Source organism: Dipodomys merriami, unplaced genomic scaffold, assembly GCF_024711535.1.
Source record: "Dipodomys merriami isolate MVZ:Mamm:240054 unplaced genomic scaffold, mDipMer1.0.p SCAF_212, whole genome shotgun sequence".
In the NCBI taxonomy this organism is placed as follows: domain Eukaryota; kingdom Metazoa; phylum Chordata; class Mammalia; order Rodentia; family Heteromyidae; genus Dipodomys; species Dipodomys merriami.
The window spans coordinates 812,193-883,967 of NW_027203516.1; the positions used below are offsets into that span (position 1 = coordinate 812,193).

Genomic DNA, 71,775 nt, shown 5'->3' on the forward strand with positions numbered 1-71,775 from the left:
GCCAAATTCTCCTTTGCTATTCTTAGGCCATTAAGACATAGTTGTTTAATGTTCAATAGATTGTATCTCTTGAGCAAGACTGTATCTGCAGACTTTTGACTGTGCAACTACAGACTTTGTTTGATAGTTACCTATCAAACACTATTTTATAGTGTTCTAGCACAAAACTGGTGTTATTCTCATCCCAAATGGGCGGAACAAGCTGGAGAAACACAAGAAAAATGGCAATCCCGGGGATCTCAACTCCCACTCTTTACAATCAGGAGAGAGATGAGATAATGAATAATGCAGAAGAGAGTTCCCAAAAAGATCTACAAACACTGCATGTAAACAGTATAAATGAAAAGAGTGAAGACATGCAAAGTTCTCAGTGTGAGCATGATAGGGAGAAAGAGGAGGCAAACCAAAGATCAGTACAGGAGTCTCATGAGCATGAGGAAGCTACTTAAAGATTGATATAGGAATTTCCTGAGCAGATTGAGAACACTCAAAGAGAAATAAAGGAATTGCGTGAGCAGGTTCAGATCAGTCAAAGAGATAGATAACGATTACGTGAGCTGGCTGAGAACAGACAAAGAGCAAGTCAGCAATGGTGTGAACAGGCTGAGAACATACAATGAGAACTACAGGAAATGCATGAACGTGAGGTTGCTAATCAAAGAGAAATACAGGGACTGAGAGATAGGGCTGAGAATAGATAAATATCAATGGAGGCATTCATGGAATACAAAAACAGAGAGCTGAAAGAAATCAGGGAGACATGGGCTGGTAAGGGGGCTCAGTGATAGAGTGCTTGCCTTGCATGCATGAGGTCCTGGGTTCAATTCCTTAGCATCACATAAGCAAAAAGAAAAAAACCAGAAGAGGCGCTGTGGCTCAAGTGGTAGAGTGCTAGCCTTGAGCTGAAGAGCTGAGGGACAGCACCCAGGCCCAGAGTTCAGGCCCCATGACCTGACGCCTCCCCCCAAAAAAATCAGGGAGACCGGGAAGGGGATGCTCAGTGGAGCCAGTCAGAAGGAATGAGAGTCCAAGGAAACCATAACAAATCTACTAACTGATTTGAGAATAAACACGAAACATCAAATTAAGGAAGTAGAGAAGTTCTCACAAGATCTAAAACAAAGTTACAACAAAGAATTTGAAGCCATTAAAGCCAATCAATTAGAAGAGAAAAAACAAACAAAGTAGAAAGTCTTGGCAGTATGTTAGACAATGCAGAAGATCAAAACTCGTGGATTTAAGACAACCTAGATATTATAGAGAAAGAATATACCATCCAAGACAAGTCCAAGAAATAAGATAGATCTATTTCAACACTTGGAAGACACCATCAGAAGGCCTAATGTGAGCATAATGGGTGTAGAGGTACACCTAGAGACAGAAGTTATTTGTCTAGGAAATTTGTTTAACAGGTTCCTAGCCGAGAACTTCCCAAACGTGCAAAAAGATAGGCCCATTCAGATACAAGAAGCTTTTAGAACTCCAAATAGACCAGACCAGAACAGGACATCATACCGTCACATTATAATCCGCAAAGGATCAATTCAGACCAAGAAAAGGATCCTTAATGCAGTGAAGGAGAAAAGATAAATCACCTATAATGGGAAACCAATTAGAATCACCTCAGATTTCTCAGCAGAGACAATCAAAGCAAGAAGAGCCTGGCATACACTAAAGACAAACAACTATCAACCAAGAATACTTTACCTAACTAAACTCTCCTTCATAACCTCAGGTCAAATAAAAACCTTCCATAGCAAAGAAAAATGGAAATAATATATCTCCACCAAACCAGCCCTACAAAAGGTACTTAAAATGTCCTAAACATAGAAAACCAACAGGACCACAGTAAAGGCAATGATACCACACCCAAACTGAGAATTCAAGAACCATAGGAAGAACCCAGGTGCCGCAACTCCCAAGAAAGTGGATAAAATGGCAGGAACTCCTAAATACCTCTTAATCCTATCTCTTAACATTAACTGGCTTAACTCTGCAATTAAGCAACATATACTGTCTAGTTGGATTAAAAAGCAAGATCCTTCTATCTGTTGCCTTCAGTAGTCACACCTTGCCCATAAAAACAAACACATTTTGAATGTGAAAGGCTGGAACAAATCTACCAAGCAAATAGTTCCGCATAAACAGGCAGGAGTTGCAATCCTAATATCAGATAAAATAGACTTCATATTAAAATTAGTTAGAAGGGGTAAAGAAGGTCGCTATACACTAATTAAGGGATCTCTCCTTCAGGAGAATATTACAATTCTAAATATCTATTCTCCAAACAATGGAGCACCAAAATTTGTGCAAGAAACACTTTCTATCAAATCTCAAATAGATCCAAAGACATTAATTGTCCGGGACATAAACACACCAATATCTCCACTACATGGATAAACTCAGCAAAAAATCAACAGAGAGACCGCAGACAAAAATAACTGTATAGATCAAATAGATTTAACAGACATCTACCGAATATTTCACCCAGCAGCATCAGAATACACATTCTTCTCACCAGCACATGGAATATTTTCCAAAATAGAGCACATGTTAGGCCAGAAAGCAAACTTGTCCAAATTTAGAAACATTGAAGTCATACCTTGCATTCTCTCAGACCACAAGAGAATAAAATTAGAATTAAACACCAAAAGCCAACAAAGAAAGTAACACATGGAGGCTGAACAACTCACTGTGTATCACCAGTGGGTCATGGAAGATATTAGAAAGGAAATTCAAGTGTTCATGATATTCAATAAAAATGAGCACACAAACTACCAGCTCCTCTGGGACACAGAAAGGCAATACTCAGAGGCAAGTTTATAGCTCTGAGTTTCTACATCAACAAATTGGAGAGATCTGAAACTAACAATTTAATGAACAGCTGAGCCTCCTTGAAAAAGACAAGCAAGATAAACCCCAATCTACTAGACAGAAAGAAATAATCAAAATTAAATCAGAATTAAATGAATTAGAATCAAAAAAGAAAAAGAATTAACAAAACAGTGTTGGTTCTGAATAGGAGACACCCTAGGACTCCTTGGCACAGGCTGAAATTTTCTTAATAGAGACCCAGAAACACAACACATCAAAGAAAAGTTGGACAAATGGGATTGCATGAAATTGCAGAGCTTCTGCATGGCAAAGGACATAGCTACCAAGATCGATAGATAGCTCACGGATTGGGAGAAGTTCTTCACGAGCCATACAACAGACAAGGGTCTCATATCTAAAATATGCCTGGAACTCAAAAAAAAATAAATCCCCAACAACAAATCTTCAAAGAAACACCTTCCCAACAATTAAGTGGGCTAAAGACTTAAAGAAAAACTTATCTGAAGAGAAATGAAGGATAGCCAATAGACACATGAAGAAATGCTCAACCTCCCTAGCCACCTCACCCCAGTTAGAATGGATATAGTCAAGAACTCTAATAACAATAGATGCTGGAGGGGATGTGGACAGTAGGGAACCTTACTGCTTTGTTGGTCGGAGTGTAAACATGTTCAACCAGTTTCGAAAGCAGTATGGAGGTTCCTCAAAAGACTCCACATAGAGCTTCCCTATGACCCAGCAATCCCACTTTTGGGCATTTACCCAAATTATCACAAACAAGGCCACACTAAAGCTACCTACGCAATTATGTTTATTGCAGCATTATTTACTATAGCTAAGATATGGAAGCAACCCAGTTGCCCCTCAGTAGTTGAACGGATCCAGAAAATGTGGTATATATACCCAATGGAATTCTATGCCTCCATCAGAAAGAAAGACATTGCCCCATTTGTTACGAAATGGAAAGACTTGAAAAAAATTATATTAAGTGAAGTAAGCCAGTCCCAAAGAAACATAGGTCCCATGGTTTCCCTTATTTGCAATAACTAGTATATGTCTGAGTCAAGCAGAAAAGGTCAGAGAAGTTGATGTTAGTGGAATATACCCCAAGATAAGTATTCAAATATTTTTTTTGTTTTTTTTTCCTTTCATGCAATTGTTACTATCATATTTATCAGATGATTTCTATCTTGCTTTGAATGTCCCTCCCCTATGTATTTCACTGTATTTGATATTGGTGTAATTTGTGGAGGGAAAGAAACAAATCATTTTACTAGGTATACAGGTGGAACCTTTGCAACAATGAGATGTACAAGTCATTATGTCGAAAAAACGAATTTAACAACTTTGCTTGGGAGTGGGGGGGAGGATTGGGTGTGGGAGTGGAGGAGTATGGGAAGGGATGGGAAGGGGAAACAAGTAGATGACAGCAATGTTTGATAATAAATGTACGAGTTATCTTGCCCATGTAATTGTAACTCCTATGTATGGTATTCTCACAATAAAAAAAGAAAGAAATGTACTCATTATCTTGCCCATGTAATTATAACCCCTCTGAACATAATTTTAACAATAAAAAATAAAAAGAAAAAAAGGAATCAGAGAGAGTGGAGGGAAGGATGAAGGGGAAAAAAGAGGAAAGGAAGGAAGAAGAGAGCATGCGAGCCTTGGTTTTGCGTCCCTGGATCGAGAGAGCCATCCATTCACAATTCCTGTGGGTAGCATTTCAGAGCCTAAAGCCAGTATGTAGGAGTAAACCACTGACCTTCAGCAACTTCATGATATCCAGGAGCTCTGTGGTCACCAATTGCTGGGGAGAAGCAGCCTCAGGGCTCACGGTGAGTCACCAAGTTTCAATCATCCTGGCCCCAGCAAGTTATTTTCTAGTCAGATAATAAGAAAGTGTCTAAGGGCTAGGGAGGTGTTGGGGTGAGGGAGTTTCAGGGGCAGGGCAAGGGATAAGCAGGAAGATGAAGGGGGAGGACGATCGTAGGTCAGGTATGTCAGGACATTGGAGCCATGACCTTGCCTGACAACACAGATCACAAGTTATAGAGTGCTTGACCCAGCCACACTTCTATTAAGAGCCTGCCTCCTTGGGTTCACTATTGACTGCCTGGCTGTTGTCCACTGCAGGATGCCTGTGCAGTACATCTTTGGGGACTGGGACTTTCAATGGCTGAATCTGAAGATGACACCCCCGGTTTTCATTCCTCCACCAGAGACAAAGCAGAGGACAGCCAGGGAATGAGGTGGGAGTTGGGACGCTGGACTTCCTCTAGGGGGTGCTAGGACCACGTGACTGCCATTCTCAGAGGCAGATGTGGGTCTCTTTGCTGGCTCAGCCTTTAGTCTACCTGGCAGATCTGGGATTCAGAGAGGGCTGACTGAAGGTGGGGCAAGCATGGGGAGGCTGGTGGGAAAACAAGAGGAACTGGGCTCGGAGCAGTGTTGTTGCTTTGAGGATACTCAAAACCCACGAACTTTCTTGGGATGGATCAGCCCTTTTCTCCTTTTTCCTTAGAGAGAGGGACCTAGAGCCCTCCAGTCCCTTGGCCGAGAAATCCTTCCATTCCCACATCGTGTGGTTGGATAACTAGGACTCACCTTGCTGCCCAGTGTCAAGGCAGGACAGTGAGAGATCCTGAGTCCTTGATAAGGTCAGGGGATCCTCAGTATGAGATTGTACTTTAATATCATAACTTGGTGCATGGTCAGTCCCATATAAGACTGCCACTGTGTAAGACATAGAATCTAGAGAATCAAAGAATGGGGTCAGTTCTGGAAGTCTTGAGTATTATGTGTGAACTTTGAGCTCCTGTGTGCCCACCTGTTTCACTTTCTTGGGTGAGTCTTTGCTAGAAAAATCTTGAAGCTAGGGCCTGGGTCTTATCCCTTGTCTTTGATGCTCAAAGCTAGCACTCTACCATTTGAGCCACAGCTCCACTTCCAACTTTTTTGGGTGTTTAATTGTAGGAAAAGTGTTCTCATGGACTTTGCTGCCAAGGGTGGCATTCAACTGTAATCCTTAGATCTCAATTACCTGAGGGGACAGGGTGAAAGGAATGGAAAAGTATCTTTGGCCGGGTGCCAGTAGCTCATGGCTGTCATCTCAGGTACTCAGGAGCTGAGAGCTGAGGATCACAGTTCAAAGCTATCCTCGGCAGGAAAGATCCTGAGACTCTTATCTCCAATGAACCACCCAGAAAACCTGAAGAGGTGCTGTGGCTCAAGTAATAGATTGTTTGCCTTGAGCTGAAGAGCTCAGGGACAGCACCCATACTCAGAGTTCAAGCTCCACAACTGCAAAGGATGGGGGAAGTGTGGCCGGGTGGGGGGGAAGAGGAGGGGGGGTGTTTTGGTTGAGAGACAAGGTGCTGGCTTCACTATACAAACATTTCTAAGAACTCCCCAAGTTTGCCCCAGTTTGAAGCCACAGCTTCAAGAAGTCATGGCCTGTGACAGGCAGGGAGTGGGCGAATGGTTTTAGGGGTGGGATTGTTGTGTCTGTATTCTCTCCATTGAAGGATAGATTTGGATGTTGGGTGACAAAGTCTGAAGTCAAGGATTGCAAGAATTTTGTGGCCTGACCAGGATGGGTTTCCTCTGGGTATGTGAAGGTGGCTGAAGCCAGAAGCCGCTGATGCCTCACAACTCACATCCTCGCTACACAGATGTCTGAGATGTGAAAACATAGTTCCAGGCTATCATGGGCAGAAAAGTCTGTGAGAACTGATGTCCAATGGACCACCAGAGAACAGGAATTGGCTCTGTGGCTCAAGTGGGAGAGCACTCACCTTCAGCTGAAGAGATGAGGGACAGCGCCCTGGCCGAGTTCAATCCTCATGACTGAAGAATTAGAAAAAATAGGGCTGCGTCCATTTTAGCATTTGCTAATTTGCTAACTGCTGATTCTGCTTCTGTAAACTTGTTTACACTGGCACTGACCCTTCCCTTCCCAAAAATGAGTTAAGAAGTTTCAGGGACCAGATGCCGGCCCCAGGACAAGGTCAGTGGTCGTAGATAAAGAACAGACAGTATGTGTTCCTCAGTTCCCATTTAGAAATTCCCCAGACAGGACCTTGATTTAACGACCACCTGGCAAGACCACAAGCTAATCCAAATGTCAACCAATCATAGGCCTGTAACCATGTAAACCCCCCCTTAAACCAACCATGGGCCAGTCATTTTACAAAGAGTGTTACAAAATTTCCCGCGTGGCAAAGTGACTGTTGGCATATATGATGACCTTTAAATGGACCAATCATGGGATGCTTTGTGTTATGCGTTAATCTTGTGATTTTTGCTTTTAAAAAGGCTTGTAACTGCTGCTGGGGGCTCCCTGTCTGCTCGGGACAGAGAGTACGTTTGCGCAAACGTCAAATAAACACCTCTTGCTTATTGCATCTCCTGGCCTGGAGTCTGAGTTTTCTGGGGTGCCCTCCCATTGACGAAAGTATCCCAGGAGTCTGGGGTCTTTCAATGACCAACTACAAAAAAGAGGGGGCTAAGTTTTCTGCATAGTAGTGTGTACAGTAGGAACTGCCATGGTGGACTATGAGACATTCCAGATACGTGAGAGGCTTACTGGTTTGTCTATAGTGGGTCTGATGTCTGTAGTGCCACCTTCTTGAGGGTGGGATGTGATCCTAATGGAGAGAGTTCATGGTTCTGTTCTCAGGAGCTGCTGAATCCTTGGGCTGTCCGTGTGTGTGTGTGTGTGTGTGTGTGTGTGTGTGTGTGTGTGTGTGTGTGTGTGTGTGTGTGTGAGTGTGTGTGTGTGTGTGTGTGTGTGTGTGCTTGTGTGTCTGTCTGTCTGTCTTTCTGACTGTCTGTGTCTGTGTCTCTGTGTGTTTGGAGGTAGAAGACCTGGGCCTTGAACTCAGGGCCTAGGTTCTGTTCCTGAGCTTTTGTGCTCAAAGATATTGTTCTGATACTTGAGCCACAGCTCCACCTCTGGCTTTTTGGTGGTTCACTGTTGTTAAGAGCCTCACAGACTTTCCAGCATGGGCTGGCTTTGAAACGTGATCCTCAAACCTCAGCATTCTGAGTAGCAAGGAAGACAAACATGAACCACCCCTGCTGGTTGTGTGTGTGTGTGTGTGTGTTTGTGTGTGTGTGTGTGTGTTCATGCGTGTGTGTGTGTGTGTGTGTGTGTGTGTAGATGTGGGCTGTAACAATGAGTGCTGGACCCTTTGGTAACTTCTGCCTGCTTTCTTTGGGGGGTACATAGGCTTTCTGGCTGAGGTCTGGGGACCTGGAAGGGAGAGATGCTTGATGGGAACTCAGCACCATTAAATTATAAGACCAAGGTATCTGTGTGCCCTGGAGCTGACTACTCCCTTGGGCCTGATTGGTGGCAGAGGGAGCTTGGGAGGAACTGGGGGTTGGGCCCGCAGGGGATGGCTCCCCAGGGGGACACAAAGCATGGCCAGCACTTAGTAAGTATGAAATCCCTCTTAGTATGGAGCGCACAGTCATGGGTCAGACTTTGGGTCTTCTCATCATGATGTCTGATGGCCGAGGCCAAACCTATTTTAAAGGTTGACCTATGATCTTCAGATCTCAGCCTCCTGAGTAGCTAGGATTTTTGTCATGAGCCTCTGGAATGGGTCCTCTGATTCTTTTTAGCATATTAGGGTTTGAATTCAAGGTTTTAGGCTTGCCAGTCAGGTCTTCTACCATTTTGAGCCAAGACTTTCTGTCTTGGGCATTTCCAAGATAGAAACTTAATATATGCTCAGGCTGGTATGGATCGGCATTCCCCACTGCTACCTTTCTGGCCAGACCCTGGTTATAAGAAAATGAATTCACTCTATGTCTATTTTGCTTTTCTGGGGTGTGTTGTTTCAGGGAGTGGGGGTGCTGTGAAGAGGAAAGACCCCAGAATTGACACCTCCTGGGGGACATTTTATTCTGTGACAGAGCCAGGTCATTGCTGTGTATGACGAGGAAGCCGCCATCAGACTGAACTGGAACAATGCTCAAAGGTACGTAGGCTGTTGAAGTATCAAACCCACCCATGTCTGCTTCCCACTCACAACAAGGGGGGTGCAGTGCAGGTGGTCCAGCACTGGCCCTAGGGGATTATAAATAGATGGTGGTGGTCAGGTGCCGGTGGTTCTCACACATTCTCCTGGCTATTGGGGAGGCTGAGGTCTGATGGACGCGACTCAAAGCCAGCCCAGGCAGGAGAGTCTGTGAAATTCTTATCTCCCATAAACCAACACCCCACCCCCCAAAAAAAAGCCAGATATGGTGCTGTTGCTCAAGTTGTAGAGCCTAAGCCTTGAGTAAAAGAAACTCAGGCATGACACCCAGGCCCTGAATCCAAGCCCTAGGACTCACAAAAAAATAATGAAATAAATGAATAGTGTGCACCAGTTATCTTACTTTCAAGAAGGGTGGATTGAGTCTTCTCTCTGGTACTTGTAGCCAAAGGTAATGGGCTTCTCTTGATGTTCCTCTAAACCTCTCCTTCTCTCCATTATCTTTCCAGGCTTCACTTGCAGGATCGAAGTCAGATCATTCCACTCGATATGACCTTATAAACCCTCACCTACCTGCATTTCTTGGGCTGGGGATCCTGGATGTACTCACCTTTGGGAGGATGAGGCACTGGAGAGATAGGGTAGGTATCCCCGAAACTTAGATACACACGCACACAGACACACACAGACACACAGACACACAGACACACACACACACACACACACACACACACACACACACACACACACACGAGCGTGCACACGCGTGCGCATGCCTGCGCTCACCCAGGCCAACTCAGACTAGCCTTTTCCAAAGACACTTTATCTCCTTGGATTAACTGAACTAGGAGAGGAACTTGATCCCCTGTAACTGTGTATTTTAACTAGAGATTGCTAGTTGACATGAGATAAACAGAAGCTCAAAAGAAAGGCTCTGGTGCCAGTCACCTCTGGCTCATGCTCACACTTGATGTCCTGGCTACTTGGGAGGCAGACATCTGAGGGTCAGAGATCAAAGCCAGCCATAAGCTGGAAAGCTGGTGAGACTCTTCTTTCCATGGAACCACCAAAAATTCAGAAGTGGAGCTTTGGTTCAAGTGGTAGAGCACCAGCCTTGAGCACAAAAACTCAGAGAGACTGCTCCCAGATCCTGAGTTCAAGCCCACACAAAGAAATGGATCTATCTTGTTGCCCCCAGATTGCCTGGGCCTCGAGAGCCCTCTCACAAAGTGTGATACAACACCGGTCCCTGGGTAGTGTATCAGAGCCTTCAGTTATTGAGTGGTGGAAGCCAGGGCTTCCCCTTCATGTGCTCTCAACCCACATGAGCAGGAAGGCAGAGCGTGACAAAGCCAGCAGCCTGCAGAGCAGAGAAGACCCCACTCTTCCAGGGTAATTGGACCAGGCTTCTTAGAAGCAGCACTTGAAAAGGGATCGTGCTTAACAAGGAAGATCTGACAGAAATCACAGAGAGCAAAGAAGCTGTACATAAAGGACAACATAGAGGAGCATGTTCATTTCCAGCCAGGGCTGCTGCTGAGACACACGGTACAGATGTGAAAGACTTTCCTGAGACAGGCCTGAAGGGTTACAGAAGAAAAGCTATCCAGGTTTGGATCCAGGGTTGTCTTAGCAGTAGAGGGCGCGCCTAGCACACATGAAACCCTGGGTTTGATTCCTAGAAGTGGCACCTAGGTTCAGGTGGAAGAGCGCTCACATAGAGCAAAAGCTTAGGTACAGCGTCCGGGCCCCGAAGTCAAGCCCCAGGACTGTCAACATAAAACAGCACTCTGAGGGACCTTGGTCACAGGTGGATGGCTATGCCTTGTAGCTCTTGGTAGATCCATCCATTTTTTGTGTCTCCTTCTTTGACACAGGGGAGCTGGACACCTTCTTCCCTAGGATCCCTTAGACCCAGTTATCAGCAACCCTCCCATCATCTTCCAACAGGACATGTAGCAACTAGCCCTAGAAATCCTCAGATACAGGTTGGGTGGGGTGGGGGCATACAGGGCAGAACCCAGAAGTCCTAGTGGGTCTGATCTGCACCAGATGACCAGGCCATCCAGAGGAGGTGGATGGGAGCTTAGAGAGGGATAACGATGTGGAAGGAGCCCTTAAATGCCTATGGCCCTACCCAGATTCCGAGCCTCCTTTGCTGTCCCTGAGGGATCTAGAGAAGTGACTAGGTGGTAGTGTCTAGAGGAGGACTAGCTGGAAATTCTAGAGAATGACACACCATAAACCATGCGCCGATGGCTCATGCCTGTCATACTGGCTACTCTGGAGGCTGAGATCCAGAGGATCTTGTTTCCCCAGCAACTGCAGGAAAATCCCATGAGAGTTTCATCTTCAATCTCCAACCAAAAGCGGCACTATGGCTCAAATGGTAGAGCACTGGTCATGAGCAAAATTCATCATCAAGCCCTGAGTTCAAGCCCTTCAACCAAAAAAAAAAAAAAAAAAAAACCAAGAATGGAAGACACTCCTTGCCTGCAAGATATGGTGAAGTAGTGGGGTTTCTGTGGTTGGGAGACCAGTTGCTGGCCTCAGTGTACAGACATTTCTAAGAACTCCCCAGATTTGCCCAAGTGTGAAGTTACAGCATGGTGGGCATTGCTTTACCAAGAACTCCACAGTTCGTGGCCTTTCTTAGGCAGGGAGTGGGCGAATGGGAATAGAGGTGAGTGGGTAATGTCACTTATATTCTCTCCATCCATGGAAGAATGGTTTTGTATACTGGTGTCAAAGTCTGAAGTGAAGGGTTACATGTGGTTTGTGGCCTGACAAAGTAGGGTTTCCCCTGGGTATAAGAAGGTGGCTGAAGCCAGACATTGCCAGTGGCTCACAACTGTCATACTAGATACTCAGGAAGCTGAGATCTGAGGATCGCGATTCAAACACATCTTGGGAAGGAAAATCTGTGAGACTTTATCTCCAGTGTACCAACAGAAAAACGGAAGTTGCTAGGTGGCTTAAGTGTTAGACCGCGCACCTTCAATTTAAGAGCTGAGGAGCTGCGCACAAACCCAAAGTTCAAACCCCATGACCAACAACCAAGAATAAGGTAGCTGAGTTTTCTACCTAGTGTTGTGTACTGTAGGAAATGGCATGCTGTGTCATGAGCCATTCTATACATGTGAGAGGCTATGAGTTTTGTCTACAGGTTGTCTGAGGGTGATAGTGCCATATTCTCAAGGGTTGGGATGTTCAGGTGCTCAGGGACTGCTGAAGCCTTGGGTTACCCGTGTTTGGTTTTGGTGTGTGTGTGTGTGTGTGTGTGTGAGAGAGAGAGAGAGAGAGAGAGAGAGAGAGAGAGAGAGAGAGAGAGAGAGAGAGAGAGAGAGAGAGAGAGAGAGAGAGAGAGAGAGAGAGAGAGAGAGAGAGAGAGAGAGAAAGAGAGAATTTTTTCCTCATCTTTTCTGTCCCCTTCCTGGGTGCCTATCTGCCTCTTTCTGATGCCCCTCCTCCACAGCAATCTTGCCTTTAGCCCCTATCAGGGTCTAAAATGAGTCTTAAATTGCCAGAAACCTGTATATTCCAGCTTTTCTTTGGGGCTCAAGTCTAGTTATCCATATCTTTGGCTATCTCCAGGGGATTCTGGGTTAGCAGGGTCTGCTGGCATAGGTTCTCCCCTGCCACAAGGTGGGGAGGGTACAGGGGCTCAGTCATGCAATGTCCTGTCCCCTGTCCTTTGCCTCAGTTGGGCCTCTGGCTACATGTCCCTCCTTGGAGGCTGGCAGTGGAGTTGGGGAAGGGTGGTTGCCAGTGGCTTTGGCCAAGTTGAGCATTATAGCTGACTGAAGGCCGCCCTTCCAAGGAGCTTGTGGGACTACATGGGCAGTGAGGCCAAGGTGGCATGGAAGTATCCATCAGTGTCTAGGAAATGTCAACGTACCTTACCACAGGAAAGTCTATCTTCTGGCCCCAGCTGGGCCTCTCTAGTTCCTTTTAGACAATTCCAGATGCCCAGAATACAGAGCCACAGACTTCAGATTCCAGGGCCAGGGAACTGGGGGGTGAGCGAGTGGTATGGCCAATACCTCAATGTTCTGGGGCATTTGCCTTGACCTGGGTCTGCCCCCCCCTTGTGTATGTTCACTTCTTAATCCAGTGCTGGCCACACACAGACCATTTGTGGCAGTGCTGTGGAAGTGGCAGTAGCGGAAGTGAGATCTAGGATGACCAAAATCTGGATTTCTGGCCTGTGGGGATGGGGATGGCAAAGGGTGTCTATTAAGTAAAAACATCTCAGAGCTGGAACTCAGGGCCTAGGCACTGTCCTTCAGCTAACACTGTACCACTTGAGCCACAGATCACCTTTCATCTTTTTTAGTAGTTTAGTGAGGAGAAGAGTCTCATGGACTTTCCTGCCAGTGCTGGCTTCAAGCTGCCATCTTAAGAGCTCAGCCTCTTGAGTAGCTGGGATGAGCCATTGGCAACTGCTAAAGATATTACCGTGAGTATGTGCATGTATATGCACATGTAACTGTTTGTGTGTGTGTGTGTGTGTGTGTTTTCCCGGGGCTTGAACTCAGAGCCTAGGTGGTATCCTTTAGCTTGTTTGCACCACGTTGGTGCTGTACCACTTGAACTATAGTAGCTCTGCTTCCCAGCTTTTTGGTGACTTATTGGAGAGAAGAGTCTGCCCAGGCTAGCTTTGAATCTTGATTGATCCTCAGGCATCAGTCTTGAGTAGGTAGGATTATAGGAATGAGCCACTGGCATCTAGCTACAAGGATGATTTCTCATACTCTCTTCTGTTGTAAAACATTGTCTACTTTCCCTGCCCTAGATCCTCTGACCTCCACATGAGCTCCCAGCAGCCCCTGACTGTGTGGAGAACATAAAGCTCAAACTTGATCTTATTTCTTTGTCCTCAGGGGAGGGAATGTTTCCTCTGAAGCCTGGGGTAGGAGGGATAGCTGCAGATGGGTACTCGGCTAGGAGAGAGGTACTCTGTTTTAGCCAAGAAGGAAAATGTGGCCAGATGCTAATAGCTGATGCTGTCCTTTTCCTAGCTCCTCAGGAGGCTGAGATGTGAGGATTACCATGCAAAGCCAGTCCGGCTAGAAAAGTGTGTGAGACTCTCGTCTGCAAATAACCACCCAAAAGCTGTAATAAAAGCAATGGTTCAAGTGGTAGTGTGATATCTTTGAACGAAAAAACTGAGGGACCAGAGCCCAGGCCCTGAGTTCAAGGGCTAGCACCAAGATGCACGGGTGCATCTGTATGCATGCACATGCACGCACATGCACACACACACACACACACACACACACACACACACACACACACACACACACACAGAGAGAGAGGAAGGTGGTAATGATGAGCCGAGCTAGAACTGGGGGCAGTCCTAAGGCATAGTCATAGTAAACTCTCAAGGCAGATCAAGTGGTTTCTTCTAAGACCTTCTTGGGCTGAGTGGGTCTGGGCCATGGCAGTAAGGTCCATGGAATCTGCCACTCCATCCATGCACAGGACCATAGGACCAAGGGCAGGACACTATGGATGCTCCTTTTTAGTCGGTCCAGGATTGCAGACCTTCATCTGCCCCCAAGCACTGGAGAGGAAAGCAGGGCTCCAAGACCTGGGACTCCTGGGATAGCAACTGCTACAAGCATCAGCCAGCCAGCTATGGATTCCTGATCCTACAACTCTTTCATGAGCCCAACTGAACACCTGCCCAAGGTGTGCATGACAGATTTAGGCTCTTGTGATACCCGCATGAGTGGGTGTTACCTGCTGTGCCATCTTGCAACTCCTGCCCCTCCTGGCCAAGTACTGTGGTCTGAGACATCAGTTTACTGCTCAGATGCACACTGCACCCATTACTGATGCCATTCTGATGACCCGGCTGATAACCTCCATGCCCCAAGGCTGGACCCTTCTCTGATACTGTGGCCCATCCCATACACAAAGGCCACCAAAGAGGCTGCTCTGAAGACACCTAGACATTGGGAGACCCGATCCTAGGGGCCCATTAGAAAGTACTCTGTCTAGAGCCACAGAGTGAGGTCCAAGCAGGTGTTGGTCATGGTGCTCGAACTCTGGGCCTGGGCACTGTCCCTCAGCTCTTCAGCTTACCACTTTAGCCACAGCACCTCTTCTGGTTTTCTGGTGGTTCCTTGGAAATCAGTCTCCAGGACTTTCTTGCCTGGGCTGGCTTTAAACCACGATCCTCAGATCTCAGCCTCCTGATGAGGTAGGAGGACATGTGTGAGCCACATGCACTTAGCTGATCTGGCCTTTCACCACAGTGGGCTAAGAGCTTCTGAAAGCTTTTCTTTATTTTTTTCTGTGCTAGTACTTTGGCTTGAACTCAGAGTCTTGGCCCTAACAAAGGAGTATTAATTTTTTAATTTTTAATTTTTTTATTGTGAGGAGCTTTAATTTAATATGTCAGTTTGTGAGTACATCTTGAAGTATGTCACCAATTTGATCATTCTTCTCTATCTTTCCCAACCCCACCCCCTCAATTTACCTGGTTACATTTTCACACACATACATTATGACTGGATTCGCCCACTGCACCACTTTTGCAAAATTTCTTAATTGTACAGGCAAGGAAGATGAAGTTGAGGATTACAAGCCCAAGACAGCATAGCTATTAATTGGCATCAAGATTATTTGACTTGGGATGGGAAGGTGGCTCAGTGGTAGAGCGCTTGCCTTGCATGCATGAGGCCCTGGGTTCGATTCCTCAGCACCACATAAGCAAAAAAGAAAAAGCTGGAAGTGGCGCTGTGGCTCAAGTGGTAGAGCGCTAGCCTTGAGCTGAAGAGCTGAGGGACAGTGCCCAGGCCCAGAGTTCAGGCCCCACGACCGGACCCCCCCCCCCAAAAAAAGATTATTTGACTTACAAAATCTTCATCTTATGAAAAAGAATATAGTCAGGAAATCTAGAAGCATATATCTTTGTGTGTGTGCTGTTTCTTTGGCCTACATGCTGTCCCTGAGCCGCTTTGCTCAAGGTTAGAACTCTACCCCTTGAGCCACAGTACCACTTTCAGCTCTTTGGTAGTTAATTGGAGGTAAGAATCTGAAGGACTTTCTATCCTGGGCTCTCTTTGAACCACAATCTTCAGATCTCAGACTCCTGAGTAGCTAGGATTGCTGGTGTGAGCCACTGGCAGTTAGAAAAACATCTATTAGTTGTCCCACTTAAACATGGAAGCAGTAGGTCGATTGATACTGGTCACACGCAGATAACGATTCCTCTACTTGTTCCTCTCTGGTGTTATGAGTAGTGTAATAATGTTCTTTCAGGTTTGTATCACTGTGCAATTATTGTTCCATTTTGTTCAGTAAACAGTTTTTCAGGTCAGGAGAACTGTGAGGGGAGAATATGGAATAAAAATTTTATTTGTACTTTTTGTGGCCTGGCAATAGCTTCTCAGAATGTTTGCAAGAGGAAACAAGATTCCATATTGGCCGAATAAAGGAAAAGACACACACTGCCCTAGAAGAAGTGCCAGAGAAGGACAAACGGGAAAACTCATCCAGGCACAAAGCAAAGCAACAGGATGGGCTGTTCAGGAGCATGAAAATTTGTGAAGATTTTCTTACCATGGAGAGATCATTCAATGCTGGCATTTACAATATGTTCCAGGACTCATATCTGTTTAGTTCTGTTTCCTCTGAAGCATGTTTGATAATGACAGAACGGAGAATGTAACAATGGCACTTGGTTATGTTTTCTGAATGAGATTTCAACTCTCCCCAAAACAAATTAGGGTTGTAATGAATGACTTGGATTTCCTGAGAGATATTCATGTTGAATTCCTTGTTTCTATTAAAGTTATCAAATGAATACTTGTAAATTTTGTAAGATGTTATTATAACAAATATGAAATAATGTTTTTTTATGTTATTAAGAAGCACCCAGTTTCCTTTTAGATAGAAAATATTTGGCTGGATTCCAACTAAAGTCTTTACATCTCAGCCCCTCAGGTTTGTAGGCATCAGTCACCTCTCCTGGCTGAGACAAATATTTTTGGGAAGGAAAATCACTATGATATAGATCATGAAGCATGAAGAATGTAGACTAAAAAGGAATATTTTGAAAGCATTAACAAAACTGGAGTTATAACAAAATTGCCGGCTTCAGTGAGGAGAAAAATGAGAAAGAAGTTCCAGAGGCAGAGAATTGAAGACTAAAGATAACTATGTGAATATCTCTTTGTTAGCAGAGCTACTGAAGATTTATTTTTAGAAAAATTCAGCTTGAAATAATGGTGCATGCCTATAATTCTAACTACTTCTGACATAGACTCTGGAAGGTATAGGAGGTTTGCTGTTGGTATGGTGAATATATCAACATCTAAAACAAACGTGACACATATTGATAAAAGAGGCAGAAGTAGGAGGATCACAGTTTGAGGCAGAAGTGAGCCTTTGTGTGTATGTGGATGGTAATTAAGTCATGGAGGCAAGCCTTCATGACTGGGATTTAAATAAACAGAACCAAATAGATTTGACTCCTAATCTTTAGTACAGTGCATCACTCAGGAAAAAAAAAAATCCTGACTCTCTTGGCATTGCAATCTTGGACCTCCAGGCTCCAGAGTGCAGAAATAAATTTGTTGTGTATAACCAATTCAGTGTCTGGTAATTTGGCATCATAGGTCAAAAGGACTAACAGTAAGCCAGTTGAAAAGGACTGTTGTGTTTTCTTATTTTCCCCCTTTTTCTTTTCTCTTTTTGTCGGTTGTGGAGCTTGAACTCTGGGCCTGGGAACTGTCCCTCAACTCTTCAATTGTAGACTAGCGCTCTACCACTTGACCCTCAGCCACACTTCTGGCTTTTTCTGCTTATGTGGTGCTGAGGAATCGAACCCAGGGCCTCATGCATGCAAGGCCGGCATTCTACCACTTAGCCACCTTCCCAGCCCCGGTTTCTCTATTTTAATTTTCCATCTTTCTGGAGTCCTTCTGATATTGAAAAATGCTAAGGCTCCATAGAGAAAAGTTTTAAAATTGCCCTGTTGTCCAACTCTGACTTCATAAATTTTGGAGTGTAAGGAATTACATCAAGTACATGAGAGACCTAAGACAGCACACTTCATCGTCTTCTGCTTTGCTCATCAACACCTGGTGCAAATTTACACTATATAAACAAATCAACTAACGGCAGTTATAATAAATTTTAAAATGCATAGCCAGAAAACACTTTGTGAATACACTTGCACTGTAGTCTCATTGGCTCCCATGTCCAAAACAGGAAATGGAGGTGTAAATAGAGGTAGGTAATTTACTCAAGGTTGCAAAACTGGTATATGGGTACATTTAAACTCAGACTAATCTATATCCATACCTAGGTTAACATACCATGTGCATTTATTTTTCTGCAGAAATAAAAGACTCATAGACTTTTTTTCAAGTTCTAGACTCATGTGTACTATCATGATATCTCTGTCCTGGGTGTTTACTGGTGCCCCCACGTCATATCAGCTGATGTTGATACATCTGTATGCACACAAGTAAAAATGGCTGGGACTTGGGCAACTGAACTGTTAAAATCTCCCATGCAGTAATAATGTGTAATCAACAGTATGCAATCATGGGCTAGAGAATAAAACATCTATGATGGTGCTAGGCCCACCTCACAATTGGTCTTTTTCCTTCCTTCCTTTTTAGTGCTGGGGATTGAACCCAGGGCCCTGTACATATTAAGAAAGTGACATAATACCAAGTTATATGGCCACTTCAATCACTCCAATTTCACTTTCCAATTTACTGCTACCTAGTTCCTGATACTTTACATTCCTTGGTCATAATATTTGGAGATTACTGAACTTCATAAACTTTTCATCATTTTACAGAGTATTTGTTTTCTCCCTTCCTATGTATCATGACATTGTGCAAGAAAGATTTTCTTGAATTTCCCAGCCAGAGTTCTTGGCTCATCATCAGGTTCTATTTTACCATGTATGTCATTATATTACTATGTTTATAATAAGAACTCACTTAAATAATTGTTTTTCTTCAGACTATTGGTAGACCCAAGTTCAATCCTTGCTTTATATAAACAGGAATAAAATTTTTCTTGTTTTATTTTCCTCTTTTTGACTTGGTTTTGTAGAACTGTTGATTTTCTTGATTTTGTAGAACTGTTTTTTATCCATGAATATTTTTTCAGGACATTTCTTCATATTGTATATAATACAATTAAGAGATTTCCAGCCAAAGAAGACAACTCAGAATTCTAGAGGTTAATGTCTGTAATCTGGGTTTCTGTGCACTTGGCAATGCATTTGGCATCTCAGTGTTACAACAATAGAAATCTATATTGAAAGTTGCTTTCTTTTTGGTTTCCCATTTTGAGCCATATGAAGCATTTAAGGGGTATAGCAAAGTAACCATGGGAGTATGAGCTGGTAATCTTTTTAAAAATGTTTTTTTTATTGTAAAGATACTGTATAGAGGGGTTACAGGGTTACATTTACAGCAAGGTAATGAGTACATTTCCTGTCGAGCATTCTTACCCCCTCCTTTGTTTTCCCACTACATTTCCTTCCCTCTGTACTTTCCCAACTCTTTCTTTCCCCTATCCCAAAGTTGTGAAGTTCATTTTCAACATAGTGTATTGTACATCTCATTGTTACATTTGGTCAACCTGAATCCTTGTTTCTGCATTTTGTTATTTCCCTTCCTCTCCCCACATTAGAAAAAATGTATACACAAGATGCAGGGAACCAGAATCAAATACAGTGACAACAGAGGATATATGTACTGGTAATCTTTAGCCTTCAAATTCCAAAAGAAAATTAAGCAATGAATGATAAAATTTGTTCATAAGGGTACTCTCAGGCTTCCAATTGATGCTCTGATTCTTCCATTAAAATAAAATTTTGTTAGAATCAACTTCTGATCCAGGCTAAAATAGAAATAGCCATGGAAATGATGACATTAAGTTTGTATTAGTTAAATATGCCTTCCTATCAATGAAATACAATGGAAAAGGTTTGTATAAAAACTGGATGATAGCAAGAAGGATTTTAGACAATGACATTATAGTGGGTAAGTTGTGTAAAAGTTACAAAACTGGAACTGCATGCTCGGAAAATGAATAACTTCACAGGGAGGAATAACTTACTGTTTTAGATGAGCCAAGTTAAGATGGATCATTTTGTAAGAAGAATGTTTGTATTTGGTTCTTTCTAACAATTAGCAGATGCTTATCTCTTTATAGAAAATAAATACTACAATGAAAAATCCAAAAGTACTTTGATGATCTATTTAAATATTTTGGAGACAACAAAGATTTTCAGGGATAGAGACAGTTTAATTAATTATGGAATTTATTAGCACTGGAGTCCCATGTACTCATTTTAAGTAATATTCTTAGAACAGTATGGAATTTCTAAGGATGTTATTGGATAGGAAATATATGCATGATATAATGAGATGAAAAGTAAAATTATAAAGTAGGCTCACACCTGCAATCTTACTGACAAGTGTGAGATTTGAGGATCATGGTTCAAAGCCAGCCCCCATTTAACCACCAAAATGCCAGAAATGGAACTGTGGCTAGAGTTGAGTAAAAAGAAAAGCTGAGAACAATGTGCAGGCCCTGTATTCAAACTCCAGTTTTGGCAATAAACAAATGAGTAATCAAACAAATATATGACCCCAAATTGTAGGAAAATATGTATAGACATATATGAATGCAGAGGGGTCCAACTGCAGTGTTCCAGTGTTTACCTCATCGAGCTCCAAGATAGGAACAGTACAAATATTTACTTAAAGGAAATCAAACATAACACTATGTTGGAAATGATCTGTATATCTTGGGGGGCGGGATTGAGAAAGTGAGGGAAAGAGGAAGAAAAATGAGGGAGGGAGTAATAAGTTAGATAAGAACTGTTATCACTACCTTACTTATGTAACTGTAACCCCTCTGTGCATCACATTGACAATAATACTAAAATTAAAGATAGAAACACAATCCTTTATATATGTCATTATATTTAAAAGTATATTTTAAAAGAGTTATATGCATGTTTTAAATTTCAAATGCATTGCCCCACTCTACTGGATTATACTGGAATATGGGGGGAATTACTTACACATGAGTCCATGAGTAAGGACCCCAATAAGAATTCCACAAAGAAGCGTCAACATGGACCAAAGGGTCCTACCCATAATACTTTCTTCTACAGCAAATCACACAACCTCCAAAATCCACATTATTTAAACATTTAAAGGCAAATAATGAACCAGCGTCTCCATTTGTAGAAATACATACTTGTAACAAGGATGGAAAAGGCACTGAGAAACAAAGTGAATGATGCACAATTTTAAGGAAGATGCCATAACTAAACGAATGTTTCCCACATATTTTTAACTGTAAATCTGGGAGAGTCAGTCATCTTTGTCATACTAATAAAAACCACAAAAAGATAACTGTGGGATTCAAAAGATTGCATGAGAACAGGTGTTCATTGTGACAGCACAGCAAATTCAGTGCAAATTACTATCTCTGTGTTTGCTTGTCTTATTCCCAACTCATTCTTGAATTCTGAAGGTGAGATTCTGGAGAGCCAGTTCTCTTAGCTCCAGTAACTAACTGGAGATATAATTTCTTCACATAGTTCTTTTATTCTCACTGTTTATTAAGCTTACTGAGTACTAATGGGAGTATAAAACACAAGGAAGTCTTAACTTTTCCACTATTTTTTTAAATGTCTGCTGTAAGAACAACAAAGCTAATGAAAGCAACAACTCAGAAGCCATATAAAGATATTTGTGTTGTATTGGTACCAGGAGAAATTGAAATGTCACATATAAATACGAAATGACATTTACAAAGCACAAAAATAATTCTTCTGTGAGCTAATATGATAATTACACATGTATATTTTCCAACAAAATCCCCGTTGAGAATAACACAGCCATTTTCAATCACAGAAGCAAAGCTAAAAAGAAATGCTAAAATTTCCACCTTTTCTTTCCTAGAGTTGAGAGGGTTGATTCTGCTGACATTGACTGTTTGATCCTCTTCCTCCTCACAAATAAGTGTGCCTATGTAGAAAAATTTATATCTATATCTTAACTTCATGAGTGTCTAGCCTTTCTGGACTGATCTTCAGTCTGAGTACCATCTATGTAGTATATGTATTTTATGAACATAGACCATCCCTTAATAAGCAGAAACATGCTTTCAAACAGTTCTCAAGGTTGGCTCTCTACCACTTGAGCCACAGGGCCACTTCTTCTTATCCTTAAGGATAAGAGTCTCACACATTTTCCTGCCCAGGCTGGCATGGAAGCCAGATCTGAGTTTCCAGAGTAGCTAGGATGACAGGCGTGAGTCACAAGTGCCTAGCATGTGTTGCCTTTTGAAAGCATCTTTGTGAGTCTGTAAAAGGAACCCCAAAGGGCCTGCATAGACCATGACCCAATCAAGGAGCTGAGATCGGGGAAGGCTGACGTTCTAGCCATTTTGTTCCCCAAAATTATAGATTACAGGTGGTGTTGGATGCATCAAACTCCTATGCCAACAACCACCAGGCTTATTGGGGAAAAGGTAGAGAATACCCAAAGATTGCAGTTTAGAAATCTCTGATTTTGCATGTATATGTGTTGTGTGTGTGTGTGTGTGTGTGTGTGTGTGTGTGTGTGTGTGTGTGTGTGTGTGTGTGTGTGTTTACCAGGGCTTGAACTCAGAGCCTTGGTGGTAACCTTTAGCTTTTTTGCACAAAGTTGTGCTGTAACATTTGAACTATAGTAGCTCTGATTGCCAGCTTTTTGGTGATTTATTGGAGATAAGAGTATGCCCAGGCTAGCTTTGAATCTTGATTGATCCTCTGGTATCAGCCATGAGTAGCTAGAATTATAGGCATGAGCCACTGGCATCCAGCTGCATGGATGTCTTTTCGTATTTTCTGTTCTAACAGCTGTCTACTTGCCCTGGCCTAGATCTCTGAGCTCTACATCAGCTCCCAGCAATCCCTGACTGGGTGGAGAACATAATGCTCAAACCTGTCGCTGCATCCCATTTCTTTGTCCTCAGGGGAGGCTATATTTCCTCTGAAGCCTGGAGGGGTAGGAGGAGGGAGAGGAGGGAGAGCTGTAGATGGGTGCTCAGCTAGGAGAGAGGCATTCTGTTTTTCCAAGAAGGGAAGTGTGGCCAGATGCTACTGGCTCATGCTCTCATATTCCTAGCTCCCTCAGGAGGCTAAGATCTGAGGATTGACAGAGGCAGCCCAGCAAGAAATGTCTGTGAGACTCTCCTCTCCGAAGAACCCCTGAAAGCTGGAAGAAAAGCTTTGGCTCAAGTGGTAAAGTGCTATCCTTGAATGAAAAAACTGAGGGACACAGCCCAGGCCCTGAGTTCAAGCCCTACTACAAAGATGCACTCATGCCCATTTGCACACACACACACACACACACACACACACACACACACACACACACACACACACACACACAAACACACACAGAGGAAGGTGGTAATGATAAGCTGAGCTAGAACCATGAGCAGTGTTTAGGCATAGTCATAGTAAACCCTCAAGCCACATTAGTTGTTTCTCCTTAAGTCTTTCTTGGGCTGAGGGGTCTGGGCCATGGCAGTAAGTACTATGGAACCTGCTCCTCCATCCCAGCACGGGGCCACAGGACCAAGGGAAGGACACTATGGATGCTTGTTTGTACTTGGCTCATTATTGCAGACCTTCATCTGCCCCCTGAGCACTGGTGAGGAAAGCAGGGCTTGGAGCCCCAGGACTCCTGGGATATAGTGACTGCTACAAGCAGCAGCCAGCAGCTTTGGATTCCTGAGCCTACAAGTCTTTCATGAGCCCAAATCAACACCGCCCAAGGTGTGCCTGACAAATTTGCATTCTTATGATTCCCTTGTGAGCGGGCATTAACTGGTCTACCCCTTCTGGCCCAGAACCATGATCTGAGATTTCGATTTACTGCTCAGATCCACACTGCACACATGACAAATGCCATTTTGATGACCAGGCCATTGACCTCCATGCCACAAGGCTTGATCCTTACCTGGTACTGTGGCCCGCTCTGTAGGCAAAGGCCTCAAAGGAGTGTGTTCTCAAGAGTTGAAGGACACCTAGACATTGTGAGACCATCAGGAGCCCACTGGAAAGTACTCTGCCTAGAGCCACAGCATGAGGTCAAAACAGGCCAGGTATTGGTCATGGGGTTCTAACTCTGGACCTGGGCACTGTCTCTCAGATCTTCAGCTTACCACTTCAGCCACAGCACCGCTCCCAGTTTTCTGCTCGATCCTTGGAGATGAGTCTCCCGGACATTCCTGCCCAGGCTGGCTTTGAACGGCAATCCCCAGATCTCAGCCTCCTGAGGAGCTATGAGGACCAGCATGAGCCAGCCGTGCCTGGCTGATCTGGTCTTTCACCACAGTGGACTAGGAGCCCCTGAAAGATGTTCTTTATTTTTTTCTGTCCAGTACTGGGGCCTGAAATCAAGGTATGTCCTGTAGACTCTTAGCTTTTTCTCTCAATGCGGCCACTCCACCCCTTGAGCCACAGCTCCATTTCTGGCTTTTGTTAGTTCATGGACAAGAAAGTCTCACTAACTTTCTTCCACTGAGCCGGCTTTGACCCACGATCTTTATCTCAGTCTCCTGAGTAGATAGGATTTATGGGAATTGAGCCACTGGTGGCATTGGGGTAGGAGCTTTACTTAAGCAAGCGTTCTTCCCTGCATTTGTCCTGACTGCTCCATGCAAAGGGGGCTTGAGGGTCAGGAGTTGTGAAAAATAGACATCCAGCCACAGAAAATGGCTGGGGTCTTTGGTGAAAAGTCAAGCTAATCTTACCCTGGGCCCCATTGTGTTACCCCACCCTCTGCCCTATCTGTGACTCAAGTACAAACTTTGTCCCAGCCTTGAGTGTTCTGCCAGACTTTTCTGAAACCACAGAACCATCCACACCACTTGCTCTACACCACACCTCAGGACCTTTGTCCATGCTTTAACTTTTGCCTGTGGCTCTCTATCCTGTTCCACATCTTAGAACTCCTGTGGAAATTTGGCACTGATTATATCACCTCCTGGAGCAAGTCCTTCCTTCAATTCTCCCTCTTTAAAAAAAATACTGAGTTTCTAGAGATGGAACTTGTGCAGGCTGACTGTCAAATGTTCTGTCTTGGTGTGTGTGTGTGTGTGTGTGTGTGTGTGTGTGTGTGTGTGTGTGTGTGTGTGTGTGTGTGTGTGTATGCATGCCAGTTCTCGGGTTTGAATTCATGGCCTAGAGGATATCCCTGACCTTTTGTGCTCACGACTAGCACTCTAATACTTGAACCACAGCTCTACTTCTGCCTTTTTGGTTGTTTAATTGGAGAAAAGAGTCTCATGTAGTCTTTCCTGCTTGCAATTGGGATCCTCAGATCTCATCCTCCTGAGTAGCTAAGATTACAGGGGTGAGCCATCAGCACCTGCCCTCTACCTCTTACCCATAACCTTGGCCCTCCTCTAAGTCCCAGATGAATATGTCTCACGATGCTCACTTTTCTTTGCCAATCTTGGGGCTTGAACTCAGGGTCTGGGCATGTTCCTGTAGGGAGCCGAGGCGAAACTCCGCCCACTCCCTTGCAGCTTTGAGGTAACCACCCCAGACGGTGCTTGGCGGGACGCCTGGGCTGTGCGCGTGCACGAGCCAGGTAGAGTCCCCAGCCAATCCCATGACACCTGGTGACGGTGAAAGGCAGGCGACCAACAATAGAAAGACCCGCGTTCCGATTCTCCTATATAAGCGGCTGTGTTTCGGGTGCACGCTCTCTCGCGCCCAAGCTCTCCTACAACTAAAAGGCTCTCCAATAAAGCGTGATCTGAGAAGACTCCTGGTGTGGTGGTCGTTTTTCCTTGCTGGTCGAGTAGACGGTCGCTACAACTGGTGCTGAAACCCGGGAACGAACCTGGGACGGGACCTGCGCGAGAGGCCGAATTGGAGCCAGAACTCAACACGCGGAGAGGGGACGTTGGTAAATATCCCCCGGTATGCTGTTCACTGTAGATTTAGATATTTATTGGTTGCTTGCATTGCTTCTTCCCTTGTGGCTTGTCTTTTTGATGGTGCGCACTTGCCTCGAGGAGGGAGGGTTTGACTTAATCCAGGAAGGACGCAAAGTACTAACGCAGCATCAGGATAGTCTATCAGAGTCAGCATACAGTAAGGGGGAGGAAAATAGGCCTAAAAGAAAAAGGGAAAAAAGACAAAAGGATCCTAAAGAATTAAAGCAAGAGGGGCTGCAGCCCTCACAAAAGGAGAAGGGTTTCAGAGAGGAGGGGGTCTCAAGGAGACCCCCGTGCCCTTCTTTAAAAGCAAACCGGTTCTCAGCCCTACATGTGGAAGGGCGGGACCAAGAATATAGTAATCTTGTGAGTGACTCAGAGGAAGAAATGTTAGAGGAGGAGGGAGAGCAGCTCGATCCAGCTGATAGTGAAGAGTTAGAAGAGGCTGCGGCGGAGCACGAGGCAGACAGATATGGAGGGTGGCGCCCCCTAGGGGTGGGAGTACAGCAGCAGCCAGGAAGAGGAAACGGAGCTGCCCCTCACCCGTCGGCCCCCCTGCCGTGCCCGCCAGCAGGGAAGAGTCACTTTATAAAAGGCAGTACCTGGTCACCATTAGCGGCCGCTTTTCCAGTCTTTGAAAATCCAATTACTAATGAGAGAATTCTTGAGCCGGTTTCCTACTCCCAGTTAAAAGATTTAGTTGAGGCAGTCAGGACTTATGGGGTGAAGGCCAATTATACCACTGCCTTGCTTCAAAGGCTAACTATTAATGCTATGATTCTGTGGGAGCAAAAACTGTTCAATATTTTCCTGAATTAGTGGCTAAACAGGCAATTTTGATCTGAGAAAAAAAAATAAAAATAAAAAAAAATAAAAATAAAAAAAAAATAAAAAAGAGGCAATTTTGGGTATAAAGTATTGTTTAATGCACTTTGCAAAAATTCCAGATAAATTAATTATTCCATATACCCGTGAACAAGTTGAAATTTTAGCAGCCACAATGGATATGTGGGCAATTCTTGTTTGCTCATTTCCAAATGTAATTGATAATCATTATCCTAAGCATCCTCTGCTCGCCATAGTTAACAAAAATTTAGTGTATTTTCCTGTTGTCACTTCAAAGGAGCCCTTGGTTGATGCTCTAACCATCTTTAAGGATGGATCAAAATCTGGACAAGGTGCCTTTTTTGTTCAAGGACACAAACAGCCGGTAGTCTTTAATTTTCGGCCGAATGCCCCACAGGCTGTTGAATGTTTAATTGTGCTTAAAGTTTTTAAAAGATTTGATCAACCTTTTTAACTTATTTTCTGATTCATTATATGTTGTAAATGCCGTTGCTTCTCTTGAAGTTGCTGCTTCAGTTAAGCAGGCCAGTACAATTTCTAATGTTTTGTTACAGATTCAATCCCTTATCTTAAACAGAAAACATCCTTTTTATATTGGACATATTCGCGCCCACTCTATGTTGCCGGGCCCAATGGCAAAGTGTAATGATTTGGTGGACCAGGCAACTCAGGCTGTGGCTCTGGTCGCTGCTGATCCTGTAGAATTGGCAAAAGACTTTCATAGATTGTATCATGTACCTGCTAATACCCTTAGAAAAAGATATAATTTGTCCAGGCATGTGGCAAGAGATATTGTTAAAGCCTGTAAATCTTGTGTTACCTTTCTTCATCCTCCCCATGTGGGGGTAAACCCCAGGGGGTTGAGACCAAACGCCCTATGGCAAATGGATGTTACTCATCTGACAGAATTTGGTAAGTTGAAATATTTACATGTGTCTGTGGACACCTTTTCTGGTGTCATTCATGCCACACCTCTGGCAGGAGAAAAGGTGTCTCACGTCAGAATACACTGCTTAGAAGCTTGGGCAGCTTGGGGAAAGCCCCTTAGACTTAAGACGGATAATGGCCCTGCTTATACTTCCCATGGTTTTTGCGCCTTTTGCGCACAAATGCAGGTTGCCCACACCACCGGATTGCCCTACAATCCTCAAGGACAAGGTATAGTGGAAAGAGCTAATAGAAGCATAAAAGAAATGCTTCAAAAACAAAAAGGGGGAGTTGCTGAGTCCGCGTCCCCCAGGGAAAGACTTTATCTTGTGCTCTTTACCCTTAATTTTTTAATTCTAAATGACAACGATCAGTCTGCCGCAGATCGGCATATGACAAGAGACTCCATGGATACTAAAGACATGGTTATGTGGAAGGATGTTATTAATAATAAATGGTATGGACCGGATCCGGTAATAACGAGATCCAGGGGAGCTGTTTGTGTTTTTCCACAGAGTCAAGAAGTACCTCACTGAGTGCCAATGAGACTGACCAGGCCGGTGGAGACTGCAGAAAAACCCCCTCTTGAAGATGCAGCTGATCTCCCTGCTGTTAGCAACAGTGCTAAGAGCAATCCCTGTGATAGCTAAACTGATGATGCTGTGGGCTGTTACAATTTACTGACTGGATTGCCTCTGCGGTGTCCTTTTCCAAAGAGCGGGTGGGAGTCGGAATGTTTTTAGCCTGCTGCTTGGGAGGATGCGTGGTCTGCCTATGGTTGGTCTGTCGCCTTCGAGCCCAAACCAGAAGGGACAAGGTTGTTATCTTGCAAGCATTAGCCGCTTTGGAGAGTGGATCCTCACCCCAGATTTGGCTGTGGGCCCTAAGAGGCAGTTAAGCCTTACCATTCTGAATAGCCTTAGCACCCCGAGGGATCAGGGGATCCCATTGCACCGGGACAGGTATGCAACTTGTAATTTGGGACAGGGTGCAAGGCAAGTGCACTGCACTTGAGGAGATGGTTCTCATCTCCTCAAGAAGAGCATGCTGGGTTGCAAGTGTGTTGATGCCCAAGATCCCACCTCTGCAAAAAAGGCATCGGACGGGCCTGGTCATCACTGGGGAAGGCGCGCCCCTCAAGCGAAGGCCAGTGCAAGGTCCTAATGTTTTAGACAGAGGCCCAACCTCTACTCTTACCTGTTGCCATAAAACAAAGAAGGGGGAACTGTAGGGAGCCGAGGCGAGACTCCGCCCACTCCCTTGCAGCTTTGAGGTAACCACCCCAGACGGTGCTTGGCGGGACGCCTGGGCTGTGCACGTGCATGAGCCAGGTAGAGTCCCCAGCCAATCCCATGACACCTGGTGACGGTGAAAGGCAGGCGACCAACAATAGAAAGACCCGCGTTCCGATTCTCCTATATAAGCGGCTGTGTTTCGGGTGCACGCTCTCTCGCGCCCAAGCTCTCCTACAACTAAAAGGTTCTCCAATAAAGCGTGATCTGAGAAGACTCCTGGTTTGGTGGTCGTTTTTCCTCGCTGGTCGAGTAGACGGTCGCTACATGTTCCTGTGCTTGTTTTGCTCAAGGTTAGCACTTTTATCACTTAAGCCGCAGTGTCACTTTTGGCTTTTTATGTTTCTGTGGTAGTGAGGAATCAAATCCAGGGCTTTGTGTGTGCTAAGTAAGCACTCTACCAATAAGTCACATTCAAAGCCCAAGGTTCACTTCTAAAGGGGGTTTTGACAGATTGATAACTTGTAGTTTACATCGCCTGGGGGCTCCTTCTTGGCAAGTAGCAGATCCGGCCCATCCAGGACAGCCTCAAAGGTCTCCAGGACGGGAGACTCTGCCAGATCCCTCAGGGGGAGTCAGGGGAAGGGCCAGGAAGAGCCAGGCCTGCCCCAGGTCCTTCACTACCTCTGTGTGGCCCTGGGCATAGATCTCTATGAACAGTGAAGGGAACAGCAGCAAAGGAAGATCTTCTGCAGCAAAGATGGCAAGGGCCTGGTTGCTCAGCAGACTCTGCATGGCTAGATGCTGGAGTGAGGGTGGGGCTCCAATGCTCATCTTGATGGACCAGATGTGGGCCAGGTGTGCAGGGCTCTCTGAATCCCAGCAGGGCCAGGCACTCACTGTGCAATCCAGAGTTCTTCTTCTGTTCTCTGATCCCTAGATATCCTTCACCCACAACCCCAGCCTCACCATTGCATACCTGCCAATGAGAGAACAGCTTCTGATGGAATTTTTGAGACACACCATGCACACCTTGGTTGGCTTTTGCACTTGAGATTAATTCAAATATTGATTTTAACCAAAAAGGGATAGGTTTAAAAGCCTGTCCCAAACAGCCCAGCTTCTCTCTCTATTGTAAATCACACTTTATCAAAATGACCTCCACTTTTATTCCTTAATCCCTTCAGACATTCCCACAGATGTTCCACTGCAAAGCCTGCAAGGAGAGAAGTCATCCGAATTGATAACATCCACAAAGCCTGCAGGAAGTCTTTTCTCTGGAGCTCTTTCCCTCTCTGAATCCCTTCCTATTCTTCTTCATCCTTCCTTCCTTCCCTCCTTCCCTTCCTCTCTCCCTATATCCCTCTCTCCCTTCCTTTCTTGCAAGTTTCTTTTTAATCCCAATCCTAGACCTCGGGTAAGGGTTTATTTGTTTGTGTATTTGTGCCAGTTCTTGCATCTAGGTGCTATCTCTGAGCTTTGGTTCACAATGCCAGAACTCTACTACTTGAGACACAGCTCCACTTCTGGCCACTTTTGGAGGTTCACTAGAGATAAGAGTCTCAAACATATCTGTGCCCAGGCTGCCTATGTATGGAAACGCTCAGATCTCCGACTTGCAGAGTTAAGGTTCTAGGTATGCACACTCTCCTCATTCTTTGGTGCTGAGAAATGATATCTTTCTACTCATGCTTTTTCACTTTTTTATTTTTGATCGATACAAAAAATTATAGATGGTAAGGGATTATTCCACAACTTAGGGGTTTTCTTACAACCATTCAGAAAAACAAAATCATGATCCAGTTCTTTCCAGGCAGAATTGACTCCAGATTCCTGCTGCTGTGTTCACAGGACACATGGAACCCCAAAGCACTCACAAACTCCTGGGGTTCCAGAGTTACAATTGAAATGACAAAGTCAGGACCAGATGCCCTGTCTCTTCCATCCACACTGAACACTGGGATCTGTGCCCCCTGGAGAATGCTCTTCCTGGCTTTCATTTCTGCTGCTAGGAATCAATTCTAGGAGAGAGGTGCACAACTACAAAGACAGAGTAGAAAGGCCAGAAAGATGCTCTTCTGTGAGCAGCCAGGAGCCATTTGACTCCAGGGTATACAATCGGTACTTGTTCAGGTAATGACTGAATTTGGTACAGATCTGGACTTTATGGCTTGGTCTCATGGCCCTCAAAGTCTGTGCCAAGACAGCAAGAACCTGGGCAAATCTCTCCGGGTGGATGTCCCATGGCCACTGATTTTGAGGGTAGTAGCTCTCCAGAGGGGCAGGATAGAGACCTCGTCTCAAATGGCCCATCTGGGCCATGTGGCTCAGGAGGATCTGCAGGGCGGCCATGGAGATGTGGTTTCCATAGAAGCTGAAGAACCTGAGCTTGGAACACTGGCTCAGGGCGGGCAGCAAGGCCGAGAGCTGGACATCCGTGAAGGCTAAGTCCTCCAGGGCCAGGGTCTCCAGGGTGCCGGCCACTCCTTTCAGCAGGTCTAGCAGGGTCTCAAGACGGAAGCAGACCGTGGACAGGCTCCTCAGACGCAGGTGTTTGAGCTGCTTGGTGCAGGGACACTGGAACAGGAACCTCAGCTGAGCTTCGCTCAGCAGACCTGAACTCAGAGACAAGGTCTTTAAGGATGTCAGCGTCCTGAGGATGGAGGGCGGCTGTTCATAGTGGAAGCAGACATCGTGTACATAAAGCTCCTGCAGATGCTGCAGCTGCCCCAGCTGTGCCCCAAATTTGCAGGAAGACCAGCCATTCCTGGAGCTGGAAGTGAAGTAGCTGCCACACATCTTGGAGGAGGTGAGGATGTGAAGGTTCTTTATCTGGCCCAGTTAAGGGGCAAATGTTTTCAGAACTTCTTGACATGGGAATTTACTCACCACCAGCTCCTGGATGGAGTGCAGTCTCACCACACGTAGAGCCTTCTGGATTTTATAGATGGAGCCGGACAGAATCCGCAGCTTCCTGGAGCACAGTTGGACTTGTTCTTGCCTCTCCCTGACCCACTGGAGCAGGTGGCCTTGGAAAGCATCCTGGGCACCATCTTTGATGGTCAGGTCCAAGAGTAAAATCAAGGGCTGCTCTACAGTCGTCATTTTACCACAGCTCTCTGTTGGCCTGTCAGTCAGGACATCTGGATAAGAGATTTGGGCCATTGAAGGGTAGCCCTGTATCCAGATGTTGGGGTGCTCATTCTGCAGGTTGAGGACTTGCAGTTTCCACCGATTGGGGCGCTCCTTCTTGGCCAGTAGCAGATCGAGCCCATCCAGGACAGCCTTGAAGGTTTCCAGGTCTGGAGACTCTGCCAGGTCCCCCAGGGGGAGTCAGGGAAAGGGCCAGGCCTGCACCAGGGCCTTCAGCATCTCTGTGTGGGCCCTGGCATAGACCTCCATGAACAGCGAAGGGAACAGCAACACCGGTAGATCCTCCAGGGCAGAGATGGCCAGAGCCTGGTTGCTCAGCAGACTCTGCATGGCCAGATGCTGGAGCGAGGGCAGGGTTCTGTGGCTCATCTTCACGGGCCAGAAGTGGAGTAGATATGGACCAGGTGTGCAGGACACTCTGAATCTCAGTAGGGCCAGGCAATCACAGCAGACTCCAGGCTTCTGCTCTCTTCTGGCTCTTTGGCATCTTTATATCTTAGCCCCACCCTCCCCTCTGTGTAACTACCAATGGGAGAGCAGATTCTGATGGGATTTCTGAGTAACACCCACCACACCCTGTCTGGGTCTAACCATCTAGATTAATTTAAACAGAGATTCTACCCAGACTGATAGGATTAAAGGCAGGACCCAATGAGCCCAGCTTCCATTTCAAATGTGTAACACACACACACACACACACACACACACACACACACACACACACACACACACACACACACACACACACTTCTGGCCCTTATTTGTTAACCCTTTGAGAAAGTTCCACAGATATTTCACTGCCTTGAGCCTGCAAATGTTCCAAGAACATCAGCCAGCCCAATCTGATAGCATCCACAAACACTTTTCCAGAAAATTCTTTCACTTCCATCCTTCCTGTCCTCCTTTGCTTACGTTGCCCCTCCCTCCTTCCCTCTTGCCCTTTCTCTCTTTTTTCTCTTTCTCTCCCTCTTTCTTGCTCTGGCTCTTTTTCTCTCACCCTTTCTCCCTGTCTCTTTTTTCTTTTTCTATCCCTTTTTCTGCTCTCTCTCACCTTCTCTCTCGCCATCCCTCCCTCCCTCCTGCCCCCTCTCTCCTTGTATCAAGTACTCAGGGCCTCTTGTTTTTATTTGGCTTTTTCCCTCATGGCTGATGGCCGAGCACTCAAGCCATAGCTCCACTTCTGTTTTTTGTGGGTTTACTGGAGACAAGAATCCCTTGGACTCATCTGCCTCGCTGGCTTTGAACCATGAACCTCAGAGCTCAGACTCCTCTTTGCCTGGGATTACAGGAGTGATACACTAGATGCCAGCAGCTAGTTTCTTTTGTAGGACAGGACAGAGGCCCTCTCTCTTTCTAAGGTCTCAACCTGTTGTGTTCAATACATGCTGGGAACAGCTGATATCACCAACCCTGTGGTTCAGTATCAGATTTGGAAGATAAAAAGGGCATATGACTGCTCTTTGTAAGTATGGTTCACATAGCAGGACACACATATTCATTAATTCAGTTATTTTATTTATTCATTCAAAAAATGCTTTCAGTCTCTAAGAAGGCAAGATTATTTCTTCTTTTCATGCTTTCTGGTTTTCTCTTCTTTGTTCTTTCAGTGTGTGTGTGTGGGGGGGGTCTGTGTGTGTGTCTGTGTGTTTGTGTCTGTGTGTATGTGCTTCTAGTGGGATTTGAACTCATGGTCTGGCACTGTCTGTCCCCCAGCTCTTTCCATTCAAAGTTGGCAATCTACCACATGACCCACAGATTCCACTTCAAGCTTTTGGTGGCTAATTGGAGATATGAGTCTAAGAGGCTCTTGCCCAGATTGAAGGTGAACTATGATCCTCAGATTGTGATCTCCAGACTAGTTATAATTACAGGTGTGAGCCACCAGCCTGAGCCTGAGGGGTGACTTAATCTCTTTGGGTTGTTGTTACTGATCTTGACTTTGAATGCAGAGCTCTTTTGCTCAAGGCCAGTACTCTACCACATTGACCCACAGCTCCACTTCTGGTTTTCTGGTGGTTCACTAGAGATAAGAGTCTCGTGGACTTTCCTGACCAGGCTGTCTTTGAACTGTGATTCTCAGATTTCTAAGTGGTTCAGGAGCTAGAATTCTGGGCAGAAGCAGTACTCTGATTTTTGGATTCTGAGAAATGACATCCTTCTGCTTACTGTTCTCTTTTCTTTGGAAATGAATTAATTGATGTGTAGACATAGAAAACTACACAGTCAGAGGTTTGCTTACAACGATTTAGAAAGACAAGATTATATTTGAGTTCTTTCTAGGCAGAATTCATTTGAGATTTCTGATGGTGGGTGCACAGGACACATGTACCCTGAAAGTACCCAGAAACACCTGGGGCTCCAGAGCTACAATTGACCTGAAAATCTCAGGATCATAAGGTAAAGCTGGATTCGGAAATCCTTACCCAAAAGACCACCAGAGACCATCACCAATGTAAAAGCAAAGGAGTCTTTACTGCAAACTGAAGCTTGGTCTCCCTATTCCCCTCCCCCTCTCAACCCCTCTCCCCAGTCCCGCTGTGTACAAGTCAGCAGCTGACAATGCTGAGAGGCCCCAAGCCCAGGGTTACAGCACCTGTTGTACACTTTTTAGGGAAGGCAGGGGCTTTGCATAATCATAGCATCTTGTAACAAATCACTACACACCCCGGGAAAATCATAAAACAACTCCATAGTATGATTGGCACACTACACAGAGAGAAAGGACCAGAAACAGGTTGTTGGTTAGATCCAGGGGGCTGACGTAATTTGCACTGGTCGGCTTGCACAGGGGAGTCTTCAAGAGGATGCGTGCTAAACTGCAGGGTGTCCAGTTCAGAGAATGGTCACCAGACCCCAGGAAGGGCTGTTCTGGAATTTCAAATACCTTGACATCCTGGCATCTCTGGTTCCGAGGATTGTCTGTGCAAGGCTATTTCAGATACCTCGACATCCTGGTATACAGGGTTCCAAGGACTGTCTGTGGCTGGCTTAGGTCAAGGGCTAAGTTGCAGAACTGAGCTGGGGTCTTAAGTAAAAAGGGAGTTGCTCAGGTTGCTCAATAAGCCCTGTCTCTTCCACCCACACTGACCATTTGGGTGTGTGGCCCTGGAGAATGCTCTTATGTCATGGCTTTTATTCTGATGCTGAGAAGAGATTCCAGAAGAGAGGAGCCCAACTACACAGACAGAGCAGAAAGGTTGGGAAGCCCCTCCTCTGTGAGCACCCAGGAACCATCTGGGCCCAGGCTGTAGAACTGGCACTTGTTCTGGTGATGGCAGAAATCAGTACAGATTTGGACACTCTGGGTTGGCCCCAAGTCTCTCAATACCTGCCCCAAGCTTGCCAGAACCAGGGCAAGTCTCTCAGGGTCGATGTTCCCTAGCCCCCACTCTTGAGGGCGGTAGCTCTCCAGAGGGGCAGGATAGAGGCCTCGGCTTAAGTGGCCCAACCTGGCCGTGTGGCTTAGGAGGTTGTACAGGGCAGCCATGGAGATGTGGTTCCCATCAACACTGAAGACGCGGAGCTGGGAGCACTGGCTCAGGCCCAGCAGGATGGCCGAGAGATGGGCATACGTGATGGCACAGTCCTCCAGGGCCAGGGTCTCCAGGGTGCTGGCCACGTGCTCTAGCAGGTCTCGCAGGGACTCAGGACTGGAGTTATCCATGAACAAACTGGTCAGTTGCAGGTGCTGGAGCTGCCTGGTGCAGGGAGCCTGGGACAGACACCTCAGGTCGGCCTCCTGCAGTGCACAGGTGCTCAGAGACAAGGCCTTCAAAGGCCTCAGGCTCCTGAGGACGGCAGGCAGCTTTCCATAAAGGAAGAGGACTTCGTGCACATGAAGCTACCAGAGATGCTGCAGCTGGCCCAGATGGGCCCTAATTGTCCAGGAATACCAAGAGTTCTTTTGGCTGGCAGTGTAGAAGTCGGCACCCATCTTGGAGAGCTTCAGGAGGGGAAGGTTCTTCATCTGGCTGAGATAAGGGGCAAAGATCTTCATAGTCTCTTGATTCCAGAATTCACTCACCACCAGTTCCTGGATGGAGTCCAGCCTCACCACATGCAGAGCCTTCTGGATTTCAGAGATGGAGTCAGACCAAATCTGCAGCTTCCTGGAGCACAGCTGAACTCTTTCTCTCCTCTCCCTGGCCCAGTGGAACAGGTGGGCTTGGAGATCATCCTGTGTGCCATCTTTGATGGTCAGATCCATGGTGATCATCAAGGGCTGCTCTTTAGTCATCCCTGAGCAGTGGCTCTCTGTTGGCTTGTCAGTCAGGATGTCTGGAGAAGAGATACAGGCCATCGAAGGGTACCCCTGCCGCGCACGGGGTTCTGTCGGGACGACGGAGGATACCTAGGGGAGGAACCTGGAATAGGATGGGGAGATGGCAAACAGACAACTCACACACATTAGGAGTGGATGCTGAGTGCTGAGTGCTGAGTGCTGAGTGCTGAGTGCTGAGTGCTGAGTGCTGAGTGCTGAGGGCTGAGGGCTGAGGGCTGAGTGCGATTTAATGCAGAGGATAACAGACTTTTATAGCAAAAATCTCCATAAGAAAGGGCAAAAGGTTACATAATCTTGCTGCAGGGCTTCATTCTTGGGCGGTCACCAGCTGATCACCTGAAAGGGCAAAAGGTTACCCAACCTTGCTGCAGGGCTTCATTCTTGGGTGGTCACCAGCTGGTCACCTGATAGGCACTTGTTTCCGGCTTATCTCTAAGAAATATAATGGGTTTTGATGTTTGTCACCAACTAACCATTACCTTATTTCTATAGAGGCCTTAACTGTCCCATAAGATCTTTTCCGTTCCTTCTTTAATAGTAAACACCAAGGAGACATAGATTTAGCAAGTCTCTTAGTAAATGAAAGAGTAATAGGAAGTTCTTTCTCCTAAGTAGTTATCTCAGCAATTGCCATACATTCTTTCTGTTTTAGCCGCGCCTACAGCTTTTTGTAAATCTCTTACAAACAATTCCTTCCGCTGAAGTGACATCGTGAAACCCCCAATAATTTTATATTTGCTTATGGCTTGTCTACTAGCCTCCATAAGAGGGGTTTCAGGGTAGCACTTAACTCTGGTGAGTTAGTCATATTTTTAAGACACTCATCCGATATTGGAGTCGTCAACACTCTTAAGAAAGAGCTTTGAATAAGGGAACATTGACAAACAGTAAAAGATTAATAGGCACTCTTATACAATGAGGAAAAGAAAGGCAGAAACACATCTTTCCCAGGGGCTTGCCAGCCTTTTTCCAGGAGTAGGCCTCTTAGAAGCCCTATTCTCCGAGGTAGACATCGGTGAAGTCCCCAAACTTGAAGATAGGTTTCTGTAAAGCCCTATTCTCTGAGGTAGACTTCGGTGAAGTCCCAAAACTCAGAGATAGGTCTCTGAAGCCCCTATCTTAGGTCTGATAGATGGTTTCCCATGCTAAGCAGACTCCACTGGAGTCGGCGTGGCATACTCCCATGTCCAGATGTTGGGGTGCTCCTTCCGCAGACTGAGCACTTGCAGTTTCCACCGACTAGGGCGCTCCTTCTTGGCTAGTAGCAGGTAGAGCCCATCCAGGACAGCCTTGAAGGTTTCCAGGTCTGGAGACTCTGCCAGGTCCCCCAGGGGGAGGCAGTGGAAGGGCCAGGCCTGGACCAGGGCCTTCAGCACCTCTGTGTGGGCCCTGGCATAGACCTCCATGAAGAGTGAAAGGAAGACCAGTACCGGCAGAGTCTCCATGGTAGAGATGGCCCAGGATGGGTTGCTCAGTAGGCATTGCATGGCCAGATGCTGGAAGGAGGGTGGGTTCCTGAGGCTCATCTTGACGGATGAGATGTGGATCAGAAGTGGGCCAGTTGTGGGGGGCTCTCTGCCTCCCAGCACGGCCAGGCACCCACTGCAGACTCCAGAGTACTCTGCTCTTTTCTGGACCCTGGGCATCTTTATAATCCAACCCCACCCTCAGCACTGCAGATCCACTAATCAGAGAGCAGCCTCTGATGGGATTTTTGAGACACACCCAGCACATCTGGAAAGGTGCCACCTTCCAGATTAATACAAACTGGGATTCCGGGACAAAACCAATGGCATTATAGACTGGACCCACTCAGTCAAGCTTCTCTTTCAAATCTGAAATAAAATGGACACAGAGACTTCCCTCCCTTATATCTTTTTCCCTCCAGACATTTCCACCAATGTTACTCTGCCCTGAGCCAGCAAAAGGCTCAAAGAAAATCACTCAGTCCAACCTTATAGCATTCACAACGACTTCTACAAATTTCCTTATTTCTTTCCCTTTCTTCTTTCCCTCCTTCCCTCCTTCCTTCTTCTGTCTTCTTCCCTTTTTTCTTTCTTTCCTTTCCATCCTCCTTTCTTCACTTCCTTCCTTCCTTCCTGTCTGCCTTCTCTTATGTCACCCTCCGTCCTTCTTCCCTCCCTCCCTCTCTCTCCTCTCTGTCTCCCCCCCTCTCCCCCCGTCTCTCTCCTTCTATGAAGGTACTCAGGACCTCTTGTTTTGACTTGGCTTTTTCCCTCAGGGCTGATGGCCTACCACTCAAGCCACAGCTCCACTTCTGTTTCTTGGATTTACTGGAGACAAGAGTCCTTTGGACTCATCTGTGTTGCTGGCTTTGAATCATGAACCTCAGAGTTCAGCCTCCTGAGTGTGTATGACTACAGGTGTGATACACTGGACAGCAGCAGCTAATTTTCCTTTGAGTGACAAGACAAAGAGGCCCTCTCTTTTTCTAAGATTTTAACAGATAATCACAACTTGCACAAAAAAACCTGAAACAAGCCAGCATCAAGGTCCAACATACATAGATCTAATTTTGCTGAAAAGATGTTGTGTAGGGGAATTTCCATCAAATACTGAATGCTCCCTCATGAGAACATTAAATCTATTTCTTAAGCTCATGTGTACTCTTGGATGAGAATTCTCAGTAGTTAAACTGTAGTCACTGCGATTTGATGAAACATGACTTGAGAATAAAAAATATTCACCTCCTGTTCACCTAGCACACCAAAAAGAAGGAAGGCAGGAAGGAAAGAAAGGAGAGGAGAGGTGTGGGAGGGACGGAGGGAGGGAGGGAGGAAGGAAGGAAGGAAGGAAGGAAGTTAGGGAGGGACGAAGGGAGGGAGACTGGGAGGGAGGGAGAGGGAGGGAGGGAGGAAGAGAGGAAAGGAGGGAAAAAGAAAGAATATTGACTTACACAGGACTTTGGTGGTTCACACCTTTAATTCTCCTAGTCAGGAAGACTAGATGTCAGGATGGCAGTTCAAAGCCAGTCTGACCAGAAAGTCGTTGAGAAGCTTTCTGTTAACCTTTAAATTTAATGGTGAAGATGATATACAGAAGGATTACAATTTGAGTACATTTCCTTTAAAACGGTGTCCTTCATTCCTTCCACTTTTTCTCCTTCCCACTGACCTCCCCTCCAAAGTGTAAAGTTCATTTCCCACCATTTCCATGCTTCCCCATCCTTTCCCAAATGAGATAAATGTGCATACAAGACAAAGGCACAGAAATAAAAAACAATGAAAAGAGGCAAAAAAAAGAAAGAAAAATGAAATAAAAGGAGCAGAGAAGCAATAAAATCGGGCTAGCTTCCATTTCTTAGAGTTCATTTTGATTAGCATCATTTTATATGATCCCATCATGCAAATTGAACCCTTGTGATCCTTTTCTAAGCATATCCTCCTTTCTTCTCACTGTGTGAGTATTTACAAGGCTGTTTGATTAATCATGTCCAAGTCTTTTACTATCCTTTGGATTTACCGTAGATTTATAGGCACATTTGAATGATAACAAATGAGGGAAACTGTGCAATCTGTTTTTTTGGGTCTGGCTTACTTTCCTTAGTGCAATTTTCTCAAAGTCTTCCATTTCCACAAGAGTAGGGAAATAACATTCTTTCTGATGGAAGCATAAAGTTCCATGGGATATATATATATATATATACCATATTTTCCTCATTAATTTATCCACTGTGGGGCAACTGGGTTGGGTCCATCCCTTAGCTAGGGTATCAGTGCCGCAGAGATCAGGGTTGTGCTGTTTTAATGTGGCCTGGTTTGGGCCATTTGCATAAGAATGAAGTTTTATGGATGGTTAGTTGGGGAACCTCCATACTGACTTCCTTAGTAGTTACACAAGTCTACATTTCCAACCAACATTTGTAGTATTGTTCCCTTTTGGCTATATCCTCAACATCATCTTTTATTGTTAGGGATTTTTGGATGTTTTTTTGTTTGTTTTTTGATAATAGCCATTCTAATTAGGATGAGGTAAAATCTCAATATTGATTTGATTTGTATTCCTTTTATAGCTAGGAATGTGGAACACCTCTTCATGTGTCTATGGACCATTCATGTTTCTTTTTCATAGAAATCGCTCTTTAAATCTCTAGCTGGCTAGTCATTTCTTTGAGGTTTTGTTTTTGGTAGGTTTAATTTGTTTAGCTGGGGTATAAAGATGCCAAAGGGCCAGAAAAGAGCAGAGGCCTGGAGTCTGCCTTGAGTGCCTGGCCCTGCTCGGATTCAGAGAGTCCTGCACACCTGGTCCACATCTGCTCCACTTCTGGCCGTGAAGATGAGCCACAGGACCCCACCCTCGCTCCAGTATCTGGCCATGCAGAGCCTGCTGAGCAACCAGGCCCTGGCCATCTCTGCCCTGGAGGATCTACCGGTGTTGCTGTTCCCTTCAATGTTCGTGGAGGTCTATACCAGGTCCCACACAGAGATGCTGAAGGGCCTGGTGCAGGCCTGGCCCTTTTCCTGCCTCCCCCTGGGCGACCTGGATGAGTCTCCAGACATGGAAACCTTGAATGCTGTCCTGGCTGGTCTCGACCTTCTACTTGCCAAGAAGGAGCGCCCCAGTCGGTGGAAACTGCAAGTCCTCGATCTGCGGAATGAGCACCCAAAGATCTGGATACAGGGCTACCCTTCAATGGCCCGAATCTCTTATCCAGATGTCCTGAATGACAAACCAACAGAGAACTGTGGTTCACTGACGACTGAAGAGCAGCCCTTGATTTTACTCATGGACCTGACTATCAAACATGGCACCCAGGATGCTTTCCAAGGCCACATGCTCCAGTGGGCCAGGGAGAGGGGAGAACGTGTCCAGCTATGCTCCAGGAAGCTGCGGATTCTGTCTGGCTCCTTCTCTGAAATCCAGAAGTCTCTGCGTGTGGTGAGGCTAGAATCCATCCAGGAGCTAAAGGTGAATAAATTCTGGCATCGAGAAACCATGAAAAAAGTTGCCCCTTACCAAAGTCAGATGAAGAATCTTCGCATCCTCCAATTCTCCAGGATGAGACTGAACGTCACTTGCAGACACAAGAATTTCTCATATTCCTACAAATATGCTGTACATCTGGCACAGCTGCATCATCTGCAGGAGCTGTATGTGCACGACGTCTTCTTCCTTTATGGACGGCTGCCCACCATCCTCAGGAACCTCACCCTTTTGAAGACCTTGTCTCTGAGTTCGTGTCCACTGAAGGAGGCTGACTTGTGCTTCCTGTCCCAGTGTCCCTGCTCCAGGCAACTCAAGCACCTGCGTCTGAGGAGTTTGCCCCTGGGCAACTTCAGTCCTGAGCCCCTGAGAGTCCTACTGGAGCACGCGGCCGGCACCCTGGAGACCCTGGCCCTGGAGGACTGTGCCATCACGGATTCCCAGCTCTTGTGCATGCTGCCTGCCCTGAGCCAGTGCTTCCAGCTCAGCTTCTTCAGTTTCTATGGAAACCACATCTCTATTTCTGTCCTGCAGTGCCTCCTGAGCCACACAGCCAGACTGGACTGTTTGAGACAAGGGTTCTATCCTGCCCCTCTGGAGTGCTACACCCCTCATGAACGGTGGGTAGAGGATTTCGAACCTGAGAGATTTGCCCAGGTTCAGGCTCGGTTGGAGCAGTCATTGAGAGACATGGGGACTACTCAGAAGTTCCAGATCTGTATCGATTTCTGTCATCTTCACAAATACTGGACCTTTTACACCCTGGGGCCTGATGGCTACTGGGTAGTCACCGTCGAGAATCTTCCTGGCCTTTCTGCTCTGCCTCTGTAGTCAGGAGCCTCTCCTGGGCTCTCATCTGAGCACTCCAAAATGAAAGTTGGGGTTGGGATTGTGGCTCAGTGATAGAGCGCTCACCTGGCTTGCACGAAGCCCTTGTTGGATTCATCAGTACCACATACACAGAAAAAGGTGGAAGTGGCAATGTTGTTCATGTGGCAGAGTATTAACCTTAAGCAAAAGAAGCTCAGAGACAGTGTTTAGGTCCTTATTTCAAGTCATAGGACTGGCAAATTAAGAAATAAAAGACAAAATGAAAGATCTGACATAAGAGCATTCTCCAGGAGCACCGTCCCTAACATTCAGAATGGGTGGAAGAGAGAGAACCTCTGTTTCTGGACGTTTCATTTCAATCATAACTATGTTGGGCTACATGGGCACACATTAACAGGAATCTGTAGTCAATTCAGCCTGGAAAGAACTGGACCATGACCTTGTTTTTCTAAATGATTGTGAGCAACTGGCTCATGTTCTAGGGCAGTCCTTGACTGTTCACAATTTACTGTATTAATGAATCAATAAAGTCATTTCCAAAATAATACGTACAATGTTATTATTTCTCAGCACCAAAGTGTACAGGTTTCTGAGAGGAGACTGCCATGTGGTTCAGGCAGAAGGGAGTTCATTGGGGAGAGCCCATCTTGTGGCTTTCATGATCTGTTGGTGTGCAGAAAGCCAACTTAGGGCAGGGAAGATGGGGTATGGCTACCAATGTAGAAGTGACCCATTAGCATGGGGTCCTCCCAGTACTCCCAGGCACACCAGTTACCTGGGTTTATAGTGCTGGTCAGGGACTTCTAGGTTGGTCTGCCTGATGTCCCTTGGGGATAACAAAGGGTTGTGCGTCCACATAGGCTTTCCCCTGGAGAAGAGAGAAGAGAAGGGTCCATTGTTCCCTGAGCAGGCTTAACATTCCAAACTTTTGATAGTTAAAATGGAGCACCAAATCTCTATATCTACTTCCTGCCAGCAGGTGGAGTTAAACTTGGGGATAGAAGGCAGAGGTGACATGTGGTCCAGGAGGAGGCAGCAGTAACCGTTCCTGGGTGGTGAACACATGTAAGCATCCTTGGCTGAAATCTGAAAGAAGTCTTATGAGGCAGAGACTGAACAGTAAGTCAAAACATTACTAGAGGTCACACAAACACCGAGGGACTGGCAGCCATCCAGTCACAGTGGAAAGGGCAAACGGTGGATGATCTGGCAAGTCCCTCTCTCTTGCAATCCAGGTGGCCCTGTGACTGGTGGATCAGGTCCCTGACTACTTCTGACTGATTAATATCCAGCAACTGCATAGGGGAGAGCAAAATGGACTGGTTATAATAACCACTCCGAAGCTAGGGCTGGATTGCAGTGGTTAAGGTCCCAGTGGGAGGCCTTGATCTTACCGTATCTGGACTATAGATACCTGGATTACAGATGTTTGAATTACAGAGTATGTATGGGAGACCCAGTATAAGTAGATGTAGAAGGTATCAAGGTCAAGAGTGTAAGTTTCTGTCCACTTACAAGAAAGATGGGTATGGGCGTTAAATAGGCATACTTATAAATATTTTCTTTTGACCTCCTGCCTCTGGTGAGTTTTGAAGGGCAAGCACAGAGTGACTCCATTTATCATCTCGCACCATCCACCCTCATTTGTGCAGTTTTTTCCAAGTGCCTCGGGGTAGACTTTATCACCAGGACAGCTCTGTCCTGGGGGTCTAGAAGGTCTCTTCTTGCTAGGTGCTGAGATGGCATGTCCCATGGTGGATAGGGAGTAACTGACAGATCAAGTGAGCATTGATGCTAAGAGGCCCTTTTCATTTCCAATTGAAGCAATGAGGAGAACTTCATAAATCATTTTTTAAGCAAGGCTTACCTGGAACTTATTAACAATAAAAGTTAAGTTTGACCAAAAAATATTGGTAAGAGTTGTTTATCTTTCTGTGGGTCTGACTGTAAATGCTGCAGAGGATCAAATCTGTGACAAATCTCAATCGTGGTCATGATGAGAGTTTAGAAACCACAACTTATTGAACTGATTAAATTTAGCTGAATATAGCCCTGTAGATTACTAATTAAGATTGAAACCATTGTTGGCACTGCATCCACTGTACCTTACATACTCGGGGAAACAGACCTTAAACAATGGAAAATAACATTTGAGTAATAGGTGTTTATTTGGAGGACCCCAAGACTCACCCTAAGTCTCTCTAACCAAAAAGAGAGAAAGGAGAATCCACATCCCCTAAACCCCCAAGAGACCTCCAACAGCAAAACAACTGAGTAAGAGAGAATCACAGGAACAGACAGAGAAAAGAAGGGTGGGGGAGCAAGTCAACTGTGCACACAAAGAGGGACCTCCCTGTGTACACATGGCGGGAACATGTTTCAGCACCCCAGGCCTGGACAGTGCCCCGCAGCTGCTCAGCATCTCAGCACCATCAGGGATCTGCGGGAACCCTGATGTAGAAGAGTCCCACCTGGATGGCACAGACAGGCTGAGACCAGGAGCGCAGCACCTCCCACAGCACACTGGTCAGTCCACAACCGGTACCAGGACCCTGTGTATCCTGCCGGGGGGGGGGGCCTCCTCCATAGAGGCCAACACTGGCGGTGACCAACAGGGATTACTGGACCCCCACTGCCCTGCCCAGGAAGGACTGCCACACTGTAAGGGGACAGAGAGGACAGAAGCCTTCTCCACCACTACCCCCACCCAAACCTGCCAAGCTGGGGAGCTGAGCTGTACTCACACCTGGCAATTCTCATAGGCAGGTGTCCACCCCTCCCCTGCTAGCTGGGATGCCCAGCAGCAGAGGATTTCCATTCCCTACCCTCCCCCCCCCACACCCAGGGCACCGATGTGTGCGCCACGCCAGGCAGCAACCCCATGGCTGGAGGCCTGGGCCTCTCTCCTCACAGGATCTGCCCACCCTGGGCACCTGAATTCCAGCTCCTGCAGGGAAAGAGCATACCTGACCCCGCGGCCAGCACACCCCCACGGGTGTGGTGTGTGCTGAAATCCCTGTCCAGTCTGGGGTGCCATGAGTGTGAGTGCTGACTGTGGGCAGAGCACGCCCGTATGCATAAGAAGCAAGGGATCAAGCACCCCTGGAGAGGAGAGAGAAACCACCCAGGGCCAAGGCACACACAACCAAAAACACACCCAGTGCACCCATCACAAGCCCAACCCCTCTGAAAGTAATTACTACCTTGGAAAACCCATCAACCTGCTCATTCTTGGCTACAGACTGGGCAGAATTCCTTTCAGCCAGACTGTGACTGGAGATCACCACTGACAACCAACTGGGAACAAACCCAGAACCAAGCAAAGGCTGCCACCCATTGACCAAAAACAGTCAGAGTTTGGGCTTTGACTCTGCTAATCCCCAGATCCTTGGGTGAACATCGCAGCAAAAAAATTATAAAACGCATGAATAGTCAAGACAGAAAAACAACTCCATAGCCAGCAGCAACTCAGAAAAGAACTCTAGTGATAGTGAAGAAGAAATGGAGGACAAATGATCAATGAAAGAGATGATGAAGGAATTGGCCAAAGAAATAGGGTGATGAATAGATCCATGATTCAAATACAAAGAAGAGGTAGCCAAAGAATTTCAAGAGATGCAGTCAAGAATAGACATGGTACATAGCTGTTAAAAATGAAATTAACACTTTGTGAACCGATATAGATATCATAAATGGTTCCATTTCCACCATGCAAAACACAATGGAAGCCATAGTTGACAGAATGAATGAGATGGAAAATAGAATATCAGGAGCCAAAGACAAAATGCAGCAGCTAGAGAAAAAGTCATAGATTTGGAGAAAATACTCAGAACTTACCAAAGAGTAGTCCAAGAACAGGCAGACAATGCCCAGAAATTCAAACTTTGTATAACTGGAATTGATGGAGGAGAGGGATACCGAATAGGGGGATGCAATACTTATGCAACAAGATTATTACCTAAAATTTCCCTAACCTTAAAAGATAAAATCTCACCTGCATATCAGAAGTATACAGAATACCTAGCAAACAGGATCCAGGATGAACACTTCTAGACACATCATAGTAAAAAAAAAACAAGAGAGGAGACCCAAATCCATAAGATCAGGGATGCCACAGCAAAAATTACAACAAACATCCAAGACATCAAAATGATCATAAAGAAGTATTTCCAGAATCTTTATTCACTAAACAAGGAAATCTAGCAGAAATGGAACACTACTGCACTGATGGTGGGAATGTTCACTAATATAACCACTCTGGAAAGCAGTCTGGAGGGTCCTAAGAAAGCTAATTTTAGACCTCCCCTATGACCCAGCCATACCACTCCTAGGCATCTACCCTGAGCAACAGGAACCAAGATACAAGGACACATGCACCTCCATGTTCATTGCAGCACTGTTTACAATAGCCAAGATATGGAAACAACCCAGATGCCCCACTACAAGTGAATGGATCCAAACACTGTGGTACCTATATACAATGGAATATTATGCAGCTATTAGAAAAAAACAAAATAATAGCATTCGCAGGGAAATGGATGGAACTAGAAGAAATCATGTTGAGTGAAATAAGCCAAGATCAGAGAGACAAACGGCACATGGGTCTCCCTGATATGCAGATGTTAAATTCAAAGTACAATAAGATAGGAAAATGTAAACAGGGCTCAAGAAGCAAAGGACCTCTTCTTAATTTGTTGCATCATTGTTAGATGACTCCATGTTCCTGACCTCATGGTATATATACCTGCACACCTGAGGGAAGCCAGGAGGAGGGCAAAGCACTAGAGGGCAATGGATGAAAAAATACACCACAGGAGTCCATCGGCTGCACCGGACCTTGATGAACGTGAACTAAGCAATTTGAGGGCAGTGATGGGAGGGAGGGGACGAGCGAGAACGAGGGAATGGCTTACACTGAGGAGAAGGAAAGAAATGTACATATCACCCGACTTGGAAAAGATAGGTGTAGTGTCAAAATTTGTAGTGTTCCTATGCTTTGTAGACCGTGACAATGGTTAAAATGTGTCTGAGACTTTAGGTAAGACCACCCCCCCCACAATACTGTGAAATTTACTTCTCACTTAATCTCAGAAAAGAAATAAAAGGTTCTTATTTGAAGGACCTTGATGTAAACAAACAGAATGAGCTTTGATGTAGTCCTGCAACACTTTACACACTTGCCATTACATGAGCACTCACGTAAGGGGAAAGCTCTGGCACATTTGTAAGGTGCCCAATCTTCTGAGCTTCTTCGCGGTTTGAGTTTTAAAGCTCACGTTTTTTCTGTTGGCCTGCAGAGCCAGTTAAGCAAATATATGACATAAGCACTGTAGTTTGGTAGAAAAGACTTCTTCTCACACCATGATGAGTTTTTATGCATTAAAGTGAGCTTGTTTTCAGCAAGTTCATGACACACACACACACACACACACACACATACTTACTTGAGCACAAACGTTTTGAGTCACGCTTAGAGTAGTTTTGGGGTGTTTTTTTTTTTGAGAAGCATACTTGTTGGCTCAATTGGATTAGTCAGACTTTGCCAGGGAACCACACAGACATTCAGGTACAAAGAACAACGAACAGGTTTATTGCTAGGAAAGGGGGACCAGCAAGACCCCTTCTCACAAGGGAGAAGTGATAAGAAGCACTGGCTATTGTCTGGGGTGACTTATGTAACCTAGGGGGTTGGGAGGGGCTGGGAGGGGCTAGGAGGCGGAGACCCTGGTGTGGATGTGCAGGCCAGGGGCTTCATCGTGGCAGACTAGGATGTATAGTAGACAAGGGTCCTGCAGCTGCCCAGACCTTAAGTCACTCTAAGGGGCTCTGGTGGCCTTCTAGGGTGGTAGCTGCCCCAGAGCAGTGCGATCCCAAGGTACTGGGGCTGGAGGCTGATTATTTACTGACTTTGCCACATGGGTCTGGCGTTGCCTAGGAAGAGAGCATGCTGAGCAGTGGAGAGGGGAAGGAATGGACTAAGCTATGGGAAGGGACTCATTTTGCTAATTCTGTACAGAGGGGTTACAGTTATGTGAGCAAGGTAATGAGTCCGTTTCCTACACTTGGGTTTTAAAAACGAAAGTTGGCTATAATGTTCTGGAATTTCAGTGGAAAAGCATTTTTCCCCAATGTGTGATAGAACCACATGTTCAATGCCACAACAACAAAAGCTTAAAAACAAATACTTTTGCCAACAAAATATTTAATAGAATCTCCAGGCTTAAACATGGGCTGCCTGAGCTGGCTTGGAACTGTGGTCCCCCAATCTTAGTCTCCTGAGAAGCTGAGATTACCGATGTGAGCCACTGTCAAGGAGTGCAGAGCCAAGTCCTATCTACCTTTCATCCTTAAATACATTCCTGGAGGTGCTGAAGATGGAGTTCACCAACCTAGCAATCCAGAGGGGAAAATGCTAAGGAGACACAGCTGTTTAATGGTAGCAAGGAAACTCTGGCAGGTGACTTAACTTTCATCTGTGATGTGTGAACCACCCTTTACTGAGTCACCTTCAAACTAGAATTCACCACAAAGGTCCAGCCATCCATAGACAGGGACTAAGGACCTAATCTTAGCACAAGGCCTTCTTCTGCTCCTATACATACCACCGGGGACGCGGAGATGACTGGTGAAGCCAATGGGCAGAAAGGAGGAGACAGACCACAGAGCTACACGTGATGCGAAGACTTCACCTCCAGCCACGCACTCACTTGCTGTTATCAATTCATAATTCACTTGCACTCTCAACTTTAACCACCAGTAATGGGGCAGATTCATTTTGTCCTCAGTGGTGACGGTTTTATTTACCTTGAAGAGCTTTACAAAGGGTGGGAAATGTAAGGTAAGAAATGGATGTGTATAATACTCTTAGAGAAAAACCCTCTGTGCCTCTGATCAGACAGAATAATATTTATAAAAATGAACTCCAGGAAATGGAAACAAGAGGTTTCTGTAGCTGTTGTTGTTTTGTCTTGTATGGTCATTTATCTGTCTTCGGGAGGGTAGATGGTGACACAGAAATGAAGTACAAAGGATGCTCACTGCCCATGATAGGGGAAGTGAACTCTGCAGCTGGTGGGTGGGGACTGGAGGGAACAACTGGGAGAGAGCACGGGAAGGGGAGACATTGTCCAAGAAGAAATGTACTTATGATCTGACTTACGGCACTGTCGTCTCTCTGTCCATCACCTTTAGAGTAGCATTAAAAAAAAAAAAAGAAATTGATGCCTATACTTGTAGCTACTCGAGGCTGAGAGCTGAGGATCACAGATCAAAGCCAGCCTGGGCTGGAAAGTCTGTGACACTCATCTTTAATGAACCAATAATAGGGCTGGGAAGGTGGCTCAGTGGTAGAGCGCTTGCCTTGCATGCTCGAGGCCCTGGGTTCAATTCCTCAGCTCCACATAAGCAAAACGAAAAAAGCCAGAAGTGGGGCTGTGGCTCAAGTGGTAGAGCACTAGCCTTGAGCTGAAGAGCTGAGGGACAGCGCCCAGGCCCAGAGTTCAGGCCCCACAACCGGACCCCCCCCAAAAAAGGAACCAATAATATTCCAGAAGGGGAGCTGTGCTAAACTAGCAGAATGCTAAGCTTGAGCAGAAAAGCTCGGGGCCAGTGCTTAGGCCCTGAGTTCAAGCCCTAGGACTAGTACACACACGTGTGTGAACACACACACATACACACAGTTTGCTTAGAAAAACAGAAGTGGTATAAGCAGTGGTTGTGTGGACAAGTCATTGCTTCTGCGGGAAGCAGAGAGGGCACCCCGGGGCCGGCCATCTCCTCTTCCCTGGGTACAAAGGGAGCCGCAAGCCGCAGGAGCACCTATGGAGGAAGTTGGGGAGCAGCCTGTGTTGGTGGGGGCGGAAACCTTTCTTGACCACCCTCCTATTCTAGAAGCCCTTTCTCTCATGCCAGGGGAACAAAGAGGCCCTGCATACCTCTGCTGTACCCCCAAATACTTAGATCTACTTTCTTTGGGCCCTCAGGTTCTACTTCATGCTTCAGCCCCATTCTCTGTCGTAGATGTTTCCTCTGGGAACATGCTGGAAGTCCCACCGCACACCTGTGTGAAAGTCTGAGGTCTCTCCCCCAGCCCCTGAACACCAGGGTCAAACCCCATTTGATCCCCGCACCCTGGATCTACCCCGCATCTAGACAGAGCCACCCGAGGGCATGGCTTACACACTGTACCAATGACACACAAGGATCACGCCTGTAATCCTGGCTCCCGAGGTAGCTGAGAGATGAGGATCCCAGAGGCTTTTAGTTCCAATGAACCAGAAAAAAAGGCAGAAGTGTAGGTGTGACTCAAGTGATAGAGCACCTGCCTTGAGCACAAAAGATGAGCAAGAGTGTGAGGCCCTGAGTTCATATCCCACTACTGTCATGATCAGTATGTAGCTAGGAGAAAGAGACAGAGACAGAGAGACAGAGACACAGAGACAGAGACAGACAGAGACAGAGACAGAGAGACAGAGGCTGAGACAGAGACAGAGAGACAGACAGAGGCTGAGACAGAGACAGAGACAGAGAGACAGAGGCTGAGACAGAGAGACAGAGGCTGAGACAGAGACAGAGACAGAGAGACAGAGGCTGAGACAGAGAGACAGAGAGAGACAGAGACAGAGAGACAGAGACAGAGACAGAGACAGACAGAGAGACAGAGACACAGACAGACAGAGGCTGATACAGAGAGAGAGACAGAGAGACAGAGGCTGAGACAGAGACAGAAACAGAGACAGAGAGACAGAGACAGAGAGACAGAGAGACAGAGGCTGAGATAGAGACAGAGACAGAGACAGAGAGACAGAGAGACAGAGAGACAAAGACAGAGACAGAGAGACAAGACAGAGAGACAGAGACAGAGAGAGACAGAGAGACAGAGACAGAGACAGAGAGGCACAAATGCAAGTCTGTATTTTCAGGCTTCTTCCTTCTATGGCTCCTTTCTCTTTCCCATGTTTCTGAAGCAGTCTTACATTGGTTTCAACCAGTTTCCCCATAGGCCAAAGAGAGAGAGCTGGTGAAGGACAGAGAAAGGAGGTGGATTCCAGGGCAGCCGGGGGCCAACAGCACCTGAGGATGTCTTTGGCGTCTTCAGGGTGCAGACATGGTCTTCAGGTTCAACAGGGAGAATTGGGATTGGGGTGAGGGGACTGGGTGGGAAAGGTCTGAAGAATGACCATCCCAGTCTTTGATGTAGCCTTTGTCCTTGGAGGAGATCCATGGGATCACTGTCCTTGATCCCCAGGATGGAGCAGGAGCAAGGTGAGCTCCTGAGTTTGGGCTGTTCGCCTTGAGATGCTCAGAAGAGGCTTGGCCTGTGTAAGGGGAAGTTTGCCTGCCACAGGAGCTGCTGCTCCCAGAATTTTGTGTAGCTTGTGGACTAGCAAAGGGGCTGAAGCAGAGATAATCTCAGATCGCAGGAGGCAGGTATGAAATTGGGGGCTGTTTAGTTAGCTCAGGCCCCAGCAAGAGCATCTCTTAGGTTTGCCTCTGACATTTCTGCATGTTTCTTTGCTTTTGGGGAGGGGGGAGAATGTATACTGGTTTCTTCCAATGTGAGCCATGTCTCTTGTCAGCAGCAAAGGCGAGAGTGAGGGCAATGAAAGTCAGAACCTGCAGAGGAGCTGCAGGCCACCATGAGCCCGGTGAAGCAGCTTGTCCAGGTTGGGGGGCTGTGCATGGGCAACCTGCTGAATGCCCATCATCCAGAACCTGTCCCTGAGCTCCTTTTGCTCAAGGTTAGTGCTCTGCAATTTGAGCCATGGAGCCACTCAAGGTTTTTTGTTTTGCTTTGTTTTGTTTTGTATTCCAGTGATCTCTTATGAAATATGAGTGTTGCTGACTTTCCTGCCCAGGCTGAATCCAAACTGGAATCTCAGCCTCCTGAGGAGCTAGGATTATAGGCAGGAGCCACTGACAACCTGGCTTTCTTTTTTTTTCGTGACAATGTGAAATCTTCACAGTTTCATTCCAATGGTTTCCATTCGAAGTAAACTACCCAGGCCTGTAATTCAAATGGACTGCCACCCACAAATGGAAGGAGATCCTAATAAACTCATTCCTATTTATGTGAATGCTAATGTAATGTTATAAAGTAATAATTAAATTTGCAGTTAATTCATGATTCTATTTTAGAATGCCACACAGAAATTATTGAATTTATATCTTTCATTCTAGTATCATGGTATGATTAAGGATATTGACAAATATTTTTATTTATTTATTTATTTATTTATCTATTTATTTTTTTGTCGGTCGTTGGGCTTGAACTCTGGGCCTGGGCGTTGTCCCTCAGCTCTTCAGCTCAAGGCGAGCGCTCTACCGCTTGAGCTACAGCACCACTTCCGGCTTTCTGGTGGTTTATTGGAGATAGGAGTCTCACAGTCTTTCTTGCCCGGGCTGGCTTTGAACAGCGATCCTCAGATCTCAGCCTCCTGAGTAGCTAAGATTACAGGCGTGAGCCACCAGCACCCGGCAACAAATATTTTTATTAATGCTTTTATAAATATTCAATGATAATACTTCATTAAATGGAGGCATAATTTAATAACTAATAATTGGTAATAATATGTATATAATTTAATCATATCCTCATAGTCCTTCTGTGTGTGTGTGTGTGTGTGTGTGTGTGTGTGTGTGTGTGTGTGTGTGTGTATGGCACTACTGTGGCTTGATCACAGGTCCTCAGAATTTCCTAGCAACTCAGTTTGCTGGAGGCTGGGGTACTAAAACTGTGACACCATTTATGGACTGTGCATTGTAGTATGTGTTGAAATCCCAGCATTGCTAAAAATGTATTCATGAAGTAAGTAGTCAATTTTGACACTTTTTTTCCTATTCTGTGAAAGTCCTGTGTCTCAGTATATGTGATATGATGTAATAAAATAAATGTAATATGTGTAAAAATACTAAATAAATAAGGGTAACAAATGTCATATGGAGTAAACCCATGTATGTAGATAGATCTCATATATGAGTATTATTTTTTCCAGAGCTGGGGCTTCAATTCAGGCCCTGGAACTTGTCTGAGCTTCTTGTCTTCAAGGACAGTGATCTTCCCCTTCACCCACAGTGCCACATAGTTACCCAGACCCTGAGTTTAAATCCCAGGCCTGCCAGAAAAATGGTGAAAATTCCTAGCCAGGGCCTTATTATTATTATTTTGTTTTAGGCCAAGCACTGGTCTTGAACTCAGGCCTTCCCATCTCTGCCCCAGCCAATCTTGTGATCCTAGGACCCAAGTTCAAATCTCAGGGCTGGCAAAAAAAAAAATAAATAGGAGAAGGATAAACAGAGAGGTTCAAGCAGGTGGTTTTACTTTTTTTTCCTTTGTATTGTGACCATCCTGGGTCTAAATAACAATGCCCAGACAACGTACATGACCTACATTGCTGATGTTTAGCGGGCTATTAGGGAAGCCAAGCTGAAATCGGCAACTTAGGCTGGAGGTCCCGCCACTAATGAATGGCGGGAGATTCTAAGAAAAACTTTCCAATATACATCTGTATGAATGGAAGCTCTGGGTTTGATTCCTCACTACCATGTGCATAGAAAAATTCAGAAGTCATGCTGTAGCACTAACAGTTGAGCACTTGCTTTGAGCATAAAGACTTAGAGACCGTGTCTAGACCTTTACTCAAGACCCAGGACTGGCACCAAAAAAAGGATAGATAGAATGTTCTGACTGCAACTATATAAGGATAACACGGTAATTACTTCATCACAGAGCAAGCTGGGAGTCTAGAGCTGACAGCTGACATCTAACATTACTTAGCCAGAGGTAAACCGCTGCATCCAAGCTCCACAGACTAGATTCTTTTGGCTTGCTCACCGCTGTCATCCAAGATACTCGGGTGCTGAGCTCTGACACTGGTGGGTTTAAAACCCAGCCCTGGCAAGAAGTCTGAGAAACTCTGATCTGTGGCTTAAAGTGGTAGAGTTCTAGCCTGGGCAAAAGATCTTAGGACAGTATCCCAACCTTTCAGTGAAATCTCCGTGGCTGACTCCCCCCCCCCCAAATAAAACCTCGCCCCCCTAAAATCTAAATTTGGACTGTTTGTGTGTTTCTGAAAGAATGGTAATACTGATGAAAACACTAATTCTAATGACATTATGTGGGATACAGGTATGTGATGAGTCCTTCATGGGTTGTTGTGTGCTGAGTCCTTCACGGGGTGCATTTTTTCATCTGGTTCTTGTAAGAGCTCCACAAGTAAGATGATTGTGCAGATGAGAAACTTGTGGCTCAGATATGTCCCATGTCAGGGCCAAAATTATATATATACCTAACACTAGTAAGTTGTCTCCTGCAGAAAATTGTTTTGGTTTATGCTTCTTGATCATGAGCTTTGAACTCACGGCCTAGGCACTGACACTTACCTGTGGGGATCATGGGTAACACCATACTACGTGAAGCAACAGAGTGTTACGTTCTATGTGTGTAGTAGCTGAGGTCTGTCATCCTGCCTAATTAGGAAGCTTAGATCTGACGATCTGGTTTGAAAACTATCCCAGACATAAAAGGTCCCATGAGACTTTTACCTCCTATTCACCACTTAGAAACTTGAAGTGGAAGCTAGTCGCTGCTGACACGTGCCTATCATCCTAGGTACTCAGGAGGCGGAGAGCTGAGGATCCTATGTAATCAATGTAATCACTGTTCTAAATGTCATAATAGTTAATAAAATGAACAGTCAATTCATGACTAAAACAAAAAATAAAGTGAATAACTACAGTCAGCATAATATGTAGTCAAAATATGTACACAAATATAAATCATATATTTAAAATATGCACAAATAAGATGTTTTCTAGTGGTGGGGATTGATTTCAGGCCTAAGGAGCAGACTTGAATTTTTAGACTTCAAGGAGGCAAGCTTCCCCTTTCCACAAAGTGCAACAGGGTTAACCAGTCCATGAGTCTAAATCCCAGTCCTGGCAGAAAAAAATGATACCTTTATACTATGTGACACCCAATTCTCAGGTATTTCATTATGCCTCCATTTAATGAATGTGATTGTTTAAATGCTTCATAAAGTATTAATTAAAATCAATCAGTGTACCATAATATAACTGTGTATAATTTTGTCCTAGAATCATTCAAGAACTTCCCGTTCAATCATGACATACATTACATTCCATTGGTAATCATATGGATAGGAATGAGTTTCTTATTATCTCCTTCCATTTGGAGGTGGCAGGACCAGGATTCGGATTGTAATCTCTAGCTCCTACACTTTAACCTGAGGATAGGGAACTTACCGGTCCATGCAAGAACATTAGCAAGACCAATGATTAACCTGGCATGAGTGACTCTCAGCAATCCTCCTTGATACTTACAAGGCTGTGATAGGAGGATCATGGTCAAAGTTACCCTAGGCAAGAAAGTCCTTGAGACCCCTGTCCAACTTGTGCCAACAAAGCCAGAAGGAGAATCGTATGGCTCCAATGGTACCGGGACAGCCTTGAACAAAAGCAGCTCACAGACTGTGCATAGATCCTGAGTTCAAGGTCCAGGACTGACAACAAACAGACATACACAATAATCTGTGCAGCCATCCGGCTAAAGCAGGTCACCCTCTTGTCCCCAACTGGATTGTACATAGTTCCCTGGGAAAGGTTCTGCTGTCATCTTGACTCCGCCAATTCTGCCTGCATCACAGGATTCCAGCCACACCCCCATTCTTTCATGGTTCTTTGTGTCCAATGGGATATACGCATATAGGCTACGCCCACATTTTATGATGCTCTGTCTCACCAAGATTCCCTCTGTTGGTTGATACCACTACCAGTAGTTGAGGAAGGTAGAGTTGGCTGAGTGGTGACCAAGAGACTCGAGGCCTATGAGGAGAGGCCTTGATCAGCCCCACCACATGCCTGCCTAGGCCCTGGCTCCCTCCCCCAATTCCCTGAGGAGCAGCATTTCAAACCTGGTGCTGCTGGCTCAGACCCAAGGTGCCTCTTGGAATCCTCAGGCAATGGTGCCACAGTGTGCCACCAGCTGGCTTGCAGCCCTGACCTGGTCCTGGCACCCCTGTCCTCTTCTCTGGGCCTGAGTGTCTGCCACACCTCTGCCATCACTGCTCACCCCACCCAGAGCAGCTCCCAAAAGCTTCTCCCAGCAGCATGTGTGAATGGCTGCCACACAGGCCCACGCCCCGGGACCCCATATCCCTCTCATACCCCTCCTGACCTGGAAGCCACACCTCCCCCATGCCCCACAGTTTGGTCCAGGCCCTGCCACAAATGTGCCCCAGCGGTGGGGGTGGGTGTTGACCAAGGATCCCACTCCCATCCCTAGTGGCCAATGTCCTAGGAAACGGGGAGATGCAGGATTAGGTGAGGAGTGGGCACCAAAGAGCCCCTGGCCTGGAGCAGTGGGAGCCAAACAGGGGTGCATCTGCACCCTTCTCCCTGGTGGGAACCTGGGGTTTTAGTCAGAGGTGGGGAACAGCATGTCCATACCTGCCTTCTGGAGTCTTTTCCTTTTTTTCTGAGGATGGGGGTGTTGGATGCAGAAGATAGACCCTTCCTTGTTGTGTGAGCCCTTGTATTCTGTGCTTGGTCACCCTTTTCACCTGAAGAGGGTCCCAGAGAAAGCCCAGTAGGAGGTGAGGATGCTGGGGGTCAGAACAGAAGGTGAATATCTGGGAGGAACTCCCCCACACACACACATAAGATTGGCCTATTCCCCCTGCCCCCACCCCAGCTGTCAATAGTTCTCACAGGGTGATCACATTTCCCAGCTCTGCCAGCTTCTGCTGGTGCTCCCGGTCCTTCTGCTCTTGAACAAACTCAGGAGAGGCAGAGCTCTGAGTCTGTGTGTGTGTGTGTGTGTGTGTGTGTGTGTGTGTGTGTGTGAGAGAGAGAGAGAGAGAGAGAGAGAGAGAGAGAGAGAGAGAGAGAGAGAGAGAGAGACAGACAGACAGACAGACAGACAGACAGACAGACAGACAGACAGACAAAGACAGAGACAGAGACAAAGAGACAGAGAGAGACAGAAAGACAAAGAGAAAGAGAGAGACAGAGACAGACATGGAGAAACAGTGAGAGATACAGAGACAGAGAGACAGAGAGAGACATAGATAGAGAGACAGAGACAGAGAAAGAGAGATCATCTTTTTCTAGTACAGATTGACAGCACTAAGTTGAGTGATCGGTTGGCAAATTGCAGTTGCTACAAAGACGAGTGTTCTATCACCGGTCTGGATGTGTGTGTGTGTGTGTGTGTGTGTGTGTGTGTGTGTGTGTGTGTGTGTGTGAGTAGAAATGGGTTGTCACAAGGAGGCTGGATGCTTTGGTAACTTCTACCTGTTATCTTTGGGGGGTGCATGGGCTTCACAGCTGAGTTCTGTGGGGACTCAGCCTTGTTAAATTACAAGAACAAGGGATCTCTGTGGCCTGGAACTATGTACTCTCTTGGGTCGGGTTAGTGATAGTGGGAGCTTGGGAGGACATAGGAGTGTGGCCCACAGGGGGTGGCTTCCCAGGGGGACAGAGACCATGGCCAAGACTTAGTAAGGATATGAGCCTTGCTAGTATGGAGCGCAACAACATAGGTCACACTCCAGGTCTTGAAATGTGATTTTCAGATCTCAGCCTCCTGAGTAGATAGGATTATAGGCATGAGCCTCCAGCACTGGGCCTCTGATTCTTTTTTTATATATTAGGGTTTGACATCAAAGCCTTAGGCTTGTCAGTCAGGCCTTCTACCATGCGAGCTAAGCTTTTATGTCTTGGGCATTTCTGAGATGGAGACAATATAAGCTCAGCCTGGGCTGGATTGCAATCCTCCTCTCTGTGACAGGCATGCACCACCAGGCCGTGTCCTCTGTAGTTAGGATGGTAGACATATAGTTCCAGGCTCAGTCATTCGTTTAGATGGATTGTCCCAAACTCTTAGTCTACAGCAGCCGATTCTTGACCACAGGTGAAGCTATGGGTTGGGCTTCGACAATTGGACTTGAATCTCCTCATGTGACAGTTGTTAGGAAACAAGGGATTAACACAGAGGAATCTCTGGAGCAGGGTCAGGCACAGAGGGAGGGGCCGTCAGATATGATTCTCAGCAATTCTGTGAGCATATGACAGGAAGATACCCTGAAAGAGCTCAGAGGGTGTATGTTATTAATGCTCCCTAAGACAATGGGTGCTATTCAGTCCACTTCTTGTGGTGGGAAGCCCACTTCTTGTCAGTCATGGGGCTTGAACTCTGGGCCCAGGCGCTGTCCCTGAGTTCCTCAACTCAAGGATCGTGCTCTGGCACTTGACTCACAGCACCACTTCTGGTTTTCTGGTGGTTTTTGGAGATAAGAGTCTCACAGTCATTCCTGCCTGGTTTGGCTATGAACCATGATCCTCATATCTCAGCCTCTTGTGTACTTAGAATTATAGGACTGAGCCACCTACACCTGGCTTAAGTGTAATTTTGACCTTCTACCTTTTTTTCCCCTTTCTCTCAGGAAATGATTGGATAGGTGCTGGAGGAGGTGACCCAGCGCCCCATGTGGCTGGAACAAAGGTGGCCCTCCCATTCTGGAGGTGGGCTGTGGGTCAGGAGTTTTCTTGCTCAGTCTGTTGTACCAGCTCCATGAGGTAAGCCCCTCTGTGCCTGGCTAGACCATGACGGTTCTTCATTGTCCATCTAGACATACTGGACTCAGTATTCTGTTAAATGTCCTTTACTAGCAAAAATTTCTGTCCAAATTTATGATACATAGTTACAAAATGAAAGTGTAATGCCATCTTAAGAAACTCATTTAGGGCTCTGGGAATGTGTTTTCATGTTACAGTGATTGCCTATCATGTGTGAAACCCTGGGTTCAATTCCTCAGTACCACATAAACAGAAAAAGAAACACTGGAAATGGTGCTGTGCCTCAAGTGGTAGAGGGTTATCCTTGCGGGGGGAAAAAAGCTGAGGAATAATTCCCTATCCCTGAGTTTAAGCCCCAGGACTGGCAAAACAACAACAACAACAACAACATTTAGTTAGCAAATGCAAAATAAAGAACACATACTTGGAATATATAATTGCTCCTTCCATACTGATACCTGACAATAGTCCCTAATTCATGCACTTTATCTATATTAGGATACTGTGTTGAAAAAAAAGTTTTGTTCATAAGGTCACAGCAATTAATGCCAGGAATGTGCTTAGATGTCAGGTGAAGATTAATTATGGAAATTTAAAGATTCCATGATTTTGAGTGTTCACTGCTAATCACAATTAGAAGGGTAGTCTAAGTGAGATTGGGAAACCTTTTTGTACAGTCATGGCACAAAAAGGCATAGGCTAATTAACGGTTGGGACAGAAGGGAAGGAATAACTCCAGATGGAAGGAATACATGATAGTAACTAAAGTATAGCAGAAAACATTCTAGGGAACCATTGTTGGTTAGTGAAGAACTGGTTATCAACTTGTTTTATTCCTCTTTGCCTTCATCATTCTAGATCTCTTAGGCTAGTTCTTAATCTCTGTGTGATAAATGTATCTCCTTCTATGCTGTCCTTTCATACCTAATCTCCTTTGCTTTCTAAAAATCTGTTTTTCTCTATTTCTCTATGAATATTTCCTGATACTAAATACACCTACACAGATGGAAGAGGATGCTAATGTAAGGGTTCCTAGCTCATGAGTCATTAATGTGACAAAATGGAAAAGGAGTACATATTTATTGTTACCTCAATTATTCTGAAAAGCTGCAATGTCACATCATTTGATTCAGATTTCCATTCTTTCTACTTAGTGCCATTAACTGCACTAAATGCAAATAGTAGCCGGGTGCTGGTGACTCATGCTTGTTATACTAGCTACTCAGGAGGTTGAGACCAGAGGATTGTGATTCAAAAGTAGCCTGCTCAGGAAAGTCCATGAAGCACTTATCTGTAATTAAAGACCAAAAAACCAGAGTGGAGTTTTGGCTCAAGCAGTAGAGTATTTAGATTTTAGCAGGTGGGCAGGAAAGACAACTGTACAGTGACAGGTTCCAACCTCTGAGTTCAAGCCCCAGAACCAGCACAAACTGAACAAACTAGCAAATAAAATAAACCGCAGGTATTTCTTTGAGACCTCCTTAAAGGAGTACTGGTTTGAGAATAGGCTCTTTTTGTTGATCATACTCACTGGACCTGCTTTTTTGAAATCCTTATTGCTATGGAAAACTCAGGACCAGAATAAAGGGTTTGATAACTGACTCGTGCAACAAGAGATTCATCTCAGGAGTGAGACATCCATCCATAAGACACTTTAAAACCTCCATAGCTTTGCTTCTGTGCAGTAGAAAACTTTTAAAACAAAGTTATTTCCTTTGTTCTATGCTGGCCTTCAAATGGCATATTGTTTCCTTTTTTAATACTCTCAACTAGAAGTTTACCGACAAGTTTTATATGAGTAAAGAACACACTCAAAAAAGGGACAGAGTTTCCCCAAACCTTTGATTCTTTTCTGGTACAGTAAAAAGGAAAGCAAAAGGTTATTTGAACTTTGTCATTCCTCTATTTTCAATTCCTCTCCTGGGATCAGTTTCTACTTCCAGTAACAGTTAATTCCACTTACTTCCAGTAACAATCTATGGTGCTGCTCAAGATAAAATGAATGATTTCTGGGTTAATTGAAATAGCACAAGGACACATTTGGACATGTGGTAACACGTGTTTCAGAGACAACTTAGAAAAGAGTAAATGTGAAATTTAAATTGCTTATAAATACGTTATCCATGAGAACATTTTGTTCAAGCTTCTTAAGTGCTCTGTAAATTAAGGCGAATTTTAAATGGTAAGAAGGTTCTATGATCATTTTTTGTGAGTGTATGTGCTGTGCATTAATTTTCCAAGTGTCATGAGTTAACAGTAGGAGACATAATAGCAATAATAGGAGAAAGAAAAGTGCTGTGTTTAAGTATAAGGGTTCAATACAATATAGAAGAGTCTACAATTAAGACAACATTGAAACAATGAAGCCAAGTCCAGCATGTAGTGTTATGGGAGTGATATAAAGAAAGCATTACTCCTAAGTGGAACATGAAGCATGAGGCCACTCCCTTTCTAAATCATGCTTTCTAATCACATAAATTTGTAAAAAGTAGAATGGAAGAATGATTCTGTTCCCAATGCAAGTCAGATATATGATCGTAGCCTTAATTGGAAAAAAAGAGTCCATCTTGAGAGAACAGGGATTATCCTAGCACTGAACCTCGTGGCTACGATCACATTAAATTTCTTTCTTTTTCTTATATTCTTTTTTGCTGTTGTTGACCATGGCAATTCAACTCTGGGACTGGGTGCTGTCCCTCTGCTATTCAGCTCAAGGCTAGTACTCTCCCACTTGAGCCACAATGCAACTTCCAGTCTTCTGGTAGTTATTGGAAAAAATAGTCTCCTGGACTTTCCTACCCGAGCTCTCTTTGAACCCTAATTCTCAGATCTCATCACCACTCAGCTTACAATCACATTACTAACAGTGTACACTCAGGATATATAATGTGTATATACATCTATCTTTATATGAATTCTTCAGTTTTATATGTGGGCTACATCTTAGACTTTACACTCACAAACATGTTAGTAGCTGAAAAGTTGATACTCCTGGAAAAAAATAAAACCAAAGGATGTAAAGGAGTCTGGGAAGTTCAGTTTGCATCCAGCCTGGGCTGAACAGGCTTTGGGACACTACTTATAATTAACCAGCCAAACGCTAGAATACCAGTCAGGAGCAAGATTGCTAATAAGAGCTGGAGGCTTTTGCATACATACATATAAACATACACATATACACAGAGGCACTTATGAGTGCACACACAAATACAAATTGAAGCAATTCTTAGAATATGTAGAAAAGTTAGAAAATAATAGAAAATATGTCCTGATTAAGACTAGAATCAAGTGACAATGTTTAATATTAGAAAGTCCTCAAGTGAACTTTCTATCCAAAATCTTGAGAATATTACATAGGTAGGGACCAGATATAGTAAGAGAGTCTACTAATTATTAAAGGGATCAGATCCATGGAGGAATGAATCAGAGACATTATAGGTGCATCTGAAAATGTTTATATTCTGTGACAAATGTTAGAACATCTTTGAAAATTGTACAGAAACACTTTGAGCAGTCAGTCTAGTGGATAAGATCATCAGAGAAGTTCAGAATTAATAGTATGTTTCTAGACTAATTAAACCAACAAACTATGCCAGGGCAATGTGATACAAGACTGGAGCACTCAGACTAAGACAGGAGATTAGAGAGTGGAATTACATAGTCATACCTTCCTTGGAATAGGTAGGATCGTTTTGTCTCAATAAAACAAACCAAACAACAAGAAAGGAATACACAGTTGGAAGTTTGGGCTAATTTTGTCACTAAGTTTTAAGAAGTCAAGTTTCCTATTGAAATGCAACACATATATAATCCTCACTTGTTTTTAATGCTCTCTTCATTACAGAATATTCCTATATGCAAAATGCTCATGATTCCCATGCAGAAAAATGAGAAAGTAAGTAAGCATCATTCTGTTGGATTCCAAAGAACTGATGAAGGATTACAAAAGATTAAGCCTGGAGAAATAGCACAGTTATGTAATGTAGGACTTTATAGACCATGCTAAATTAGAATTGAGATTTAAAGTAAATATTTTTGTTTTATTTGTAATTTCGTGTTTTATAGGCTACCACAAAAGTCTTTTTAACTAGACGGTTTAATTGAAAAATTCACAAATGATTTTCCTAGAAAAAACTTTCAAGAGTTACAATTAGAATTTAGTTAATAGATAATTCCAACAGTTCATGTATAACATGATAATGTGAATAATCTAGACCGTGTTGCCAACAAATGATGACAGCAATTTATAAATTTGGAACAAGCAATTTTTTGAGGGTGTAGTATAATATGTTATGAAGAGAGTTATTGTGTGACATCTCCTTTCTTCTTCCTAAATGTAACACAGGAAGCCATTTCCTTAATTATGAGCTTCTTTATACAATGGTAAAAATGTTAGGTTTGGGGTTTGTTTTCATTTTTGTTTTTGTTTTATTGCCTTGTCCTAAACCTTGACCTCTGGGCTGGGACACTGTCTCTGAGCCTATTTATGCTCAATGCTCGTGCCTTACCACTTCATCCTCAGTGCCTCCTGTGTCTGGCTTTTTCTGAGAAGGTTACTGGAGATAAGAATCTAAAAAAACTTCCTGCCTGGGTGGGCTTTGAACCATAACTTTCTGATCTAAGCATCCTGAATATTCATGATAGTTAAAAAGTATAAATATAAATAATATTTGCAAGTGTTCTGATCTCAAGAATACCACTGGGGGGAAAATGATGCAGCTCAGTTTATTGTGGTGTTCTTTCCATTACAAGGAGGGCATCACATTAGCAGAGATGTACTATTTTTTCACAATAGAGATAAGCTATTCATGATGTGAATTAAGGAATTTTAAGGTGCACCTTACAAGTTGGAAACTGTTTGTCTAGGGTGACTTTATGGCATAAATCTTGGGATTGATGGTCATAGGAATAATTTCTTACTATGATGAACAATTATTTACTCTTGAAGAATTAATTATTACAGATGCTTCATAGTTTTATCCTCTACCAGAATGTGGCTATTTTTCTGTTGACTTCTCAATCTGCAACGCCTCATTGGAAACTGTATCTAATGCAGAATTTCATAGCATGCAAACAGGTACTGTTTTGAATATCCCAGGTATGGAATGTTGAGAATTTTAAAATGAAGTAGTTATTAGTTATAAGAATTTTGAAGAACACATATATTCTGTCCTCTTAAAACTTATTTACTTTTAAAAGTTATGGGTTTCCATAGAATTAATCTGTTTTCAGTTTTAGTACGAGAAAGTACTAAATTTATTCTTTTTTCAAAATATTGGCAAGTGTATTGTGAAAATATTGTCTAGTTGGATAACATTCAAGTTGATGACCCTCTGATAAAGAAGGGGTAATTAATTCAAATTAGTTGCCAAACAGCATTGATTTTTAAAATGGTAACATATAAACAATAATATTTACTGTACCAATACAGTGAAATTATATTTTATGCAGCTTATTTTTTAAATTCTATGATCAAAGTGCTGTACAGTGGGGTAACAGAAATTGGAAGGTAGTGAATACATAACTTTTCAAACTTGTTATCTCTCCCTCATTTTTCTCAGTTTTCTTTGCCCCTTCACCCCTCACAAGTTGTAATGTACATTTCCAAAATATTGCCTTGTGAGTATTGCTGTTGCATTGGTTTGCCCTTTGTCCTTTGTCTCGCCCCTCTGTTGTTCCTCTTCCCTTCCCTAATTAAGGTAAATGTATACACAATACACAGGGTAACAAAATCAAATACAGCAGGGATAAACCATAGGGAAAATCCCAAATAAAATAGAAATAACATAGTACATCAAAAACAACAACCACAAATAAAAAAATCTGTTTCCATGTCTTGGAGTTCATTTTGCTAAGCATCAGCTTCTACAGTCATATGTACACATAACAAAGCCACTGGAAAATAATTGTTGCATGGACACAATATCATGAAAACAACATGTTAAATTTTTATGGTAAAGGTGGAATTAAGATTGGTGAATTTGCCATTCTGATGAAAGAATTCCAAAACAGTTTTTAAGTTATAATAGGTAAATTTTAATTGTTCAAAATTTTTAACAACTAAGCCTATTATGAAAATTTAAAATTGCCTGGGTTATTAGGCTTTCATGCAAAGAAATCCATGGAGACGTAGTAGATAGGAAGCAATGTGGGCGAAGATGGCTCTTTTTCATACTAAACAAACAAACCTCAGAAAACTTGATGTAAATCCTGTAGATTCCCTTGCGAATTGTCCTTACCCAGGATATATACTCTCACTGTGTGAAACAAGGTTGTAGTAGAATTTAAATACAAAATTCTTAAAAAAGAAGGCATCAAAATTTGTGAATTAACCTTTGTTTATCAAACAGTTATTTTCTAAAAAAAAGATAATTTGAGTCAAAATATATAGGGAGAAAATTCCCTCCACAATGATAGAAGGTATTGGGTTTACACTTTTCTGTTTGTAATACTTTCCCCAATGTCTTTGCACGTGAAGCAGTGAAACAGAAAAAAAATCTGATTGGGTATTTAAAACCAATGATTTCATATTTCTAAGTGGCTCACAAAATATAATATCCACCCCCCCAAAAATTAAATACAAAATATAATATCCTTATTAACATGAGATAGTGAAGAATTCTCTTATTACATGAGCAAAAAGTTTTGGGTTTAGAAAAGAATTGAGCAAATGGAATAGATTAGGAAATAATGTTCTTAGAAGCCCTGGGTAAGTGTATTGGCTTCAGCAGTGAAGGGAGGCTAAAACTTTTTGATATACATTGTCTTAAAATTTTTGCTACCTAACGTGATTTTACATAGCCGATTTAGCTTCAGCAGTGAAGGGAGGCTAAAACTTTTTGATATACATTGTCTTAAAATTTTTGCTACCTAACGTGATTTTACACAGCCGATTTAGCTCACTACAATGCAGAACTGATTGAATGAAGACATGAAAATAAATACCACATCCAAATGTGGCAAGTTAAAAGAGATTTAAAAGAGAAACTATGAAGATGTAGCAGTGGCTGAGCCCTTAGAGTCCTTCAGCTTCACTAGACTTTAAGCCACGAAGCTATGATTAATTAGAAATCAGGCAAGAGCTAAAAAGAGGACATTGAAGTAGGACACAGAAGCATTGTCCTTTTGTCACAGACACTGTCATCCAAGATATGGGTGATTTAAATCTATTCGCCATACATCTTGTTGAGCAAATGGAAGACCAAGAGAAAAATAATCTATTGAAATAATTTTGCAAAAATAACTTCACTGTTGCTAATATGGTATCTAAGGAGATTCTTAAGAGAGAAGATAAAAATGGAGTATTTTTCAGTTTCCTCTAAGCATCTTGTTAGCAAAATATATCTTTGAGGTTAGAATTGATTGAACCAAAAAATGATGGAGTACTTATTTCTGAGCACTTTAGACACAAGGAGACTTTCAAGGTAAAAGAAAAAAGAAAAACATAGCCAAATATTTGTGATTACAGCTTCTTGGACTAGTTTTCTGGAGACAAATTTTACATTAGATTTGTCTTCATTAACATAGATGTTATTTCATGGCAACCAAATGCAAAAGAAAAGTTTAATGGACTCGCTTAGTCAATTAAACAGCATGATAGAAAAAAATGGCAAATAATATTTAGTGAATTATTTGACCAATTACTTTGCCATAACAAAGAAGGAAAATGTAATTCAAAATAAATTGACTTAAAAGTATGAAGAAAAAGTAGTGAAGAGAGATGAGAGAAAACGTAGATGATTGTTATCTCTCCAGTGGAGTAATGGGTTCTTGACCTTGTTTCTTACATTCTATCTTCACAAGATATCAATTGTGGCTCAGGACGGGAGTATCCAGTTCAGAAAAAGAGAACTCACAGAAGAAAGATAATATTTACAGCAGATGTGGGTGATTTATAACCTTAGACAATCTATTTAAACCTCTTCATAATCCTCCCCTACCCCAAACTACCCTCTTTGAGCAGCTTTGTTTGCTTTTACCAAGACTGCCCTCTATTAACTGCTTAAAATTTTTTAGAGGTCATATTCACACTATCTAGAGATTGCTGTTTGGTTGTGTTTTTTGTGTGTTTTTATTTGTTGTTGTGTTTTTTAACTGAGTTTCAAAAGGATGTGCAAGCGTGGTACAATTAAATATATCCATCTAATAATCTAATTCTCCAGGATCACAGTGGCTCCTTCTATCATTCTCAAACAACCCCTTCTCCAAGACTTATTTCCGATTTATGACGTCCTTTATCACATGTGTACATTGACTATTCTAGCTGTACTTGCCCCTTGTTCCATTTTTTAATTCATTCTATGTCTTTACTATTATTCCTCTCTGATTTCAACTTCCTGATAGTCATTCTCTTAAACTGTCAATACATTGAAAAGTTTATATACATTCCATGGAGTTCAATCCTGCATATACTTGAACTGATGTCAGCTTATATTTCCATAATTCATTCATCTGTAATAACAATTTGCAAGACTGGAGACCTGAAGCACCTAGACATGATTATAATCTCATCCATTTAGAAGATTAATCTTTAGTCAAAAAGAAAGTTTAAAAATGACTTAGAATGTAATCCTAACTACTAATTTTTATAAATGGTTTTGTAAAATAGTGTGTGATTATTTTATTTCACATGGGATAATACTTTCTACTACCTATACAGTTTGGAAAAAGAAGAAAACTAAGATTTAGTACTATAGAGGAATAAGAAAAATAGAAGATTGATTTTGTTTGTCACATCTCAGATGAGTACCCATATTCAAGACTTAAAATCATATTTCTTACTATGTTAGACAGATAGGGAAAACATAAAACAACATATGATAAGGCAAGTATTTGTGACTTTTTAAAATGTCCCTTATTAAGTGATGAAATTTACTTTATTAGCTAACGTTTGGGTTTGAAATATGGGAGGCTGATCTATTTAACACATTTCTGGAAGGCACCTACTGAACAACACAAATGGTGTGAGGTACTATTTCTAGACCTTAATTAATGGTTGAACCTGTTTGGCATTAGTGCTGGGTAAATAAATCAAGTCTATTGTAACTTTCTCCCTACACTTGAAAAACTTGTAATGTCACTAAGTTTCATCTACTTATCGAATGTTATTTTGGCAAATGTGATTTCAAAAAGTTCATTTGAAAAGGAATACACTTTAAGATTAAATGTAGGTTATCATTGATTTTAGAATGACAACATTTTTATACCACAGTACCATGTTGTACTAAAATGCCAGTGTTTTGAAGCACTAAGGATCTTCTCAATTAATGTTTTTCTGAATTACATTTGACCTCTAAGTCAAGTTTTCCTGGCCTTGGTAGACATATCATGGATCTATCCTTCCAAGAACTATTTTTTGGACCCACTTCTGCTGCAGTGAAATCTTACATTAATCATTAGGGGAGGGGTATTAAAAATAATATGGCCTAATATTGAGAAGAAACATATGGCCTTCTTCTGGATCTATGGAAATATTTGGTGTTAGAAAGGCAATAGTGTAAGTTCCTATCTGGTTGGAATGTAGTCAGGTCAGGATATTAGGTAATCATGCATATGAACAATTTTTTCACCTTCTTTGCTTTAGCTACTTTTGAAATGGTAGATATAGTAAACAATTCTATTTTGATAAATTACCTTCTAGTCTGAACAGTTCTGTCTGAAGTGTTCATGTCTCTATGATCCCTTGCAACTAAGATTCGTTTTGTTTCAGTAAGACAATCTATGCTGTCAGGGTAAGATATTCTTGTTGGTCTATTTCTACATGGAAGAAAGGTAAAGGCTCAGGCAGACATTTGTACCAGTAAGACCTCATTTGCGAAATTTAAGCTGCAGAAGTTTAGAAGTAGCTCTTAAACAAGGCTTACTTTGAATCCATTAGCTCCACAAAGCTAACTCAGTTGGATAAATAAGTACTTGAAAAAGCTATCCGCTTTGAACTTAGCAACAAATGTTTCAAAGTATGATTAAATCTAGAATGAAAAAGACTTAAAATAATCATTGACAAAAACTTGCAAATGTGAGCAATCGACTGAACAATATAATTTTTTTTTTCCATTATACAGAGAATTTTAGGGAAATAAAATCAGTAGCATTGTTAGGAACAATTAAATTTCCTTATTATAAATAGGCACCCAAAGATATAAGCCTGTATAAAGATTGCATCATTAGGAGCTGGGAAGGTGGCTCAGTGGTAGAGCACTTGCCTTGCATGCCTGAGGCCCTGGTTTCGATTCCTCAGCACTAAATAAGCAAAAAAGAAAAAAGCTGGATGTGATGCTGTAGCTCAATTGGTAGAGCGCTACCTTGAGCTGAAGAGCTAAGGGACACCGCCCAGACCCAGAGATCAGGCCCTGCGACCTGACAAAAAAAAAAAAAAAGATTGTATCATTAACTACTTAATTTTAGAGGACACTACATGCTTCAGCAGCACATATAACCAAATTACAACAATACAGAGATTAACATGGCAATTGCACAGGATGATATGAAAATTTTTGAAATATTCAATATTTTGCATTCTTCAGATGCAAGAAATGAAAAACAATTATTAAAAGTTGATTACAAAATTACAAGTGTAACAATATATGTAATTCATAGAACTAAAAGTTGGTTAGACATGAGTGTATTAAATCTTCCCCTTAGAAAGGCCTTTACATAGCATAATCTTTACAAAACTTTTGAAATTAGGCAACCTTTTCATTTTATTCCAAAGAAATATACTATAAGGACCTAGGAAAAAGGAATCTTAAACTGTTTCTATATGGAATGAATCTGAAAGGACACATTTATTAAGGAACCTGTATATTATAAAACAATGTACAATTCAAAGTTTTCTATCTAGGAAAAAATAAAATAGATTATGGGCATTATACAAACATAGAATATAGAATATTTTAAACTATAATTTTTCAGACAAGCACCAGAAATATCTTTAGTTTCTGTACTACTCATTCTGACAGATAAATTAAAATTATTTCTGATTAAAAAAAGCAAAAACTTGAGGGGGACCAAGATGGGGACGGGCCAGTAGAGAAATTCCACAGCTCTCCCCAACCAAGAGAGTACAAGTTCAAATGCATAATCTCACCAAGAGACCTAAAACAACAAAAAGTCTAACACCCAGCAAAAAACAGGAGGTGGAAAAAAACAAAAAAGAAAGACAGATAAAGAAGAATTTCACAACAGAGAAGAACAAAGACCCCTCCCCCAATTTTTACTGACCGTGTGGCAGCACACCAAGCTGCAGCCATCCTGGCCCGGCAGGGGCTGCCAGAGTTCTAGAGACACAGGGGGCTGTCTGCAGATTACCCATGCTGAAGCCCCCTGAGGTACCGGTGTCAGACCCGCTGATTGTGAGGAATGGAGAAACCTCTGAGCTTGGAGCTTAGACAAAGATCCCATACCCATCCTTAGCTCTCCATCTGAGCAGAGAGGCTCCATCCGACCAAAGCCATTCGGCCCCACAGTGGGAACCCCAGAGCTACACAGGATGCCCACAGAACACCAGGGCAGAAAACCTTAAAGGAACTGGTGCTGATCCAGAGAGTGCAGAGAAAAACGCCGGCACTCAGAACCTGCATGGAGGCCACTCCCCCACACCTCAGTTGGATGCGAGAGGCCCATCATGTGGGGTGGACCGGAACCGGGTCCACCGAGGCAGAGACAGAAGAGAAACACACAGAGCCACCACCACACTGCCCAGTCCACAACCACCTCAACTGAGCTCTGACAGCAATGGCAACCAGTGACCTACATCACACAGAAACAACAACTAAATCCAGGTGAGTACACTGCGGGGGATGGTATATTCCTCAAAGGAGACCAGAGCTGTTGGAAAACCCCAGACCCCCTACCCCAAAACCTGGACCACAGGACCCACTAAAACTGGAAAGTGTTCGAGAGCTCCACCAGCCTGTGGAACACATCCAGCTGGCCACGCTAGAGCAAGAGAGCCCATAGAAGGGAGCTTAAATGCCCAAAGCAGGAACAGAGCCCCTGGGTCAAGACACCCAACAGTGGAAGAAATTTGAACTCTGTACACAGGATGCATAACCTAGGTGGGATACACAGCAGCACAGGTCCAACTGGTGTGCCCCAGGCAAGGGGCCAGGACCAGGCCTGGGGATTCGGGGTGCCTGAGCAGCACAACCAACTCCTCCCAACGGAAGTCAAAAGCTGAGCATATGCCTCAGCAGAGGGGAGAAAAACAGGGAAATGTACCCCCTGGGAATTATGCGTGTGACAGCAAAATACCCTGGGGTTCAGGACAAGAGAAGCCCAAACCCCACAAGAACCTGACCCATATATTCTAGGATGGGAATTGGAAAACACAGGCTGCCAGCAGCTGATAATAGTCAGGAGTTCACGCTGGCAAGGTGGCTCAGCAGTAGTGTGATTGTCTTGGGTACATGAGGCCTTGGATCTGATTCCTCATCACCACATAAGCAGAAAGGACCAGAAGTGGTGCTATGGCTCAAATGGAAGGGTGGCAGCCTTGAGCTGAAGAGCTGAAAGACACAGCCCAATTCCAGAGTTCAAGCCCACAACTGGCCCAAAAAATAAATCAGGATCCCATAGCAGTCTCCAGAATCTGGGAGAGTGCATCCAGCACATCTGATTTTGCCAAGAGCACCTGTAGGAGCAAACAGGAGCAGTCTAGGCTGCTCAACCCTTATAAGGTGGGAACTGCAGTGATCTATAGCAGAAAGCCAAGAACCCTGTGTGTGTCAGACCAGCAGCTGGAGCTTGGCCCCCAACAAAACCAAGATCATGTACAGACTCTCTCTACCAACACAGAAACAGTAACGAAGCAAAGACAGACACTTATTGACCAAATCAAAATTTCAGATTAGTGTGCAATAATTAGTATGCAAAAATAACAGAGAAAAATTACAAGGTTTATCAACACCCAGGATAGCAAGCTATCTCCAATAGCCAGCAGCCACCCAGGGGAAAGCCCCAGTGGGAGCAAAGCAGGAATGGAAAACAAACGGTACATCCAAGAGATGCTGGAAGCAATGACTCAAGAAATAAAGCATGAAATAGACCAGAAATGGAAAGAACACAGGGTCAAAATATCGAAAGAGTTGCAGGATATCAAACAGGATACGCATGCAAAAATAGAGGCAGCACGCATCTC

General features: G+C 44.2%; 3 protein-coding genes and 1 pseudogene across 3 annotated transcripts; 2 read left to right on the forward strand and 2 right to left on the reverse strand.

Moving 5' to 3' along the window:
- Positions 1–30,871: 30,871 nt before the first annotated feature.
- On the reverse strand, positions 30,872–32,353 carry LOC138834331 (PRAME family member 15-like). The gene is made up of 3 exons (XM_070032983.1): positions 32,189–32,353; positions 31,721–32,116; positions 30,872–31,663 (listed from the first exon to the last, which is right to left on the reverse strand). The coding sequence occupies exons 1-3, from the start codon at positions 32,351–32,353 to the stop codon at positions 30,872–30,874; spliced, it is 1,353 nt and encodes a 450-aa protein (XP_069889084.1).
- Positions 32,354–35,159: 2,806 nt separating this feature from the next.
- On the reverse strand, positions 35,160–36,284 carry LOC138834332 (PRAME family member 8-like). The gene is made up of 2 exons (XM_070032984.1): positions 35,878–36,284; positions 35,160–35,772 (listed from the first exon to the last, which is right to left on the reverse strand). Exons 1-2 carry the CDS (start codon positions 36,282–36,284, stop codon positions 35,160–35,162), a joined length of 1,020 nt encoding a protein of 339 aa, XP_069889085.1.
- Positions 36,285–40,562: 4,278 nt separating this feature from the next.
- Positions 40,563–42,041, forward strand: LOC138834333 (PRAME family member 12-like). Its single transcript, XM_070032985.1, has one exon. It carries the CDS (start codon positions 40,563–40,565, stop codon positions 42,039–42,041), a length of 1,479 nt encoding a protein of 492 aa, XP_069889086.1.
- Positions 42,042–69,051: 27,010 nt separating this feature from the next.
- LOC138834348 (U6 spliceosomal RNA) lies at positions 69,052–69,150 on the forward strand (annotated as a pseudogene).
- Positions 69,151–71,775: the final 2,625 nt, after the last annotated feature.

Coding starts and splice junctions, on each gene's coding strand:
- LOC138834333 (XM_070032985.1), top strand. CDS start 40,563: ATGAGCCACAGGACCCCACCCTCGCTCCAGTATCTGGCCATGCAGAGC.
- LOC138834331 (XM_070032983.1), bottom strand. CDS start 32,353: ATGAGCCACAGAACCCTGCCCTCGCTCCAGCATCTGGCCATGCAGAGT. Junction 32,117..32,188: donor CAGAGATGCTGAAGGCCCTG/GTGCAGGCCTGG, acceptor GAAACCTTCAAG/GCTGTCCTGGATGGGCTCGA. Junction 31,664..31,720: donor ACTCCATCCAGGAGCTGGTG/GTGAGTAAATTC, acceptor TAACTGGGCCAG/ATAAAGAACCTTCACATCCT.
- LOC138834332 (XM_070032984.1), bottom strand. CDS start 36,284: ATGGCCTGTATCTCTTCTCCAGACATCCTGACTGACAAGCCAACAGAG. Junction 35,773..35,877: donor GCCAGCCAAAAGAACTCTTG/GTATTCCTGGAC, acceptor TGCCGTCCTCAG/GAGCCTGAGGCCTTTGAAGG.